This window comes from Oncorhynchus masou, chromosome 6 (assembly GCF_036934945.1).
Source record: "Oncorhynchus masou masou isolate Uvic2021 chromosome 6, UVic_Omas_1.1, whole genome shotgun sequence".
NCBI lineage: Eukaryota > Metazoa > Chordata > Actinopteri > Salmoniformes > Salmonidae > Oncorhynchus > Oncorhynchus masou.
This window is the reverse complement of record NC_088217.1, coordinates 76,296,714-76,357,661: the sequence shown is the minus strand read 5'-3', so window position 1 is coordinate 76,357,661 and position 60,948 is coordinate 76,296,714. Positions and strand designations below refer to the sequence as shown.

At 43.6% G+C, this 60,948-nt stretch overlaps 6 protein-coding genes across 7 annotated transcripts; 5 read left to right on the top strand and 1 right to left on the bottom strand.

Moving 5' to 3' along the window:
* The first annotated feature begins 4,430 nt into the window (after window positions 1-4,430).
* Window positions 4,431-10,869, top strand: LOC135542672 (cytokine receptor-like factor 1). Of its 2 annotated transcripts, none has more exons than XM_064969791.1 (8): window positions 4,431-4,801; window positions 7,289-7,567; window positions 8,125-8,254; window positions 8,403-8,572; window positions 9,284-9,516; window positions 9,599-9,692; window positions 9,798-9,979; window positions 10,137-10,869. In XM_064969791.1, exons 1-8 carry the CDS (start codon window positions 4,744-4,746, stop codon window positions 10,158-10,160), a joined length of 1,170 nt encoding a protein of 389 aa, XP_064825863.1. In that variant the 5' UTR covers window positions 4,431-4,743; the 3' UTR covers window positions 10,161-10,869. The 2 variants fall into 2 exon arrangements, with proteins under 2 accessions (XP_064825863.1, XP_064825865.1); XM_064969793.1 differs by having other exon boundaries at window positions 9,798-9,983.
* Window positions 10,870-11,044: 175 nt separating this feature from the next.
* On the top strand, window positions 11,045-14,849 carry LOC135542676 (protein CIMAP1D-like). Its single transcript, XM_064969799.1, has 6 exons — window positions 11,045-12,731; window positions 12,960-13,070; window positions 13,286-13,399; window positions 13,549-13,675; window positions 13,772-13,958; window positions 14,131-14,849. Exons 1-6 carry the CDS (start codon window positions 12,689-12,691, stop codon window positions 14,287-14,289), a joined length of 741 nt encoding a protein of 246 aa, XP_064825871.1. The 5' UTR covers window positions 11,045-12,688; the 3' UTR covers window positions 14,290-14,849.
* Window positions 14,506-15,415, bottom strand: LOC135541697 (interleukin-27 subunit beta-like). The gene is made up of 3 exons (XM_064968011.1): window positions 15,362-15,415; window positions 14,994-15,149; window positions 14,506-14,655 (listed from the first exon to the last, which is right to left on the bottom strand). The coding sequence occupies exons 1-3, from the start codon at window positions 15,413-15,415 to the stop codon at window positions 14,506-14,508; spliced, it is 360 nt and encodes a 119-aa protein (XP_064824083.1).
* A 1,662-nt stretch (window positions 15,416-17,077) lies between these two features.
* LOC135542660 (splicing factor YJU2-like) lies at window positions 17,078-20,971 on the top strand. The gene is made up of 8 exons (XM_064969774.1): window positions 17,078-17,208; window positions 17,663-17,763; window positions 17,869-18,013; window positions 18,106-18,240; window positions 18,361-18,542; window positions 19,037-19,184; window positions 19,271-19,442; window positions 20,440-20,971. Exons 1-8 carry the CDS (start codon window positions 17,185-17,187, stop codon window positions 20,562-20,564), a joined length of 1,032 nt encoding a protein of 343 aa, XP_064825846.1. The 5' UTR covers window positions 17,078-17,184; the 3' UTR covers window positions 20,565-20,971.
* A 12,529-nt stretch (window positions 20,972-33,500) lies between these two features.
* LOC135542659 (transcription initiation factor TFIID subunit 3-like) lies at window positions 33,501-38,900 on the top strand. Its single transcript, XM_064969773.1, has 4 exons — window positions 33,501-33,794; window positions 34,789-34,999; window positions 36,845-37,756; window positions 38,138-38,900. Exons 2-4 carry the CDS (start codon window positions 34,814-34,816, stop codon window positions 38,516-38,518), a joined length of 1,479 nt encoding a protein of 492 aa, XP_064825845.1. The 5' UTR covers window positions 33,501-33,794; window positions 34,789-34,813; the 3' UTR covers window positions 38,519-38,900.
* A 12,439-nt stretch (window positions 38,901-51,339) lies between these two features.
* LOC135542658 (uncharacterized) lies at window positions 51,340-56,305 on the top strand. The gene is made up of 4 exons (XM_064969772.1): window positions 51,340-51,391; window positions 52,387-52,597; window positions 54,431-55,598; window positions 55,980-56,305. Exons 2-3 carry the CDS (start codon window positions 52,412-52,414, stop codon window positions 55,319-55,321), a joined length of 1,077 nt encoding a protein of 358 aa, XP_064825844.1. The 5' UTR covers window positions 51,340-51,391; window positions 52,387-52,411; the 3' UTR covers window positions 55,322-55,598; window positions 55,980-56,305.
* Window positions 56,306-60,948: the final 4,643 nt, after the last annotated feature.

Here is a 60,948-nt window from a genome sequence, read left to right as displayed (position 1 = left end):
TTTAATCTTGCCTTGTGGTATGAAAAGTTGATATTTCAGAAGGTTGGCTAGCTACAGTTCTGTCTCAATCGTGCACTCTCTGGATGCTGCTCTTTTTCCCCAGGGGGTTGGCTATGTCAACCAATAACTCCTCCATCTTTTGCACCCCTCCATAGGTGTGCGACGCTATAGGCTGTGTCCTTCTCCCAAAGAATGAGAAGCTATATATTGATTGGCTTTTTGAACATGGACATGGAGATGGTGATTGGACATGGTTGACAGCCTAACGTGAGTAGAATGGCGCCAACGCCATGCTCTATCAACTGAGCGACAGAGGACCACGCTAAGTATGATATGCACTGTTATAAACTGGGTGGTTCGAGCCCTGAATGCTGATTGGCTGACAGCTGTGGTATATCGGACCGTATACCACGGGTTTGACAAAACATGTATTATTTACTGCTTTTACTGTTGCTCCATTTCTATCCATTGGAGGGCAGTACCTACGAGCTTGTTCTGTATGTGTCAATGGCTGTATATTTAAGCATTACGGCACCTCGGGGGTTTGTGGTATATGGCCAATATACCACGGCTAAGGGCTGTGTCCAGGCACTCCGCGTTGTGTCGTGCATAAGAACAACCCTTAGCCGTGGTATGTTGGCCATACACCACACCGCCTCTGGCCTTATTGCTAACATATACAGCTATTGACACATACAGAACAAGCTTGTAGGTACTGCCCTCCAAAGGATAGAAATGGAGCAGCAGGCCCTGTCAGTCGTACTGTAGCTCCACATTATTGGGTTGGGGAGTAGCCTACGGGTGAAAGCAGCCAGTATCCAAACAATCCAACCCAGCTAGTTCAAATAAACATGCACTTCACATGTACTTGTAATTCAGGCCATAAAACCAGAGGGATTTACAGACAAAACCTTGATCCCCGTCTCCTCAATGTAGTGTTTTGCTTTTTTTGATTGTTGATGGCATAGAGTAGACCAACACATTGGGTCCAGATGGGAACAGAGGGAGAGAAGCTGAGAGAGAGACGTAGGGAGACAGAGAGGGAGAAACATAAGTTACATTGGCATGTTTTAGAGGCCCTGCCATAAGAGAGACAGACAGAGAGAGGGAGAAGAAAGAGGTTGACATACATCTGTCATGCATTATTTCAGGAAAGCATTGCTTGAGAGAGAGAGAGAGAGAGAGAGAGAGAGAGAGAGAGAGAGAGAGAGAGAGAGAGAGAGAGAGAGAGAGAGAGAGAGAGAGAGAGACTATGTGAGGAGGAGGAATGACAGTCTGATTGGTTCTCTCCTTTTTCAGGGGTATAATCCCCACACATATGCTCAATCCCTCTGGAGGAGTAGCCCTGCTTTGTGTCTCAGGATGGAACTGATTCATAACCAGGTACTGACGGTCTTCAAACGACATTCTTCTCCTAATCAGGCAGGATTGGACCTCTCTCTGCTTTTCTCTGATTACCTCTCTCTCTTACTTTCTATCTCTCCCGTTCTCTCTCCAACTCTTTGTCTCTCTTTCCCCTTCACTTTCTTGCTCCATCGCTCTTTCTTCCTCCCTCTTGTTCTTTCTATCTCTCCCTTGGTATATCATCTTGTACTCAGATAGAGTTGGAGTGGTTCCCAGTCCTGATTAGAGGGCTCTAACTGCAACCTCTCCTAAAAACCTCCTGCGGGGTCTATACACAGAGGAGAATAATACACGTATCATCACAATCTATTCCATTGTACTGGAATCTACAGTACTGGATTCATTTTGATGTGCCCCTTAATGGAATCATCTTTCCCCTGTGAGACACAAGCATAGAACCAAATGAGGAAAGCATGTTATTCCCCTTCAGAAATACTTGTAATAGGCCCCTGATATGAAAATAATCCAATTTTTGATTTTCAAGTTTATAAAACAATTTTCTGGAAACTTTGCAAAAAGCCACATTGGGCTTCAATGTATGAAAACTTTACGTTAAGAAAACTGTGAAAATCTATAAAAATCACATCAAAATGAATCCAAAACATTAACATGTGATGTACAATGTCAAATGATACATGAATCTGAAATGAAGTCATTTTGTCTAAAATAGCAAATGTGAACATATATTTTTGAAAGGATTAACTATTTCGTGTTTTAAGTATGTATGAAGAACATCTAACCTGCTTTATTTAGTTGTCCTTTCTGGCTGAACTTGGAGGATAACCTCCTATCTTACTCTTATAACAAAATGAATGGTTGTCAACTGCAGTATTTTGACCTCATAAACCACACCTTTTTGTTCGCCTGTTCTTTTGATGTGTAGAAGGAACATCAAAGTAGCTATTGAAGTCTGGTTGTCCATATTTGTGGAATTTGGAAGAGAAACAATCTCTCAGACGTTTCTGTTACTATATGAATGCAGCCCTATGTCTCAGGTTTGCAAACCCTTGAAGCCCAATGTTGCATCACTTGCAAAACTACCTTTAGCTCTGGCTCAGAATGTTTGTTTCTTGATTTATTTACAGAATCAGAACACAGAAAACAATATTTCAAGTAATTGTGTATGGGACCAGTGTGGTCTCAGTCGAGTGGACAGGTTTCTAGTGTTTCAGAGGCTACTGATGCCACAACGATGCTACTGACACAACAAATACTAGTAAGAGATGAATCTGGGTCTAAGGAGATGCACTAGGTAGTGTTTGACATCATTTTTGTCTTTAGGACCTGTACATGTTGCAATTCTTTTTTTCGACCCCATGCCACATGGTTTTGCCACAGGCCCATGTTCCCATCAGCGTGGTCTGGTTTAAAGGGAATAAGCCTGTCTTCCCATGTCTGTTACAGTAGTGCTGGATTGAACCATCTCCATCCTGTCCTCCTCAATGTTTCAGCATGGTTGTAGGGAGTCAGTCACAGATCCAGAACCAGCTTACCCTCTGTGTGTGTGTGTGTGTGTGTGTGTGTGTGTGTGTGTGTGTGTGTGTGTGTGTGTGTGTGTGTGTGTGTGTGTGTGTGTGTGTGTGTGTGTGTGTGTGTGTGTGTGTGTGTGTGTGTGTGTGTGCCAACTAACAGACCTTTTTTGCATTGATGAGAAACATTCTCCTTTCAGTCCCTTCCGATCAATCGACCCCCCTTTAGTGGCTTATAAATGACACAACACGGGGTTCTTGTTCATTCAACAACAACAAAAATCCCACTTACGGGATGCCCGGACACAGTCGCCACACCACGAGCGGGAATCAAGCGGAACAACAGTCGCCTCCCGGAGTCGAGATGAAGCATGGCATTGTGGAACATTTGCCTCTGAATCAGTTAACATTCTTAGTCTCTGTTACACTAACTGACTCAAAGAAGAGAGGGGGAGAAAGAGAGAAAGCAAGAGAGAGAGAGGATGAAGAGAGAGACCGAGAGAACGGCTGAGAGAAAGAAAGAGAGAGAGGATGAGGGGGGAAGAGACAGAGAATGACTGAGAGAAAGAAAGAGAGAGAGGATGAGGGGGGAAGAGACAGAGAATGACTGAAAGAAAGAAAGAGAGAGAGGATGAGGGGGGAAGAGACAGAGAATGACTGAAAGAGAGGGGGATGCCAACTTCAGACATTAGTCATAGTGCCCAGTGAGATGTTCAACTTGAACAGTGTTTTTTTATATCCTACAAGACAATGCAGTATGATTGAGTAGACTGGATGGCGTGACTGTAGTCTACCTTACATCACCGTCTCTCTCATGTGAATTAAGACATCTAGTGAGTTATCCAAAGCATCAGAGGACACCCACTCTCACCAATCCTCCAATGTCAAATCTGTGATTATGTCAAAGGGAAGGAAGGTAGGAATGAAAGAAGAACTGAAGGAAGGAATGACCGATGAAAATATTGATGAAATATTTAATATAATTGGGAAAAGTGACAAGTTCCAATCACAGCTAGTTGGTGGGGGAGGGATGGGTGTAGACTCAGAATGTACTACTGTAAGACATAATATGTATTGTTCCCTGCAGCCCAAGGCATTGGGTATGGGTTATGCAAGATACCACAATACATCCCTTTCACCACCTGTCACCATAATGTCAAAACAAACACAAACACAAATCCAACCACCAAACCATCTCAGATATCACACACATGCACAAGCATGCACGCATAGACACACAGACACACGCATGCACGCATATACACACATGCACACTGCATGCACGCATAGACACATGCACACTGCATGCACGCCAGACACACTGCATGCACGCATAGACACACTGTGTGGGAGTCATCATGAGGAAGTTTCCTATAATGCTCTGTGACTCAACACTCAACAGCCCCCCAGGCAGAAAAGAAGGAGGGAGAGAGAAAAGAGGGGGTAAGAGTGATTCGGTGAAAGAGAATGGATCTGGGGGGAGAGAGGAAAAGACTGGGAGGAAGAAAAACGACTGGCGTCTGTGTGGGAAGAGAGAGGAGGAGCTTGAAAAGTATGAACTTGTGTGTGAAGACGCAGACAGGCAGAAGGAGAAGCACTAGAATACTTAACGGAGTTTGGAAAAGCCCACGACTACCGATGGTCTCTTTCGGACCGGAGATGGTTTGCAATCAACTGATCAAATAATAGGTTTGGACCGAGCTTGGGCATGAAAGACTCCTCTTCTCGCATCTTGGGACTGCGGTGCAATTCACCTTGAACCTGTGCGGTTTTCCCCATCCTAACCTGTGTCAATTATACTCTATTAATAGAAGCGTAAAAAGTGGAGAGTTTTCCGAATGAACGAAAGAAGATAAAAGTTGCCATAAAAATGTTGTCATTATTATTCTTGATTCTGTACATTCCTGCTGTTATGTCCTCATCGTCACGTAAGTACAGCAGCTCTTCCATGTGATAACACATGTTGTCTGCAAATCTGGTTTGGTAGGATATAGCCTACTGTTAGATAATAGCCTACCTTGTTAATGGGCTAAACGGTATTGTTTATGCGGGTTTCATAGGGAATGAGTGTACAAAATAATTGCTCTAACAATGGAAAGTCCTACATCTTTTGAAACGATTATCCATAATATTGTAATAATAATTTGAGGTAAATATTAAGTGATTTGAACGCAGGGAATCAGATTTAGTTGGCTACCTTATTTTCCAACCATTTCAGATTAAATTAGATGAACATGCATTAATTATAATGCATTTCATAAAGAACTAAAATGACATTTGAGATCTGTATCCAGCATCAAACATTATGTAAAGTAATGCAATATTGCTTTATGTAATATAATGTAATGTAATATAATATATATATATATATATAAAAAGTCAGTTCCATGAACAATCACTAGCCCTTGTAGATTTGATGAAATGGTGAAATAATAGTCCTCGCTAAACACAGATCTCGGTTTTCTTGACCATGCTATTGAAAAACCGTGTCCCAAGAGGATGGATTGAAACAGGTCGGCTTTTAATTCGTTTAACACATGTAGCACTGGGCTGTCACCGAGGCAACACCACGGCGACATCGTATGGTCGGGTCTTAGGGAATATTAACCGCCAGTTTAATACAAAGTAAAGTAAATAAATCACAGTTATGTGCTGCGGTATGTCGGCTAGATTTAGTGTCTGAGTCCAGTTGATTTGAATAGGTGAGGTCATAAAACTACGGAGGCCTAGATTATTATTGTCCGACCATGAACTGTGTATGTATTTTCAGTTGTTTCAGGTTCATGAAGAAATGAATGTATGCGACAGTAGTTAGCTACTGCCTCTATAGCAAGAAGGCTTGGACTTTTATGGTACAGGAGATTGTTTCCACAGAGTTGCTGGTTGAAGAGCAAGACCCACTGCTGCCATCCCCCCAATTACTCCAGTGATATATTCAGAACAAAGCAATACACGTTTTTTGAAAGGTTCTTTTTCCTGGTTTGGATGTGCATCAGCACTCTCCTCACCACTGAAGACCTTTAGGCTGCCTTGTGAACGGTCTCTCGCCTTCCTTTCCATGTCATGTTGATGCTCTCTAGTTGATGTTCTTGTTGTCAGCGTTTCCAGTGAAAACTCCCACTCGCTCATCATAGTCAAAGTAACTGCCATTCAGGAAACATCACATGGCTCGATATGGTTAAATGTTGCATGACTTCTTGTTTCAATTCACTCACATACAAGGCCTCCGTCAAATGTTCCACGTGTGGCGACTTTGTCCCGTAGACGGACAGAAACACAGACTACCTTTGGACTGTTCCGTGCAGGAGCGAAAGGTAAACAGGGTTTTAGAAACCAGGGGATTGAAGACTGACATCCAGAACCAGGAGGGTCTAAAACCAGAGGCCATTTATCATCTTCACAACACCAGTGCTGTAATACAGGGCTTTAGCTCGACAGCTTGTGTGTTTACTTAGATTTTAAGCAATGCTTTTCACCCCTGAGAAACAAACAGGGTGTTGCAGACTTCTGTTCCATCCAAACCCTTAACACATCTGATCTAACTGACCACCATCTTGGCTCTGTGCCTGGATGGAAAGAAAACCCTGCAGAAATGATCAATGCTCAGAGTCTCAGACATGAACGAAAACAAACATTCTGTACAAGCTGTATAATCAGTGCACAGAACACTCTTACCAGAAGAAAAAAACGCATTTGCACCTTTAAACCATCATCTACATGAGCAGCCTTACCTCAGGGGACCTCCTTTCTAGAAACAAATACTATTTTACAGCCCATAGTTACTTCTTCAGAATCCATCAGGAGAGTAAATACACAAGTGTAATTGCATCTGTCGTTGAGGTCTTTAGAATGAATGTTCTGCTGCTTAATTCAGGGCCATTCCCTCTGCCTGGCCTGTAATACTGTGGTGGTGAGACCATGATTGTTATGGAGCTGGATCGTTGTTTGATTGGCTAATCACGGCCTGGCTTCCTCTCCACGATGATACATTTACAGCATCAGCGTTGACAGTGTTTTGGTGTAAATAGAGTGTGTGTGTGTGTGTGTGTGTTGTCGAGGAGGAGTTTTGGTCAAATGAACGTCTTCAAATGAGCTTCCTCAAAGCACAACACAGCCTTTTTGTTCAACACTCGTGGCTTGAGGATGAGACTTTTAGAGGTCTGACAATGTGATAAACAATCTGCGTCTATGGAAGTGGAAGTCTGGGTTCACTACTGACCTGGGAGTTATGGCTGGCTTCTAGTATACAGTAGCCTATTTGTCAGATATTCTCTTCTGAGTCATTGAATCAGTAAAAACCCGTCTCTCTCTTTCACCTCTCGCCTGTCTCTTTCCCTCTGCTTACTGGGAATCAATAGTTCAATCAACCATTCTTTAATCCATGTATTCACTCATCCCATCTCTCTCCCCTCCAGAGATGGCTGGGATCTTCCCCCAGGACCCAGCCCTGCCCATCGGCTCCACCCTCACTGCCACATGTTCAGTCAGCCCTGATCTGGGCCTCCACGCCAGCTCTCTGTTCTGGAGCCTGAATGGCCGCCGGCTGCCCAGCTCTTCTTACAGCGTGTTGAGCCCTACGGCCCTCAGTGTCACCCTGCCGGGCCTGCCAGCCTCTAGGCAGAGGTCAGGGGACAACCTGGTGTGTCACAACCATGGAGGACATGTTCTGGCCGGGTCCTGCCTCTACATTGGGAGTAAGTGGAGCAACACACACACACACACACACACACACACACACACACACACACACACACACACACACACACACACACACACACACACACACACACACACACACACACACACACACACACATCTAGCAGCAGCACCTAGCGCACACATAGTTAAAAGTTAACAGTGTTATACCAGTCTTATATCAGAGTACCAACCTGTGGTGGATGAGTAACTGTAGGGTATTTAGTCCTGTTAACTCCTGTGTTATTACACCATGTTGTGGCGCGTTACTCCCTTTACTACTCCCTGGACATGGAGTCTGACACACACACACATACAGGTCTGACATACAGACACACGCACACACACACACACACACACACACACACACACACACACACACACACACACAGTGTTGTCACAGTGCCCTAATCTCAGCATGACGTCCCTGTTCAACACCTTGTGTTCAGAAAGGGATGGAATCTTGGCAAAGTACCAGAATTTGAACCCCAGACAGACAGAAGAACATTCTGGACTAAAATATATCCTCTCTCCCTCCATCCACCTTCTCCCTCAGTGCCTCCAGTGAAGCCAGTCAACTTGACCTGCTGGTCCAGAAACACCAAAGACCTGACCTGTCAATGGGCACCGGGAGGACAGGGAGAGACCTTCATCAAGACCAAATACACACTCAAATACAAACTCAGGTACACACTCCTTACACACACTTAATACACATGCATACACACACATTCTAATACAGTCTGATTCTATTATATGTGTGTGTGTGTGTGTGTGTGTGTGTGTGTGTGTGTGTGTGTGTGTGTGTGTGTGTGTGTGTGTGTGTGTGTGTAGGTGGTATGGCAGAGAGAGAGAATGTGAGGAGTACAGTGCCGCCCAGCCATACTCTTGCTACATACCTCGTGACCTCGCCCTCTTCACGCCCTACGAGATCTGGGTGGAAGCCACCAATCAGCTCGGCTCAGCCACCTCTGATGTCATCACCCTGGATATCCTAGACGTGGGTGAGTGTGTGCGTACGTGCGAGTGTGTGTGTGTGAGAGAGACAGAGACAGATAGAGAGACAGAGAGAGAGTAAGTGCCTGAACTTTGACCCTCTGGCTTTAGAGCTTTACATCTGCCCCAGTTAAAAGTTGCCCTGGGGCACATATCCAGGATCAGCTTACCTTGCCCAAGACCTAACAGTAACCATTAGTGGAGAATCGTAAAACTGACCTAAGATAAACATCTGGGACCAACTTCATCCTACTACTTAGATCCCGACCCAGGATTTTGGGGGTGAGGGGGAACACACACACACACACACAAATGTGGGAGGACGGGCATTTTGTAGAATGGAAGACCGGACACACCCTGCCTTTTGATGAGCTCATTTTCCTTTTACTCACGCTGGGTGGTCACACACACACACACACACACACACACACACACACACACACACACACACACACACACACACACACACACCCTGCGGATGGGGCAGGGCTAGGAAGGTGGGCGATTGACGCTCTACACCACTCGAGTTACTACTCGCTACTCCCTCATTTCCCTCCACAGTGAAAGTAATAACACAACAGTACCCGTGCTGTATGACTTACTCTTACGGTCAGATCCACTTCACTCAGAGAAGAAAGAAATGACCATTCTTTTACATGGATCTTTCTGTTCTAAAGTAGTTCTGAGTTACGCTACCTCTTTCCCCTCCCCGTCCACAGTAACCACGGACCCGCCGTCAGGTGTGAGTGTGAGTCGTGTGGGTGACCTGGAGGACCATCTGAGTGTTCGATGGGAGTCTCCCCCAGCTCTCAAAGACTTCCTGTTCCAGGCCAAGTACCAGATACGCTACCGGCTGGAGGACATCTCAGACTGGAAGGTCATGGATGACGTTGGGAACCTGACATCATGTCGCCTGGCAGGCCTGAGACCGGGTACTGTGTATTTTGTCCAGGTACGGTGTGTGTGTGCGTGTGCGTGTGCGTGTGTGCGCGTGTGCATGTGTGTATGTGTTAATCTCAGTGTGTTCTATGCAGGTGCGCTGTAACCCAGTAGGAATCTATGGGTCTCGTAGGGCTGGTATCTGGAGTGAATGGAGCCATCCTACTGCTGCTTCTACACCTCATAGTGGTGAGGACGCACACACACGCACACACACACACACACAGACACACACCCAAACACACACACACACCCAAACACACACACTCTAACCCCCTCTCTCCCCTCCTACAGAGCGTGTGTTATCAGGTTCGTGTGACTCCAAGTCTGGAGACTCCAATTCTACGTTACGTCGAGAGCTGAAGCAGTTCTTCGGCTGGGTACGGAATAATGCGTATGGCTGCGGCGGCATGTCAATCAAACTTTATGACCAATGGAGAGTCTGGATGCAGAAGTCCCACAAAACACGCAACCAGGTAGGTAAGGATCTAAGTAGAACTCACCTGCACTCGCGTACAACAACCACACACACAGGAATGCACACAGGTCTTATTGAATCATTTGTATCATCATGTTTGAATCGTTCAGCTTTTCTTGTTCAGGGAAATCCTCATCCGTTTTTCTCTCTCTCAGGTCCTACAAGGGGATAAGTCATAGTACGCATCCCCCTGCCTTTCAACAACCAGCAACAAAGTCAAGACAACATGTGTGTGAGAAATGGTGTCCCCTAAATGCTGTGGTTTTGCATACACCATTCAGCGATGGAAGAAGGGGGTAGAAATACAATTTTGGGGACAGTGTCTCTAGCCCTGCCCCATCCGCAGGGTGTGTGTGCTGTAATTATTTAACAAGACGTGGAGGAATAAGACATTGAGGAATAGTGATCTTCTTCTTACTGTGGGAATACTGGCAGCTGTGAAAAGCTAGAGATCCACAGCACCCTCTAGTGGAAGTTAACATACTGGGAGGAACAGTGGAGACAGAGGCCCAGAGTAATGTTTCTAGTCACATCCCAGTCTTAAACCATGACGACCCAATCGGAACTGTCTGTGACCCACTATTTGGGAACCCTGGTCTGGGAGGAGGGGGGGGGACTATTAAGGACTATTAACTGACATTGTGTTACAGGACAATTAACTGACATTGTTGTCTGTGTCACTGAAGATCTGTCTTGATAATAAGTAGGGTCAGGAGTTTTTCCTGATCATATGGCCCTGCCCAGGAAAACCTCCTGACCATAATGCTAATGTATTTTTCTACAGAATTGTACTATCATATTTAAACTATTGTTTTTTGTTACTAAGTTATGTTTGGTTACTGATAATGTTATTGACTTAATTATGAATTATAGTTTGGTTTGAAAGAGTTTGGAAGTCGTTCTATTCACACACACACACACTCGCACACACCCCCGGACAAACACACCCCCAGAGACACACACCCCCAGACACACACACCCCCCAGACACACACACCCCCGGACACACACACCCCCAGACACACACTCGTACACACCCCCAGACACACACACCCCCAGACACACACCCACAGACACACACACCCACAGACACACACACCCCCAGACACACACAGCCCCAGACACACACCCACAGACACACACACCCCCAGACACACACAGCCCCAGACACACACCCACAGACACACACACCCCCAGACACACACCCACAGACACACACAGCCCCAGACACACACCCACAGACACACACACCCCCAGACACACACAGCCCCAGACACACACCCCCAGACACACACACCCAGACACACACCCCAGACACACAGCTGTGTTCCTCTATGCACTTATAGCCTGTCATGTTTCTGTTACTGATGTTACACTGGGGGAACAGGAATGATGTTCTCTATATGTAATCTATACATGACTCCATTAACCCAGTTTATGGTGATACATAATCGATAGCAACCCGACTCTGTTTATCCAGCATGTTTAGGGTCAACGGCCGTGTTGTCTGTCTGATGTTGATGACATGGCTGCAGGGTCCCGTTACTGCGGCCTGCGGGTGTCCTGAGTCAGTGCCTGTTAATAATTAACCCGTGTTTGTTGGTCAGGGCTCTGCTCACAGTCTTTAGTTACCTCTCTCTGCCTCCCAGCACCCTTTATGTAAAGATATCCTATACAGTAACTTAAAGCTACACTCAGCAATATGACATCATTATGCCGGTCAGATTTCTCCTTACAGAATCAGCAGCAATGCACATTAAGGAGAGACAATAGTGGCAGTCTTGGTAAATCTGAATTCTGTTGTTGTTTATGTATGTATGTTAAGCAGGAAGTTGCCCCAATATGTGCGATGATATCATATTGCTGAGTCTCCCTTTGAAGGGTCAGATTTGAAATACCTCCTGCATCACAGTCTGTACCAGAGAGGCAGAGGGGGCATCTAACGATTGCTGCAGGTGGGCAAAGTGGAGCTAATTGTCTATGCGTGACTAAATGGGTTTAAACCTCGGTCATCTGCGTGCCACAACATTATTAACCAGCTGAGCTAAAGCCTGGCTTCAGTCGCCAGGGAAGTGTACTCATCACATGGACATCGAGTCGCCTCTATGACACATGAACTCTAAGAAGAGAAGAGAGATGGTGATTCAGGTGTTCCCAGGGCTGCAGAATGGAGATAACGTTTCCTCAGCTTGTAAAGACCATCTATAATTCAGCCTATTAGGCTGTGTTTTTCCTGAAGAGGCTGGATGCCGGGAGTGAATCAGTGACAGAACAGCAAAGAGTAAAGGGAAGGGAAGGAAGGAAAGAGAGAGAGAGAGAGAGAGAGAGATCGGAGTGCACGGAGTAGAGTTGTCAACTTATTCTGGGATACCTTTCGAGTGGTCAAACAAAGTTTTTTTCCCGAGTGGTCTAACAAATTTTGTCGACAGACGTGAAGCAGGAAGGACCCTGCTATATGTTTGGACTAACAGGGGATCAAACCAGACCGAATCTCTTCTCCTGCTTGTTATTGTTGTGCTGATTGGTGATTGCATTTCTAGCTGCCAGCGAATCACAGGGCTGCCGACACAGACACAACTGACTGCTCTGGGAGAAGGTCCCTCAGCATTCTCTGAGGGTTGGCAACCCTAGCTGGGAGTGACAGAAGAACAGTGTGTAAAAGAGGAAGAGAGGAGGGTTTGGAAAATAGAGAGAGAGATCGACAAATCATGGAGGTTAAGAGACGTCCGATAATCGCTGGTAGAGAGAAAGGTTTGTTGAAGACATCTATTATGTAACATGTTTACATTACAACTTTAATTTAATTGACAGGGACAGTATTCAACACTGTCATATTTCTGTTTTAACATCAATGGAAACGTGAAATGTAGAAGCTCTAGAAACTGGAGGAGCAGGAGTATGGAATTTGTATTTATTTTTGTTTTACATGACTGGAAAATAAACATGATCATTATCATCACCATCATTACTTGTTGCTAGGGCCAGGCCCCGGGCGCTATGCTCTCCCTCCAACCATTGGCTACATCAACCATGACCTCACCAAGCCCAGTAGCCCCGCCTACACCTTCCACAGACGTATGAGCAGCAACAGTAAGTCTCTGAGGTCAATCTCAGTCTCTTTGCCTATTTCTCTTGTATGGTGAGTAGACCTTTTTCACACCATTGCCATAAGGATTCACACTCCAGGCTAGTAGGGCAGGAAGCAGAAGTCTATGGAAAGTACTGCTGACATTTTCCTCAAGTTTGACCTTTAAATTACCCTTTGACCTTTATTATTATTCATTATTGTGGGTTCTTCGCCACAGTGGTCTCTGTGGATTGCAGTCCAGGACCCCAGTACCACATCGATGACAAGATGACCCGGTTCGGCCGCGTCGGTACCCCTTCTTACTCCATGCTCGGCAGGGCAAGACACTCCGGTGAGACGAGCTACTCCCTGAATCAGATAAATTGTTCAATCAAACTCTATTACCCCAGTGGGCTGCTGGACATTCTTTACATTCTCTCTATCTCTCTCTCACCCCCGTCTCTCTCTCACCACCTCTCTCTCCATCACCCTCACTTCTAGCTGAACTCTTCCAGACTCCAGGACCAGGTGCCTACAGCCCAGAGAAACCTCATCTCAGAACTCCCTCCTACACTATTGGCTCTCGGTCACGCTACCGTATAATGGATTCTGTGCCCGCCCCTAACCGGTACAAATGAAAGAGAGAGAGACAGTGTGAGAGAGAGAGGGAGAGCGTGTAAAGAGGGACCCTATATCATTCATATCATTCTAATCATCCTCCCAGGTACACCCTCCCTAACCTGCTGGGTTCCCAGGTGCCCCACAAGCCGTCCAGTGCCAGCTACAGCTTGGCGGGGCGCAGACAGGTTGGCGCTCCATCAGAAGACCTGTCCATGACCCCTGGACCAGGACGCTACAACAGTACTGACCCCAGCGTCTACCTCACACGACAGCCGTCCTTCTCTATGCAGGTTTACAGCTTTATCTTATATTTATGTAGGTATTTAATTAGCTTTTTAGCTATTTATTTATTTACAATTGAACATTTTGTATAGTATTTTCTTGCATATCTCTTCCTCTAAATTAGAGTATTGGGATGTTTCCCTTAAAATAAAGTTGGATGTGATTTTAATTTGGATCCAGAGCCGGACTACCCGGGCCAGCGATCAGTCTCAGAAGCCTGGGCCAGGGACCCACAGCCCGGAGAAGGTCCTGCTCCACCTCCCCAGACCTCCTGCCTTCTCCCTGGGCATCAGACACTCAGAGTTCATTACTCCTCTGGTGGTGGTTGTTTCCGACTGATTTTTATTGAGTTTGTGAAAATGCTGGAGTCAGTTCTGAGTTAAATACCACTGTGTTGTTTTAATTAGCACATTTAGCACAATGTTGGAAAAGTGTGTCACAAATAGAGTGTTTTTATTATCATTGTTAAGCCAAGTTGTGGGTGTCTATGGGTGTGACCTGTGTGTGTGTGTGTGTGTGTGTGTGTTTGTTATCTCAGTGTGTACATGTGTGTGTTCAGTGTGCAGGCATGGTGACAGTAATAGGTAGGCTCCAGTCACTGCTCTGTCCCAGCCACATCAGTTCCATGGAACACACCTGAACTAGATAATACCTCTCAGGAGACAGCCCTGGTAGAACTTTCTTAGTGTCCTCAAACGGATCCAACTACAGAGAGAAGGAGAGAGAGAAAGGGAGCCAGAGAGGTCGAGAGAGAGGGGGGAGGAGAGAGAGAGCGTGAGAAAAGAAGAGAAAGGCAGTGTCACACACACACACACATAATTACATAAGAGGATAGCAATGGATGTACAGAACTAGTAACTGATAATTCCCTGTGAGAGATGACCATGGTCACACTTCTGATAGCACACACACACACACACACACACACACACACACACACACACACACACACACACACACACACACACACACACACACACACACACACACACACACACACACACACACACACACACAGACACCCTATAAGAGTCTGCACTCACAGTCATCTCATGTGGGGTACCCTTGTTGTCCCAGTGGTATCTGACTTGGTACTTCAGGGGGAAGAGGGTGTGGTCGGACCAGGAAGGGGGAGGATCCCACTTCACTAACAGCTTCAGCTTCCCTGGAACGGCTTGCAAGGTCAAATTCACGGTGTTCTGGCTTCACAGCTGGAGTTTGATACCAAAGACTCTATATTCTGTCCTCCCTGTGTAAATAGTGACTTGGATCAGGCAGACCCACCCCAGCCCTCACATCTTTACCAAACACAAACTGTGGAGTACAGAGAGAGGCACACTCTACCTATCCTCACAACTGAAGAGATCAAAACAGAAACTGATGGAGAGGGCTACAGAGTACCAGAACCAACTAGTGGCTCAAAGCCTGTCAATAAATCCAGACTGTTCTGCAAGGGAGAAACCATGTCGATGTAAAGACTGTGGTAGAGGCTTCCACAATAATATAGGCTTGACTAATCATATGAGGATACACACAAGGGAAAAAACGTTTAGCGGTGAAGACTGGCAAATGTTTCAATAACAAAGGAATCTTAAATTGGCCATGCAAGATCTCACACAGGGGAGAAATCTTATTGGTGCAAAGACTGTAGCAAATTGTTTGGCAACAAAGGAAACTTGACCATGCATATGAAAAATACACACGGGTCTGGAGAGGAGAAGTCTTCTCAGTGCAAAGACTGTGACAAATACTTCAACAAGACGCAAAATTTACTAGACATAAGAAATGACATGCAGCGAAAATTAATCGGTGTAAAGACTGTGGCAAATGTTTCAGCACAAAGGTTTACTTAATCAGACATACAAAGCTACACTCAGGAGAAAATCCTTATCACTGTAAAGACTGTGGCCACTGTTTCAACTGTAAGGAAAACTTGACCCTCCATACAATATCTCACACGGGAGAAGTCTGACCGTTGTAATGAATGTGGCAAGTGCTTCAACAAGATGAGAAATTTGACTGTGCACCTGAGATCTCACACAGGGGAGAAATCATATCAGTGCAGAGACTGACAAATGTTTTCCTTATAGGACAGGCTTGATAATGCATACCATGATACACAGAGGGGAGAAATCATTTCGCTGTAATGACTGTGGCAAATGCTTCAGACAGACAGCAACTCTGGGAAGACATATTAAAGGTTGTCACAGCAAGTAGAGAAAATGTTTTAGCTGTAAGGGTCACTTGACTGACCGTACAGTATCTCACACAGGGGTGAAATCATATGGCTGCATAGTCTGTAGATAATGCTTGAATCACAGTGGGCTCTTTTGGACTCCCGAGTGGCGCAGTGGTCTAAGGCCCAGCATCTCATGCTTGATGTGTCACTACAGACACTCAGGTTCGATTCCAGGATGTATCACGACTGGTTGTGATTGCAAGTCCCAGATTTGGCCAGTGTATGCTGTCATTGTAAATAATAATTTGTTCATAACGGAAGTTTAAATTTTAAATTAAAAAAATGTAAATAAAATTGACCAAGCATATGATGTTAAATACAGGAAATGAATTGTATTGCTGTAAAAAACAAAACACTCTGGCAAATGTTTCAGTTGCTCATTAGCTTTCAGGTATCCTGTATGAAATAAAAGCCTTATCACAATGAGCCATTTAAAAGATCTTCAGGTCTGTTTTTATTCACGCTATAAACAACATTTTTATTGTCGCAATGCTAGCTAATGAGCCACCTTACAATTCCCACCAAATAGGTTAACCCTGTTGGGAAAATGCAGTAGCGTGATTGCCTTTCACGCCAGCAACTCAGGTTCTATTCCCGTTCCCTCAGTTGACAAACATGTTTTATTATTAATGCATGTCATTCTGAAATCCTCTTTCTTATGATGACAAATGTAATCCATAATTTACAATATTGCTGTGATGCAGATCCATGTTGACACTCGATTCCTTAGATAACGTATTATGTACACAATAATTGTTTTCAATTAAAATATAAATCATAAAACAATATTTATAGATTGAGTAAAATCAAATGCGTGTTTTTCTACATGAGCGACTTTTATTATGAAGGCTGGACCTATCCCGGAAGCGGAAGTGATTTTCTACTCTTCTCAGAGATTACAGCAAGCTAGCCGTATGTTAGCTATATTTAGCTAACATTATCACAGTTTATCCTTCCATTTCGTCGCTAAAGTTAGGTTTTATTTCACATTAAGAATGTCAGAAAGAAAAGTTTTAAACGTAAGTACAATTCTTATTTACTATGTCTTGATTTATTTTCAATTCGCTGAAAACGGGCAGTTGTTTTGCGAATGTAATGTTTGCTAGCTAGCAGCAAGTTGCGTGTAGCTAATCAGGCTTGGCCATTGAAGCAAACACTTTTCTATGCTCATGACACCAAGTTACACAATAGTAGTAGTAAGATCAATACGCATAGCTAGCTATATAGCTAGTAGTCGTACTCATTGTACGAGCAAACTAGCTGTTTCTTGCCTATCTTTCCTTATGAGGATATACTGATATAGAGCAGGCTCTTGCTGTAAACGTTGAATGTTTTCATCTCTTTATGTGAATTGTGTTTGTCTAATTCTTGTCTGTTTTCCTCTCGTTGTTGTAGCTAATGACTGATAAAGGCAATGTGAATCAGATATTTCGTAGTTAAATTGCACTGTTGACTGTGTTCGTTCTCCTGTAGAAATACTACCCGCCAGACTTCGACCCGGCTAAAATACCCAAACTCAAGCTCCCTAAAGACAGGCAGTATGTGGTCCGGCTGATGGCTCCCTTCAACATGAGGTATGTCAACACTCTACAACCCTGCCCAGAAACAGGTACCATGAGTTGTGAGTGCGTGAATGCGTGCGTGTGCTCTGACCCTGTCCCTGCGTGTGTTTCTTGCAGGTGTAAGACTTGTGGGGAGTACATTTACAAGGGGAAGAAGTTCAATGCCCGTAAGGAGACTGTGATGAATGAGCTCTACATGGGACTGCCCATCTTCCGCTTCTACATCAAGTGTACACGATGCCTGGCCGAGATCACCTTTAAGGTACATCTGTTTCTGTGTCTGTAGACTGAAACATAAAACATACACTACTCTTAGAAAAGTTTGTGTACTCGCCCAGTGTGTGTTGTCTACAGACTGATCCGGAGAACACAGACTATGCCATGGAACACGGTGCCACAAGGAACTTCCAGGCGGAGAAACTTCTAGAGGAGGAAGAGAAGAAGATAACTAAGGACAGAGAGGAGGAAGAGTTGAACAACCCTATGAAGGTATATCTCTAGAAACAATGATGGAGAACCTGACAGACTGATGATATGTTCTCTACCAGGTTTCTGGAGAACTGTACCGATGTTGTGTTGAAGAGCCGTGCTGATGATGATCCTTTCTAGGTGTTGGAGAACCGTACGCGGGACTCTAAGATGGAGATGGAGGTTCTGGAGAATCTTCAGGAGCTCAAGGAGTTGAACCAGAGACAGGCTTCGGTGGACTTCGAGGGAATGCTGGGAACATACAAAGAGCTGGAGCAGAGGACCAAAGAGCAGGAGAAGGAGGAGGACGAGAGGGAGACACGGTGAGTACAGACAGGGGGAGGGAGGAGGACGAGAGGGAGACACGGTGAGTACAGACAGGGGGAGGAAGGAGGACGAGAGGGAGACACGGGGAGGGAGGAGGACGAGAGGGAGACACGGTGAGTACAGACAGGGGGAGGGAGGAGGACGAGAGGGAGACACGGTGAGTACAGACAGGGGGAGGGAGGAGGACGAGAGGGAGACACGGTGAGTACAGACAGGGGGAGGGAGACACGGTGAGTACAGAGAGAATGAGGAGGACGAGAGGGAGACACGGTGAGTACAGACAGGGAGAGGGAGACACGGTGAGTACAGAGAGGATGAGGAGGACGAGAGGGAGACACGGTGAGTACAGATAGGGAGAGGGAGACACGGTGAGTACAGACAGGGAGAGGGAGACACGGTGAGTACAGAGAGGAATGATGAAGAGGGAAATTGTTAAGCAAAGCATAACAAAATGCATAAGCATAACAAAATGCTTATGTATGTGTTACAGGGAGATGCTAGAGAGAGCTCTAGTGAAGAGGTTAAGAGACTCTGACTCTGAGTCAGACCAGGAGGGCGAGAGCAGCAGCAGACCAAAGAAACCCAGCATAGACAGACCTACTGACATCCTCACCACAGACAGACTCACTGACCCACAGGTAACACACACACACCAAACACACACAGGCCTCACAATAAATGTTAACCAACATGCCTACTTATGTCCTGTGTGTTGTTTCTGCAGGGCCTGTCAGTGGGGGGGGTGAAGAAGGCCAAGGTGGAGAGCTGGGAGAGAAGTGTGGGGGGGCTGGGAGGTGGAGGGGCACTGGGAACACTGGTGGTGAGAAAGAAACCAGCGACCTCTGTCCCTAAACCTGATACCACATTAACTCCTGCAGGCTCTAACACACAGACAGGTGAGCTATGGAGGCTTTAACATAAGCTTTATGGCAGGAACTGCAATATCGAACTGACTTCGTATACACCGAGGTGTTTTCCTGCTTAAGGCGTCAGCAGGCTTCAGTTCGACAAGCGCCTAGCCAAACTAGTGTGCTTGTACTCCTTTAAAAGACCTTCGCTCGAAAAATGAGGGGAAAAAACAGTAATAGTATTTATCATTTTGAGACATTGTAGCCAGCGTACACTTCCCCTCAATAGAACGCAGGAAATCTGGCATACATTTTTTATTATTATTTTGTTGTACTTTTTCTCCCCAATTTTGTGATGAATCCAATTGGTAGTCAGTCTTGTCCCGTCACTGCAACTCCCGTATGGACTCGGAAGAGGCAAAGGTCGAGAGTCACGCGTCCCCCAAAACACGACCCCACCAAGCCTCACTGCTTCTTGACACACTGCTGGCTTAACCCGTAATCCAGCCGCACCAATGTGTCGGAGGAAACACCGTACAATTTTACATCTAACTAAGATGTTTGGTGCAGTATTTCTCAATGAAAACATTTGCATTAAAAAAACGAGTCGTCTCTCGTTGAATAACAACAAAGACTTTATTGAAGAAGCTCTACTGTTGACCAATCACTGATGAAGGGGCGTAGGCTTAGGCTCCGAACCTCAGCTGTTCAGACACACGCAATAATTTTTTTCTGGGGGCAAGCCTGGAAAACCCTCACTGAAAACAGACCAAAACAGCCATAATATATGCAAGAAGTCTTCCAGCTATAAAGCATGCGGGCGCCTTTACAGCAGTCAAAAACAACAGGATTCAAGACTGTCAACGCTGACGTTATTGGCTCTTACCAATGCCTCAACGGACAGTGCAGCCTGAGAGGAGACAATTGTAGCAGTATTTTTGTCTGTTAGCACCGCAGGAAGTCACTCTGCTCTACATGTTGTATGACTGAAGATACTTTTACTGCTATTTCTGTCATTCTAACCTCTGTACTTTCTGCTTTGCAGTTTCAAAGGCAGCTGCTATTGTACCGACAGCGGCTACGAAGCAAATCACAGCACAGAATGGGTCGTCGTCGCTCAGCCTCCTGGGGGCGTATTCCGACAGTGATGACAGCAACAACAGTGAATGAGAGAAAGGCTGGCGATGCTTTGGCTAATCAAAAGGCTCAGTCTGTCTGAACTTCGTGATATGGAAATGTGTTGATATGTTGTTGGGCCATTCACCTGTTCCACACAACCCAGAACGGTTTTGGATTTTCACGATCACAATACAAGGATGGTTATTAGGTGTAACAAAGGGGTAAGCAATTTGATGCCTGTGATGATTTAAAACTGCTGTAGTTGTTTTGGAGTAAATAGTTAGCGGCCTGAATTTTATCATCCTGCTTTTTGACCCTTACCCCAATGTAATTAGTTTTCACCTGTGATTTTAGAAAATATATTTTGAAATGTTCATCTACCAACTACCCTCCAACTTTGTAAAGGTGTAAGTCATGTTTTGACTTTTCATTAAATACTTATTTTCTCTTGTGCCCTACCCAATCTGATGGAAAAAAAAAATGATTTGAATACAATGTCTGACTTTTCTGGAGTCATAAAAATTTACTTTAATTGAACATTTATTTAACTAGGCAAGTCAGTTAAGAACAAATGTTGATTTACAATGACGGCCTACCAAAAGGTAAAAGGCCTTCTGCGGGGATGGGGGCTTGGATTAAACATAGAAATATAGGACAAAACTCACATCACAGCAAGAGTGACAACACTACATAATGATAGACCCAACACGACAACATACCACGGCAGCAACACATGACAACACAACATGGTTGCAACAGAACCTGACAACAACATGGAGGAAACACAACATGTTAGCAGAACAAAACAGGGCACAAACATTGTAGGGCACAGAAAACAACAAAAAACACAAGGTAGGGACAACAATACATCACTCAAAGTAGCCATAGAGGGGATATGACTAAGGGAGTATGAAATAGAGGATTATGACAGAGGAATACAATAGAGAGGTATATGACAGAGAAATATGATATAGAGGAATGTAATAAGAGGGGAGTATGAAATAGAGGAATATGATAGAGGATTACAATAGAGATGAATATAACAGCAATATGATATAGAGGAATGTATTAAGAGGGGAATATGATATAGCGTCATACGATAGAGTGAATATGATAGAGGGGATATGATATATAATAAATATGATAGAGGGGGATATGATATATAATAAATATGATAGAGGGTAATATGATATATAATAAACCTGATAGAGGGGAATATGATATATAATAAACCTGATAGAGGGGAATATGATATATAATAAATCTGATAGAGGGGAATATGATATATAATAAATATGATAGAGGGGAATATGATATATAATAAATATGATAGAGGGGAATATGATATATAATAAATATGATAGAGGGTAATATGATATATAATAAATATGATAGAGGGGAATATGATATATAATAAATATGATAGAGGGTAATATGATATTTAAGGAATATGATAGACAGGAATATGATAGAGAATGAAATGATAGAGGGAATATGTGTCACTCCTGCTACCTATCTTCCCCCCTGTCTGTCGAGGGCGCCAAGCTCCCCAGCATTGATCGCTTCTGTCATCATCATTACGCACACCTGCCTTCCCCCATCTTGCGGTCAGCGATTATTGTTCTCACCTGGACTCAATCACCTCTATCATTACCTTCCCCATATCTGCCGGGTTCCACTCTCTGTTTCCTGCTTCTGTATTGATTGTCATATGTCTATGTTTACCAGTGTGCTGACACTGTTCCTGTCTTGTTCTATGTCTTTTCACAAATAAATGTTTGACTCCCAGTACCTGCTTTTCATCTCCGGTGTCGGTCCTTAAAACATGATAGAGGGAAAACGATAGAGGGGAATATGATATAGTTGAAAACGATAGAGGGGAATATGATATAGTTGAAAATGATAGAGAGGAAAATGACAGAGAGGAATTTTATAGAGGGGAATATGATAGAGAAGAAGATGATAGAGGGGAATATGATTAACGGAATATGATATAGAGGAATATGATAGCAAGGAAAATGATAGAGATGAACATGATAGAGGGGAATATGATATAGATGATTATGATAGAGGTGAATATGATGTAGAGGGAATATGATAGAGGTGAATGTGATAGAGGGGAATATGATAAAGGAATTTGACAGTGGGGGAAATTAAAGAGATAATATGATATATTATAAATATGATAGAGTGTAATATGATATTTAAGGAACATGATAGACAGGAATATGATTGTTGGGGAAATGATAGAGGAATATTATAGAGTGGAATATGATGGAGGGGAATATGATAGAGGGAAAATGATAGAGAGGATTATGATAGAGGGGAATATGTGTCACTCCTGCTCACGTCTGTCGTTACCTTCCCCATATCTGTTGGATTCCACTCTCTGTTCCCTGTTTCTGCATTGAAACTGTGGGTGTCGCGAGAATTTTCATGTGTGTGAAGTGCGCTTTGGACAAAGAGCTTCCTTTTGTTCCAGCCAGCCCCAGATGAACGAGGATTGTCCGGTTGGAATGCCATTCGTTTTGTACGTTTATAACATTCTGAAGCTTGATCTGCACTTAATTTGACCAGTTCCGTCAACCCATAATATGTAATTTGGAAGTTTTGATGCGCAATTATTCTGGACCAGAAGTCATTTTTTGGGCATTTGAGCTGAAAGTGGTAGCATATGCTACTACATGGACACTAGAATTGAACATTATGAAACAAAATGATGTATTAGGTAAGTATGACTCCTTCCACTACATTCTGATCAAAGACCATCAAAGGTAAGGGAATATTTATGTTGTAATTTTGTATTTCTGTTGACTCCAACATGGCGGAGAAATATTGTTACGTCTGAGCGCCGTCTCAGATTATTGCAATGTAAACTAATTCCGTAACGTAAAAAAAAATGTGACAAGCGGTTGCATTAAGAACCAGTGTATCTTTTTAACTATATGTAGAACATGTATCTTTAGTCAAAGTTTATGATGAGTATTTATGTTATCTGGTGTAGCTTTCTATAATTTCTCCGGACATTTTTGAGCATTTTCTGAACATGGCGTCAATGTAAACTGAGATTTATGGATATAAAATGCATATTATTGAACAAAACATAAATGTACTGTGTAACATGTCATATTACTGTCATCTGATGAAGATTTTCAAAAGGTTAGTGAATGATTTTTCTTTTAATCCTGCGTTTGTGATTGCATCTTTTGTTCGACAAAATGGCTGCATATCGTCTGTGTCTTTGTGGTGGTTTAACATAAATATGTGCTATGTTTTTGCCGTAAAACATTTTAAAAATCTGAACAAGGTGTTTATCTTTCATTTGAGGTATTGGACTTGTTAATGTGTGGAGGTTACATAGATATATATATATATTTTTTAAATAGGCAAATCAGTTAAGAACAAATTCTTATCTTCAATGACGGCCTAGAAACAGTGGGTTAACTGCCTGTTCAGGGGCAGAACGACAGATTTGTACCTTGTCAACTCGGGGATTTGAACTTGCAACCTTATGGTTACTAGTCCAATGCTCTAACCACTAGGCTACCCTGCTACCCTGCCACCCCATATATTTCTAAGAAATTCTCCTTTTTACATTCCCTGCGCCACCGTTTGAGTTGAACGGAGGGGTGAAGTTCCTGGAGGGGAACCCATGGCGTCAACAGGTTTTAAGACTGGGCTCTGTCCCTTATTATAGAATAAGGGTCTTACACATCCTTATGAATTGACAGAGTGTTTAATTTTAATTGGGTATTAAAACATAGAGCAATTTAATTTCTGTATCAGGAATATGATAGAAGGGATTATGATGTATAGTAAAAATGAGGGTAGTATGATAGAAGGAATTTGATAGAGCGGAAAATCAAAGAGAGGAATATGATAGAGGGGACAATGATAGAGAGGAATGTGATTGAGTTTAATATGATATTTAATGAATATGATAGAGGCATTATGATAGAGAGAAAATGTTGGAGAGGAATATGATAGAGGGGAATTTGTAGAAGGGGAATATGTGTCACTCCTGCTACCTATCTTCCCCCCTGTCTGTCGAGGGCTCCAAGCTCCCCAGCATTGATCGCTTCTGTCATCATCATTACGCACACCTGCCTTCCCCCATCTTGCGGTCAGCGATTATTGTTCTCACCTGGACTCAATCACCTCTGTCATTAGCTTCCACACTTCTGTGTCTGACGGGAATATGATAGAAGCAATATGATAGAGAGGAATATGATGGAAGGGAATATGATAGAGGGAATATGATAGAGAGGAATATGATGGAAGGGAATATGATAGAGGGAATATGATAGAGAGGAATATGATAGAGGGGAATATGATCGAGAGGAATATGATAGAGGGAATATGATAGACGGGAATATATGTCATGTCTTGTTATGTCTGTTCCTGTCCTTTCTCTTCATTCTCTCTCTCTGCTGGTCTTTTTAGGTTACCTTCTCTGTCTCTCATTCCTCAGCTGTTCTACATCTGCCCTAACTAGCTCTTTCACTCTTCCCCACCTGTTCTCTCTTCCCCTCTGATTAGGTCTCTATTTCTCTCTCTGTTCCTGCTACTTTCAGTGTCTGATTCTTGTTTGTGTTTTTTGATGCCAGAAGCAAGCTGTCGTCTCGTTTGCTTCCACCTTGTCCTGTCCTGTCGGAGTCTGCCTGGCAGGAGCATCCTGCACTATACTAACGTTCTTTTTGTTCCGCTGACAACGTTGGAAGAGGATTTATGCCATTCCTGTATTTTCATTAAAGAACTCTGTTTTCTGTTAAAACCGCTTTTGGGTCTTCACTCAAGTTCATAACAGAAGAATCAGACCAAGAATGGACCCAGCGGCTCCGGACCCTTTTCACTCCGCCGTCGAGATCCAGGGAGCGATGCTAGGCAGACACGAGGAGGAATTGTCTGCTGCTCAACATGCCGTTGAGACCCTGGCCGTCCAAGTCTCCGACCTCACAAGACGGGTTCACCAACTCCACCTCGATCCACCGCCCACTTCCAGGGTTTCCGAGTCTCCGGAGCCCAGGATCAACAACCCGCCGTGTTACTCTGGGGAGCCCACTGAGTGCCGCTCATTCCTCACTCAGTGTGATGTGGTGTTCTCTCTCCAGCCCAACACTTACTCCAGGAGCGCAGCCCGCATCGCCTACGTCATTTCTCTCCTTACCGGACGGGCGCGTGAGTGGGGCACGGCAGTCTGGGAGGCGAGGGCTGAGTGTATTAACCAGTATCAGGACTTTAAGGAGGAGATGATACGGGTTTTTGACCGTTCTGTTTTTGGCGAGGAGGCTTCCAGGGCCCTGTCTTCCCTATGTCAGGGGAATAGATCCATAACGGATTATTCTATTGAGTTTCGCACTCTCGCTGCCTCTAGTGACTGGAACGAGCCGGCTTTGCTCGCTCGTTTTCTTGAGGGTCTCCACGTCGAGGTTAAGGATGAGATCCTCTCCCGGGAGGTTCCTTCCAGTCTGGACTCCTTAATAGCTCTCGCTATTCGCATAGAGCGACGGTTTGATCTTCGTCGCCGAGCTCGTGGAAAGGAGCTCACGTTCTCCGTTGCTCCCCTCTCCACATCACTGCCACCTGCCGCATCACTGCCACCCTCCTCCGCCGGCTCGGATGCTGAGCCTATGCAGCTGGGGGTATTCGCATCTCGGCCAAGGAGAGGGAACGGAGAATCACCAATCGCCTCTGTCTCTACTGCGGCTCCGCTGGTCATTTTGTCTCCTCATGTCCAGTAAAAGCCAGAGCTCATCAGTAAGAGGAGGGCTACTGGTGAGCGCAACTACTCAGGCCTCTCCTTCTGGATCACGCACTACCTTTCCGGTCCATCTCCGCTGGCCCGGTTCATCTGCTTCCTGCAGTGCCTTGATAGACTCTGGGGCGGAGGGCTGTTTTATGGACGAGACCTGGGCTCGGGAACATGACATTCCTCTCAGACAGTTAGGGAGCCCAGGGCCTTGTTCGCTTTAGATGGTAGTTCTCTCCCCAAGATTCAGCGTGAGACGCTGCCTTTAACCCTCACTGTCTCTGGTAATCATAGCGAAACCATTTCTTTTTTAATTTTTCGTTCACCTTTTACACCTGTTGTTTTGGGTCATCCCTGGCTAGTGCGCCATAACCCTTCTATAAATTGGTCTAGTAATACTATCCTATCCTGGAATGTTTCTTGTCATGTAACCTGTTTAATGTCTGCTATCCCTCCTGTTTCCTCTGTCTCTTCTTCACAGGAGGAGCCTGGCGATTTGACAGGGGTGCCGGAGGAGTATCACGATCTGCGCACGGTGTTCAGTCGTTCCAAGGCCACTTCTCTCCCTCCACACCGGTCGTATGACTGTAGTATTGATCTCCTTCCGGGAACTACTCCCCCGGGGTAGATTATACTCTCTGTCGGCTCCCGAACGTAAGGCTCTCGAGGATTATTTGTCGGTTTCGCTCGACGCCGGTACCATAGTCTCCTCCTCCTCCCCCGCCGGAGCGGGGTTTTTTTTTGTTCAGAAGAAGGACGGGTCCCTGCGCCCATGCGTGGATTATCGAGGGCTGAATGACATAACAGTTAAGAATCGTTATCCGCTTCCTCTTATGTCTTCAGCCTTCGAGATCCTGCAGGGAGCCAGGTTTTTCACCAAATTGGACCTTCGTAACGCCTACCATCTCGTGCGCATCAGGGAGGGGGACGAGTGGAAGACGGCGTTTAACACTCCGTTAGGGCACTTTGAATACCGGGCTCTTCCTTTCGGCCTCGTTAACGCTCCAGCTGTCTTTCAGGCACTAGTTAACGACGTCCTGAGAGACATGCTGAACATTTTTGTTTTTGTTTACATGGACGATATCCTGATTTTTTTCTCCGTCTCTCTCGATTCATGTTCAGCACGTGCGACGCGTCCTCCAGCGCCTTTTGGAGAACTGTCTTTATGTGAAGGCTGAGAAGTGCATTTTTCATGCCGCCTCTGTCCCTTTTCTCGGTTCCGTTATTTCCGCTGAGGGCATTAAGATGGATCCCGCTAAGGTCCAGGCTGTCATTGATTGGCCCGTTCCTAAGTCACGCGTCGAGCTGCAGCGCTTTCTGGGCTTCGCTAATTTCTATCGTCGTTTCATCCGTAATTTCGGTCAGGTGGCAGCTCCCCTCACAGCCCTTACTTCTGTTAAGACGTGCTTTAAGTGGTCCGTTTCCGCCCAGGGAGCTTTTGATCTTCTTAAGAATCGTTTTACATCCGCACCTATTCTTGTTACACCTGACATCTCTAGTCAGTTTGTTGTTGAGGTTGACGCGTCAGAGGTGGGCGTGGGAGCCATTCTTTCTCAGCGCTCTCTCTGACGGCAAGGTCCATCCTTGCGCGTTTTTCTCTCATCGCTTATCGCCGTCAGAACGTAACTATGATGTTGGTAATCGCGAACTGCTCGCCATCCGCTTAGCCCTAGGCGAATGGCGACAGTGGTTGGAGGGGGCGACCGTTCCTTTTGTCGTTTGGACTGACCATAGGAACCTTGAGTACATCCGTTCAGCCAAACGACTTAATGCGCGTCAGGCTCGTTGGGCTCTGTTTTTCGCTCGTTTCGAGTTTGTTATTTCTTATCGTCCGGGCTCAAAAACACCAAGCCTGATGCTTTATCTCGTCTCTTCAGTTCTTCTGAGGTCTCCACCGACCCCGAGGGGATTCTCCCTGACGGGCGTGTTGTCGGGTTGACTGTCTGGGGAATTGAGAGGCAGGTAAAGCAAGCACTCGCTCACACTCCGTCGCCGCGAGCTTGTCCTAGGAACCTTCTGTTCGTTCCCGTTCCTACTCGTCCGGCCGTTCTTCAGTGGGCCCACTCTGCCAAGTTAGCCGGCCACCCCGGCGTTCGGGTACGCTCGCTTCCATTCGCCAGCGTTTCTGGTGGCCCACTCGGGAACGTGACGCGCGTCGATTTGTCGCCGCTTGTTCGGTCTGCGCGCAGACTAAATCTGGGAACTCTCCTCCTGCCGGCCGTCTCAGACCGCTTCCCATTCCCTCTCGACCGTGGTCTCACATCGCTTTAGATTTTATCACCGGACTGCCTTCATCAGCGGGGAAGACAGTTATTCTTACGGTTGTCGATAGATTCTCTAAGGCGGCTCATTTCATTCCTCTCGATAAGCTCCCTTCTGCTAAGGAGACGGCTCAGATCATTATCGAGAATGTTTTCCGAATTCATGGCCTTCCGTCTGACGTCGTTTCCGACAGAGGCCCGCAGTTCACGTCTCAATTTTGGAGGGAGTTTTGCCGTTTGATTGGGGCTTCCGTCAGTCTCTCGTCCGGCTTTCATCCCCAGTCTAACGGTCAAGCCGAACGGGCCAATCAGACTGTTGGTCGCATTTTACGCAGTCTTTCTTTTCGTAACCCTGCGTCTTGGTCAGAACAGCTCCCCTGGGCAGAGTACGCCCACAACTCGCTTCCCTCGTCTGCTACCGGTCTATCCCCTTTTCAGTGTAGCCTCGGGTACCAGCCTCCGCTGTTCTCATCTCAGCTCGCCGAGTCCTGCGTTCCCTTCGCTCAGGCTTTTGTCCAGCGTTGCGAGCGCACCTGGAAGGGGGTCAGGTCGGCACTTTGCCGTAATAGGGCGCAGACTGTGAGGGCCGCTAATAAAGCGTAGGACCAAGAGTCCTAGATATTGTTGCGGTCAGAGAGTATGGCTCTCCACTCAGAACCTTCCCCTTAAGACAGCTTCTCGCAAGTTGGCCCCGCGGTTCATTGGTCCGTTCCGTATTTCCCAGGTCATTAATCCTGTCGCAGTGCGACTTCTTCTCCCGCGCTATCTTCGTCGCGTTCACCCGGTCTTCCATGTCTCCTGTGTTAAGCCCGTTCTTCGCGCCCCGCTCGTCCCTCCCCCCATCCTTGTCGAGGGCGCACCCATCTACAGGGTTCGTAAGATTTTGGACATGCGCCCTCGGGGCCGTGGTCATCAGTACCTAGTGGATTGGGAGGGGTACGGTCCTGAGGAGAGGAGTTGGGTTCCCTCTCGGGACGTGCTGGACCGTTCGCTGATCGATGATTTCCTCCGTTGCCGCCAGGTTTCCTCCTCGAGTGCGCCAGGAGGCGCTCGGTGAGTGGGGGGGTACTGTCATGTCTTGTTATGTCTGTTCCTGTCCTTTCTCTTCATTCTCTCTCTCTGCTGGTCTTTTTAGGTTACCTTCTCTGTCTCTCATTCCTCAGCTGTTCTACATCTGCCCTCACTAGCTCTTTCACTCTTCCCCACCTGTTCTCTCTTCCCCTCTGATTAGGTCTCTATTTCTCTCTGTTCCTGCTACTTTCAGTGTCTGATTCTTGTTTGTGTTTTTTGATGCCAGAAGCAAGCTGTCGTCTCGTTTGCTTCCACCTTGTCCTGTCCTGTCGGAGTCTGCCTGGCAGGAGCATCCTGCACTATACTAACGTTCTTTTTGTTCCGCTGACAACGTTGGAAGAGGATTTATGCCATTCCTGTATTTTCATTAAAGAACTCTGTTTTCTGTTAAAACCGCTTTTGGGTCTTCACTCAAGTTCATAACAATATAATTCCCAGAATATGATAGAGGGGAATATGATAGAGGGAATATGATAGAGGGGAATATGATAGAGGGGAATATGATAAAGGGAATATGATAGAGGGGAATATGATAGAGGGAATATGATAGAGGGGAATATGATCGAGAGTATTATGATAGAGGGAATATAATTCCCAGAATATGATGGAAGGGAATATGATAGAGGGGAATATGATAGAGGGGAATATGATAGAGTGGAATATGATAGAGGGAATATGATAGAGAGGAATATGATAGAGGGGAATATGATAGAGGGAATATGATAGAGAGGAATATGATAGAGGGGAATATGATAGAGTGGAATATGATAGAGGGAATATGATAGAGAGGAATATGATAGAGGGGAATATGATAGAGTGGAATATGATAGAGGGAATATGATAGAGGGGAATATGATAGAGGGAATATGATGGATGGGAATATGATAGAGGGAATATGATAAGTGACGATTTTAGTTTGTATATATGGTTGGGGCAAAGAAAAGAAAAAATGTTGAATTCATGCCAACACAACCACTACACAATACATTAATTGCACTATAACGGTGAAAGATGGTGCCCACATACTGTTAGAGCCTACATAAACCTGTCCCAACAGCAGAGTCCCAACATCAGTACCACTGCTGCACCTGGCTATCAGCAAAGCCTTGTCTGGTAGTGGAATAGTTCATTCATTCGGTGAGGCACATGGTCTGCTAACAGCTTACTTTCTTAGCTACAGTATATATATATATATATCTCTCTGCCATATTACGTCATTTATGTAGCAGCATACAATACATTTTTGGACTCACCTTGTTGTGCTGTGCTCACTTGAACAGGAAGGTGGCGCGGCTGTCCATCGTGGGCAAATTTTGTCATCAAACTTTGTTATCAAAGTCTGGCATCCTCTGGATTCATGGTGCTTTCAAGAAAACTGGGAACTCAACAACAACAAAAAAGCTTGAATCATGATGACGTCAGTGATCTTCAGGTCGTAGCTCTAGAATGAGGCCTGAGTTCCGAATGTAGAATTCTGAGCTGGATGAAAGTTCAAAACGTATTTTCCCAGTCGTAGCTCATTTTTCCCGAGTTCCCAGATGTCTTGAACTTACTAAAGTCAGATTTTGCAGTTCCGAGTTAGCAGTTGTTTTGAGCGCGGCACAAATAATGCTTCAGTGACAGCATGGCCAATGTTTAATGTTTATGATTTTAAACTAGGAAAAGAGACCCTTAATCTTAGACTTGGGACTACACAGCCACTCCAGTGAATAGCAGGCTAATGATTGCATTGCAATGCTTGCAGTTAGCCACTGATTCCTTCCAAACCACTCATTGTTGAGTTTGCGATATCCAACGTAATGTTTATGTCCTCTGGCCAATGAGCACCGATACGTTTTATCTATAATTAACAAATCAAAATATATTATATATTTGAGATTCTTCAAAGTTGCCACCCGTTGCCTAGATGTCAGCTTTGTACACTTTTGGCAATCTCTCAACCAGCTTCACCTGGAATGCTTTTCCAACAGTCTTGAAGGAGTTCCCACATATGCTGAGCACTTGTTGGCTGCTTTTCCTTCACTCTGCGGTCAAACTCATCCCAAACCATCTCAATTGGGTTGAGGTCGGGTGATTGTGGAGGCCAGGTCATCTGATGCAGCACTCATCACTCTCCTTCTTGTTCAAATAGCCCTTACACAGCCTGGAGGTGTGTTGGGTCATTGTCCTGTTGAAAACAAATGAGAGTTCCACTAAGTGCAAACCAGATGGGATGGCGGATCGCTGCAGAATGCTGTGGTAGCCATGCCGGTTAAGTGTGCTTGAATTGTAAATAAATCCCAGACAGTGTCACCAGCAAAGCACCTCCATACCATCACACCTCCTCCATGCTTCACGCTGGGAACTACATATGCGGAGATGATCCATTCACCTACTCTGCATCTCACAAAGACACAGCGGTTGGAACCAAAATCTCAAATTTGGACTGATCAGACAAATGGACAGATTTCCACTGGTCTAATGTCTATTTCTTGTGTTTCTAGGCCCAAGCAAGTCTCTTCTTATTATTGGTGTCCTTTAGTAGTGGTTTCTTTGCAGAAATTTGCAGTCTCCTCTGAACAGTTGATGTTGAGATGTGTCTGTTACTTGAACTCTGTGAAGCATTTCTTTGGAATGCAATTTATGAGGCTGGTAACTCTAATGAACGTATCCTCTGCAGCAGAGGTAACTCTGGGTCTTCCTTTCCTGTGGCGGTCCTCATGAGAGCCAGTTTCATCATAGCGCTTGATGGTTCTTCAAATCAAATCAAAGTTTATTTGTCACGTGCGCTGAATACAACAGGTGTTGAGCTTGTGAAATGCTTACTTACAGGCTCTAACCAATAGTGCAAGAAAGGTATTAGGTGAACAATAGGTAAGTAAAGAAATAAAACAACAGTAAAAAGACAGTGAAAAATAACAGTAGCGAGGCTATAAAAGTAGCGAGGCTACATACCTGTTAGTCAGGCTGATTGAGGTAGTATGTACATGTAGATATGATTAAAGTGACTGTGCATATATGATGAACAGAGAGTAGCAGAAGCGTAAAATAGGGGTTGACTGGTGGATGGTGGCGGGTCATAATGCAGATAACCTGTTTAGCCAATGTGCGGGAGCACTGGTTGGTCGGGCCAATTGAGGAAGTATGTACATGAATGTATATTTAAAGAGACTATGCATATATGATAAACACAGAGTTGCAGCAGTGTACAAGAGGGGTTGGTTCTTGACATTTTCCTGATTGTCTGATCTTCATGTCTTAAAGTAATGATGGACTGTCATTTCTCTTTGCTGTTTTGAACTGTTCTTGCCATAATATGGACTTTTTTTTAAGTGTACCTATGATGAAAATTACAGGCCTCTCTCATCTTTTTAAGTGGGAGAACTTGCACAATTGGTGGCTGACTAAATACTTTTTTGCCCCACTGTATGTGTTATTTCATAGTTTTGATGTCTTCACTATTATTCTACAATGTAGAAAAAAAGAGAAAAAAACCTTGAATGAGGAGGTGTGTCCAAACGTTTGACTGGTAAACATTGACATTAGTGGTAGGCTGAGATCAAACAAATAACCTAAGTAAACCTGGATGCTAGTTGTGATATCTAAAACATATTGACTTTGAATTAGTCAAAACACCTGTATTATGAATGGTCAACCATTTGATATGAGGTAGAGCATTTTATTTGAATAAAACATGTGGTAACATGGATTTGATTTGATTTTATTAGGATCTCTTTTAGTCCCCATTTGGACTAATCTTCCAAGAGTCCTTAACATTAAAATACAGTTTATAATACAAACACACTTTCACATATAACACACTATTACAAACATACATAATACACATAATACACAAGCATAATGACCCAATAAATACTCAATCAATCATCTACCTTAGTCCCACAACATTTCTATATACTATATTTAAATTGTTTTTAAATAATGTTTAAACTTATATATATGGATTCAATGTAAATATCAGTTATGACTGTGCTGCATAGGTTAAAAAAGTGAATTGTTCCAGCATTTGACGACACATGAGAGCTTCTGTGGGTAGTCATGGCAATGAGGCCTTCATTGTGACATCACAAGATTCTGATTCTGGGAGGTTAGCTGTTGTACAGACAAACAGAACAGTGTAAAGGTACTGATTCAACTAACTACTGACAGATTATTAATGTCCAATTTCATTAGAGAGAGAACACGCTGCTTACTGGAGAGGTAGGTTGTAATATAACTTACTGTATAACTATGTTTCTGTAGAATAACTACTTTTCAAATTACTTGTGTACTTACATGACCTTTTATTTAGGCCTAACATGCAATCATGGTGACAAGTGAAACTGTTGACGAGAGACAGTTTGTTTGAATCCAATTTTTGTGAGAAAATGGTTCATCCTGACACCTGAGATGACATGTTAGTTGTTGTAGTGAGTCAGACTAATGGCAAATGCATTATATTGATGAAAGAAAACCCTCTCTCTGTGTTAATAACAACTGATATTGTCATCAATTATCTGAATAAATATGTACCAAAGGGAAGGTTATGTAAAAAAACAAGTCGACCTTCCTAATTTGTAGTTGCTAAATTGCTAATGAAAATCAGTTTTTCTTAAATGAATGGTCATCCATTTCAAATGGTTGAATTGATAGACCTCTTTGCATGAAGGTGCACACAGGGGCACTCAAAGAGAAGACTGGAGTGTTTACCTCCTTGTTTTATACAATATATGAAACTGTACAATAAGTTAGGTCCTGCATGGATACAGAGTCATTTTCTACCCCAAACCTTTTTTGAATGATATGATATAAGTGATTAGTGTGTTTTGTGTAAACCAGGCCCAATATGGAGTGGGGGGTGGATAGGGCTCAGTAGTAACGTACAGAGGGAGAATGAAGTTTTCTTTTTAAAGTCTGTGTTGTGCCTTGTCATCTCCAATGGCAACGCCTTGCATCACAATGATGATGTCATAAGGATATTGTGTACATAATGATAGGAAAGGCAAAATTGTGATTAATTTGAACTTGGTCGAGTTTCCAGTAGCCAACTTTTGACTAGTAATTCAGATAGGCCTATTGCGTAATCATCTCTGGATCAGGATTGTCACTTGCTTCATTGTCAGTAAATGGGAAGAAAATGTGTGCACATTGTAAAGAGATGCATTATTCTTTGGTGAGCACCACGCCACTTACTACAACGTTATGTATTTTTCAGAGTTATTGTTAGCTAGGAGGAAGACATGGAGGGTTCAACGCTGACACAGAGGAGGGCTGAGTGTCAGTTGAAGGAAAGTGAGATCCAGACAGACTACATGATGGAGCTGGGAGCCAGGTTGGGTCTGGTGAGACAGATCCAGAGGGAGCAGGAGAAGGAGATGAAGAGGATTTGGTTTGAGACGAGGAAAATGCCAAGCCTGATTGAGGAGGTAACAAGACCAACTTTGACAAAGTTGACTAGAGTTCTATTGAACAATATTGATTAAAGCAAATACATGTCAATATACGGGCAAAATGTGCGATATGCCATGAATTGTAAACTAACCATATTTTGTCTGACATCTTTTCTTGTGTTGTATTGTGTCTGTCTCTCTGTTTGAGTATTGTTATGGACATAGTCCTCAGTTCTTATGGTTGTCTTAAAAAAATAAAAATAACTAGACCAAGCGATCTCTCGTAGACCTTCATATCAGGATTATATGGTTGTCCCACCTAGTTACCTGAAGTTGAATGCACTAACTGTAAGTCGTTCTGGATAAAAGCATCTGCAAGATGTCTAAAATGTCAAATGTTATACTGGGTGTGGGGCATGTATTTTTACAATTAGTTGACCCATTGGCTAGAAGACCCAGGGTTGGTACAGACTGGTGCAGAGCATCTGAGAGGACACCAGATATATACAGTGCCTTTGGAAAGAATTCGGACACCTTGACTTTTTCTACCTTTTTTTACGTAATAGCCTTATTTTAAAATTGATTGAATATATGCAAATTCTCAGCAATCTACAAACAATACCCCATATTGACAAAGCAAATACAGGTTTTTAGAAATGTTGAAATATCTTTTTTACGTAAGTATTCAGACCCTTTGCTATGAGACTGGAAATTAGCTCATGTTCATCCTGTTTCCACTGATCATCCTTGAGATGTTTCTGCAACATGACTGGAATCCACCAGTTGTATTTTCAACTGATTGGACATGATTTGGAAAGGCACACACCTGTCTATATAAGGTCCCACAGTTGACAGTTCATGTCAGAGCAAACAACAAACCTGAGGTTGAAGGAATTCTCCGTAGAGCTCCGAAACAGGATTGTGTCGAGGCACAGATCTGGGGAAGGGTTCAAAACCTCTCCTCAACATTGAAGGTCCCCAAGAACACACTGTTCTCCATCATTCTTAAATGGAAGATGTTTGGAACCACCAAGACTCTTCCTAGAGCTGGCCGCCCAGCCAAACTGAGCAATCGGGGGAGAAGGGCCTTGGTCAGGGAGGTGACCAAGAACCAGATGGTGACTCTGACAGAGCTCTAGAGTTCCTCTGTGGAGATGGGAGAACCTTCCAGAAGGACAACCATCTCTGCAGCACTCCATCAATCAGGCCTTTAAGGTAGAGTGGCCAGATGGAAACTACTCCTCAGTAGAAGACACATGACAGCCTGTCTGAAGTCTCTCAGACCATGAGAAACAAGATGCTCTGGTCTGATGAAATCAAGATTGACCTCTTTTGCCCCAATGCCAAGTGTCACATCTGGAGTAAATCTGCCACCACCCCTTCGGTGAAGCATGGTGGTGGCAGCATCATGCTGTTGGGATGTTTTTCAATTGCAGGGAATGGGAAACTAGTCAGGATCTAGGCAAAGATGAACAGAGCAAAGTACAGAGAAATCCTTGATGACAACCTGCTCCAGAACAATCAGGACATCAGAGTGTGGTGAAGAGTCACCTTCCAACAGAACAATGACCCTATGTACATAGCCAAGACAACGCAGAAGTTTCTTCGGGACAAGTCTCTGAATGTCCTTTATTGGCCCATCCAGAGACTGGACTTGTACCGGATCGAACATCTCTGGAGAGACCGGAAAATAGCTGTGCAGAAAATCTCCCCATCCAACCTAACTTGGATTCTCCTAACAAAATGTGGAAAAAGTGAAGGGGTCTGAATACTTTCCGAAGGCACTGTATATGTGATGTATAAGTAAATAGCGTTGACTCATAAAGTATGTATGTCGTGAATGTGATCACTTTCAACATGTCTGTTTCTTTTCTCCCACAGAATGTGAGAGATGTGACCAACCGTCCACTCACTGAGTTCATGGCTCCCTGTATTGACTCCCTCCCACCGCTGGCTTTCACCAATCGGAGGCCTATACCAACCATGTTGCATCCCCCCTCTCCATTGGCCATACGCACTCAGGATGCACAGCGGTTCATTGTATTTTCATACTTTGTCCCTGCTGAGTGCCCAGTTGCTACAGAGGCCACAGCAGATGTATCTACTCGTAAAAGAGAGGACTTATTGACAGATACACATCTTTCCTCAATGCTGCATCGATACCTGCCACACTTCTATAACGATGACTCCATTCCACCACAGCAGACAGTAGAGGGAACCACTGAGGTCTCAGTTGCTCCAGTGGCAATATCTAATATAAAGGAAGAGGACAGATTCTATCCTTTCTCCCTCCCACCACTGGCTCAGCGGTTCGTTGGCAATTCATTCATTGTCCCGGAAACCTCCCAGCCTGCTGTTTCAGCCACAGAGTGCCAAATTGCCAAAGAGGCCACTGCAGACACAGCCAGTGTCAAGAGAGAGAACCGATGGGCAGCCAGAAGTCTTCCTTCAGTGCTGCCTCCAAGTCTGCCACCAGTCTTTGATATTGACTACAAACTGCCAGAGGAGACAGTTGAGGACAACACAGAGTGCTCAGTTGACACCGAGGCAAGTGCAGTTGCACCCACTGTCAAGAGAGAGGAACTGACAGGTGATAAAAGCCCTGTCCGAGCAATTCCTCCTATCCTGGGATGCATCCATGACAAGGACCACAAGGAGCCAGAGCAGAAAGTGAAGGGCCCTAGTGAAGAGGTGGATCTCTGCCCTCACACTCACCAGCTGGACCCAGATATTAACTTAACTCTGGCAACCCGCAATAATGAACCCAGGACCTGGACCCTGGAAGAGGCAAAGGTAGGTGTCCTATTTTACACTACTACTTTACAGGTATGGGGGTCAGTTCCATTTCAATTCAAAGCATTGAAGAGAATTGGAATTTTAGAGTTCTTCTTGAATTGACTGGAATTGACCCCAACCTTGCTGCTCTTTGCTCATAGTATGAAACATCACCCCTCACTAGAGTTAACATTTGTATTACTTTTAGTATGGACCCAGGAAGAACATCTATGGGTATTGTAAAATATAATGGGAATACAAAAAAAACAAGGGACCTTAATTACTGTCCTCCAAATTGTGTGCCCCATGAGGTCATCATTGTATGTCGATCACTCAAATGTGTATTGAATGTGACACATTGGAACAATATTACATCTAGAGTCAATGTCTTCCTGTCAGGATTATTGGATAGGCATTGATATTGAGAGTGAAGAGAGGAGCGTCAAGGAGGAGGTGAGACAGAGGGAGGGATTGAAGCGTGAGGCGGACTGTGCCCATTCCAAGAGCTCCAATGGGATGGCTTCATCAGAGAGAGCAGAGACCATCCTTGGAAGACTGGGCTTTCTGGTCATGAACCACATGCAGAAAATCCCATTTTTGAAGATGAAGGAAAAAGAGAAAAATAAGAAACTGCATAAGAAGTTGAAAGATGATGAGAAAGAGAGAAAGGAGAAGAAAAACAAGGAGGAGGAGAACAAAAAGAGGGAGAAGAAAGAGATGAATGAGAGAGAGAAAGAGCAGAAGAAAGTCATGAAGGCTGAGAAAAAGAGGAGAAGTTAGAACAGAAAAAGAGAGAGAAGGAAAGAAAAGAGAAGGAAAAGGCAGAGAAAAAGAGGTTAGAGGGGCTGATGAAGATACATAATGACATGATGAAAGACAGGATTAAGAAAGAGAAGAAGTGTTCTGAGGAGCTGAAAAAGAGAGAGAAAGCTCAAGCTGAGTTCTTGGAGATGGAGAGAAAGATTCAAGAAAAGGAGGAGAAGAAGAGAGAAAAGAGGAGGAAAGAGGAGAGGAAGAGACTGGAGAAGAAGAAAAAGAGGGAGCCAGCTGGAGGTGGAACTGAGAGGGTGATAGAAGAGCAGGGAAAGGATGAAAGCTTGAAGATGGATGAGTAGACTGGGTATTAGAGAGAGAGAGCAGGGCGGGATACTGTATTTTTGCATGCAATGAAAATGCAATAAAAGAAATCTATAAAAAAGGTTTACTCTCTGTTAGATTTTTGTCAAGGCATACTGTATAACACAGTTTAAACACACAATGTTTACATTTCACAAATCTGGGGAGTGTTGCACTGTTAAAATGTTGAATTCCAAATCTACCCGATGGAGCGGAGCTGTGCTGAGATGAGGAGGACGGAAAGGAAGGGGGAGTGGATGGAGGGTAGAGCGGAGTTTGTAAGAGAGGAAATTGATAGAGATGAATATGACAGAGAGGAATATGATAGAGGGGAATACGATAGAGAGGAATATGATAAAGAGGAATATGATAGAGGGGAATATGATAGAGGGGAATACGATAGACAGGAATATGATAGAGAGGAATATGATAGAGAGGAATATGATAGAGAGGAATTTTATAGATTGGTAAGGATTATGATGGAGAGGAATATGAAAGAGGGGAATATGATAGAGTGGAATACGATAGAGAGGAATATGATAGATAGGAATATGATAGAGAGGAATATGATAGAGAGGTATATGATAGAGAGGAATATGATAGAGAGGAATATGATAGAGAGGAATATGATAGAGGGGAATATGATAGAGAGGAATATGATAGAGAGGAATATGATAGAGAGGAATATGATAGAGAGGAATATGATAGAGAGGAATATGATAGAGAGGAATATGATAGAGAGGAATATGATAGAGAGGAATATGATAGAGGGGAATATGATAGAGAGGAATATGATAGAGAGGAATATGATAGAGAGGAATATGATAGAGGGGAATATGATAGAGGGTAATATGATAGAGAGGAATATGATATAGAGGAATATGATAGAGAGGTATATGATAGAGAGGAATATGATATAGGGGAATATGATAGAGGGGAATATGATAGAGGGGAATACGATAGAGAGGAATTTTATAGATAGATGATGGAGAGGAAATGAAGAGGGGAATATGATAGAGAGGAATATGATAGAGAGGAATATGATAGAGAGGAATATGATAGAGAGGAATATGATAGAGGGGAATATGATAGAGAGGAATATGATAGAGAGGAATATGATAGAGAGGAATATGATGAAGGGAAATATGATAGAGGGAAGATGATAGAGGGAAGATGATACAGATGAATATGCTCGAGAGGAATATGATATATATATATATTTTTAAATTGAACATTTATTTAACTCAGGCAAGTCAGTTAAGAACGAATTTTGATTTACAACGACGGCCTTCCAAAAGGTAAAAGGCCTTCTGTGGGGATGGGGGCTTGGATTAAAAATATAAATATAGGACAAAACACACATCACAACAAGAGTGACAACACAACACTACATAATGATAGACCCAACACGACAACATACCACGGCAGCAACACATGACAACAGAACCTGACAACAACATGGAGGAAACATAACATGTTAGCAGAACAAAACAGGGCACAAACATTGTAGGGCACAGAAAACAACAAAAAACACAAAGCAGCCATAGAGGGAATATGATAGAGGTACATGATAGAGGGGAATATGACTAAGGGAGTATGAAATAGAGGAATATGATAGAGGGAATATGACAGAGGAATATATTATAGAGGAATGTAATAAGAGGGGAATATGATATAGAGTCATACGATACAGGGAATATGATAGAGGTGGAATATGATAGAGGGAATATGATAGAGGGGAATATGATAGAGGGAATATGACAGAGGGGAATATGACAGAGGGGAATATGATAGAGGGGAATATGATAGAGGGGAATATGACAGAGGGGAATATGATAGAGGGGAATATGATAGAGGGGAATATGATAGAGGGGAATATGATAGAGGATAGAGGGAATATGATAGAGGAATATGACAGAGGGGAATATGACAGAGGGGAATATGATAGGATAGGAATATGATAGAGGGAATATGATAGAGGGAATATGATAGAGGGAATATGACAGAGGAATATATTATAGAGGATATGAATAAGAGGGGAATATGATATAGAGTCATACGATACAGGGAATATGATATAGAGGTGAATATGATAGAGAGAATATGATAGAGGGGAATATGATAGAGGGGAATATGATAGAGGGGAATATGATAGAGGGGAATATGATAGAGGGGAAAATGATAGAGGGGAATATGATAGAGGGGAATATGAAGAGGGGAATATGATGAGGGGAATATGATAGAGGGGAATATGGTAGAGGGGAATATGACAGAGGGGAATATGATAGATGGGAATATGATAGAGGGTAAAATGATATGAGTCATACGATACAGGGAATATGACAGAGTAATATGACAGAGGGGAATATGATAGAGGGGAATATGATAGATGGAATATGATAGAGGGGAATATGATAGAGAGGAATATGATAGGGGAATATGACAGAGGGGAATATGATAGATGGGAATATGATAGAGGGGAATATGATATAGAGTCATATGATAGAGGGAATATGACAGAGTGGAATATGATAGAGGGATAGAATATGATAGATGGGAATATGACAGAGGGGAAAAATATGATCAGAGGGAATATGATAGAGTGGAATATGACAGAGGGGAATATGATAGATGGGAATATGACAGAGGGTAAAATGATATAGAGTCATACGATACAGGGAATATGACAGAGTGGAATATGACAGAGGGGAATATGATGGAGGGAATATGATAAGTGGAATATGACAGAGGGGAATATGATAGAGGGGAATATGATAGAGTGGAATATGATAGAGGGGAATATGATAGAGGGGAATATGACAGTGGGAATATGACCTGGGGTTCTATGTAGATTCCCCATATGATAGAGGGTAAAATGATATAGAGTCTACGATACAGGGAATATGACAGAGTGGAATATGATTTAATATGATAGAGGGGAATATGATAGAGGGAATATGATAGAGGGAATATGATAGAGAGGAATATGATAGAGGGAATATGACAGAGGAATATTTTATAGAGGATTGTAATAAGAGAGGGAATATGAATAGAGTCATACGATACAGGGAATATGATAGAGGTGGAATATGATAGAGAGAATATGATAGAGGGGAATACCGATAGAGGGAATATGACAGAGGGGAATATGATAGAGTTATGATAGAGGGGAAAATGATAGAGGGGAATATGATAGGGGAATATGACAGAGGGGAATATGACAGAGGGGAATATGATAGAGGGGAATATGATAGATGGAATATGACAGAGGGAATATGATAGATTATTTATGACAGAGGGTAAAATGATATAGTCATACCCGAGGGAATATGACAGAGTGGAATATGACAGAGGGGAATATGATAGAGGGGAATATGATAGAGTGGAATATGATTATTTGATGATGGGAATATGATAGAGGGTAAAATGATATAGAGTCATACGATAAGGGAATATGACAGAGTGGAATATGACAGAGGGGAATATGATAGAGTCCATGGTAGAGTGGAATATGACAGAGGGGAATATGATAGATGGGAATATGACAGAGGGTAAAATGATATTCATACGATACAGGGAATATGACAGAGTGGAATATGACAGCGGGGAATGTGATGTGGGCATTGATTTTGGAATCCTGAAATATGAAGAGTGGAATATGACTTCCTGAGGGGAACTGATAGATGGGAATATGATAGCCTGATTCTTCCTCATACACCTATGACCCTGGAATATGACAGAGGGGAATATGATAGAGGGGATTATAGATGTATGAGTAAATGATATGATAGAGGGTATGATAGAGGGTATGAAGAGAAAATGATTGAGTAGGAATATGATACGGAAAATGATAAAATATGAGAGGAATATGATAGAGGGGAATATGATAGAGTGGAATATGACAGAGGGGAATATGATAGAGTGGAATATGACAGAGGGGAATATGATAGAGGGGAATATGATAGAGTGGAATATGACAAAGTGGAATATGACAGAGGGAATATGATAGAGAGGAATATGATTAACGGAATATGATGTAGAGGAATATGATAGAGGGAAAATGATAGAAGGAAAATGAAAGAGAGGAATTTGATGAGGAAAATGAAAGAGAGAATATGATATTTATTATAAATTATGATAGAGGGAAAATGTTGGAGAGGAATATGATAGAGGGGAATTTGATAGAGGGAATATGTGTCCTGCTACCTATCTTCCCCCATGTCTGTCGAGGGCACCAAGCTCCCCAGCATTGATCGCTTCTGTCATCATCATTACTCACACCCATCTTGCAGGTCAGCGATGATTGTTCTCACCTGGACTCAATCACCTCTGTCATTACCTTCCACACTTCTGTATCTGTCGGGTTCCCCTCTCTATTCCCTGTTTCTGCATTGAAAGTCATCTGTCCTTGTTTACCAGTGTGCTGAAGCTGTTCCTGTCTTGTTCTATGTCTGTTCACAATTAAATATTTGACTCCCCGTACCTGCTTCTCTTCTCCGGCGTCAGTCCTTAAATTATGATAGAGATGAACATGATAGAGAGGGATACTATAGAGTATATGGGTTTTGTCCAACATGTCTCTGGACCCACTCACTGTCACAGTCATACTCTGGACCTAGTTTTGTCCCATGGAATAAATGTTGTGGATCTTCATGTTTTTCCTCATAATCCTGGACTATCGGACCACCATTTTATTACGTTTGCAATTGCAACAAATAATCTGCTCAGACCCCAACCAAGGAACATCAAAAGTCGTGCTATAAATTCACAGACAACACAAAGATTCCTTGATGTCCTTCCAGATTCCCTCAAATAGGACAAAAAACAGTTAACCACCTACCTGAGGAACTCAATTTAACCTTGCGCAATACCCTAGATGCAGTTGCACCCCTAAAAATTAAAAACATTTCTCATAAGAAACTAGCTCCCTGGAAACTAGCTCTGAAGCAAGCTTCCGGAAAATTGGAACGGAAATGGCGCCACACCAAACTGGAAGTCTTCCGACTAGCTTGGAAAGACAGTACCGTGCAGTACCGAAGAGCCCTTACTGCTGCTCGATCATCCTATTTTTCTAACTTAATTGAGGAAAATAAGAACAATCCGACATTCCTTTTTGATACTGTCGCAAAGCTAACTAAAAAGCAGCATTCCCCAAGAGAGGATGGCTTTCACTTTAGCAGTGATATATTCCTGAACTTCTTTGAGGAAAAGATCATGATTATTAGAAAGCAAATTACGGACTCTTTAAATCTGCGTATTCCTTCAAAGCTCAGTTGTCCTGAGTCTGCACAACTCTGCCAGGACCTGGGATCAAGAGAGATGCTCAAGTGTTTTAGTACTATATCTCTTGACACAATGATGAAAATAATCATGTCCTCTAAACCTTCAAGATGCATACTGGACCCTATTCCAACTAAACTACTGAAAGAGCTGCTTCCTGTGCTTGGCCCTCCTATGTTGAACATAATAAACGGCTCTCTATCCACCGGATGTGTACCAAACTCACTAAAAGTGGCAGTAATAAAGCCTCTCTTGAAAAAGCCAAACCTTGGCCCAGAAAATATAAAAAACTATCGGCCTATATCGAATCTTCCATTCCTCTCAAAAATGTTAGAAAAGGCTGTTGCGCAGAAACTCACTGCCTTCCTGAAGACAAACAATGTATACGAAATGCTTCAGTCTGGTTTTAGACCCCATCATAGCACTGAGACTGCACTTGTGAAGGTGGTAAATGACCTTTTAATGGCATCAGACCGAGGCTCTGCATCTGTCCTCGTGCTCCTAGACCTTAGTGCTGCTTTTGATACCATCGATCACCAAATTCTTTTGGAGAGATTGGAAACACAAATTGGTCTACACGGACAAGTTCTGGCCTGGTTTAGATCTTATCTATCGGAAAGATATCAGTTTGTTTCTGTGAATGGTTTGTCCTCTGACAAATCAACTGTAAATTTCGGTGTTCCTCAAGGTTCCGTTTTAGGACCACTATTGTTTTCACTATATATTTTACCTCTTGGGGATGTCATTTGAAAATATAATGTTAACTTTCACTGCTTTGCGGATGACACACAGCTGTACATTTCAATGAAACATGGTGAAGCCCCAAAATTGCCCTCGCTAGAAGCGTGTGTTTCAGACATAAGGAAGTGGATGGCTGCAAACGTTCTACTTTTAAACTCAGACAAACAGAGATGCTTGTTCTAGGTCCCAAGAAACAAAGAGATCTTCTGTAGAATCTGACAATTAATCTTAATGGTTGTACAGTAGTCTCAAATAAAACTGTGAAGGACCTCGGCGTTACTCTGGACCCTGATCTCTCTTTTGAAGAACATATCAAGACCATTTCAAGGACAGCTTTTTTCCATCTACTTAACATGGCAAACATCAGAAGCTTTCTGTCCAAAAATGATGCAGAAAAATTAATCCATGCTTTTGTCACTTCTAGGTTAAACTACTGCAATGCTCTACTTTCCGGTTACCCGGATAAAGCACTAAATAAACTTCAGTTAGTGCTAAATACGGCTGCTAGAATCCTGACTAGAACCAAAAAATTTGATCATATTACTCCAGTGCTAGCCTCCCTACACTGGCTTCCTGTCAGGGCAAGGGCTGATTTCAAGGTTTTACTGCTAACCTACAAAGCATTACATGGGCTTGCTCCTACCTATCTCTATGATTTGGTCCTGCCGTACATACCTACACGTATGCTACGGTCACAAGACGCAGGCCTCCTAATTGTCCCTAGAATTTCTAAGCAAACAGCTGGAGGAAGGGCTTTCTCCTATAGAGCTCCATTTTTATGGAATGGTCTGCCTACCCATGTAAGAGACGCAAACTCGGTCTCAACCTTTAAGTCTTTACTGAGACTCATCTCTTCAGTGGGTCATATGATTGAGTGTAGTCTGGCCCAGGAGTGGGAAGTTGAACGGAAAGGCTCTGGAGCAACGAACCGCCCTTGCTGTCTCTGCCTGGCCGGTTCCCCTCTTTCCACTGGGATTCTCTGCCTCTAACCCTATTACAGGGGCTGAGTCACTGGCTTACTGGGGCTCTTCCATGCCGTCCCTAGAAGGGGTGCGTCACTTGAGTGGGTTGAGTCACTGATATGATCTTCCTGTCTAGGTTGGCACCCCCCCCCTTGGGTTGTGCCGTGGCGGAGATCTTTGTGGGCTATACTCGGCCTTGTCTCAGGATGGTCAGTTGGAGGTTGAAGATATCCCTCTAGTGGTGTGGGGGCTATGCTTTGGCAAAGTGGGTGGGGTTATATCCTTCCTGTTTGGCCCTGTCCGAGGGTGTCCTCGGATGGGGCCACAGTGTCTCCTGACCCCTCCTGTCTCAGCCTCCAGTATTTATGCTACAGTAGTTTATGTGTCGGGGGGCTAGGGTCAGTTTGTTATATCTGGAGTACTTCTCCTGTCCTATTCGGTGTCATGGGTGAATTTAGGTGTGCTCTCTCTAATTCTCTCTCTCTCTCTTTCTTTCACTCTCTCGGAGGACCTGAGCCTTAGGACCATGCCTCAGGACTACCTGACATGATGACTCCTTGCTGTCCCCAGTCCACCTGGCCATGCTGCTGCTCCAGTTTCAACTGTTCTGCCTTATTATTATTGGACCATGCTGGTCATTTATGAACATTTGAACATCTTGGCCATGTTCTGTTATAATCTTCACCCGGCACAGCCAGAAGAGGACTGGCCACCCCACATAGCCTGGTTCCTCTCCAGGTTTCTTCCTAGGTTTTTGCCTTTCTAGGGAGTTTTTCCTAGCCACCGTGCTTCTACACATGCATTGATTGCTGTTTGGGGTTTTAGGTTGGGTTTCTGTACAGCACATTGAGATATCAGCTGATGTACAAAGGGCTATATAAATATATTTGATTTGATTTGAGGATATACACTGCTCAAAAAAATAAAGAGAACACTAAAATAACACATCCTTGATCTGAATGAATGAAAAATTCTTATTAAATACTTTTTTCTTTACATAGTTGAATGTGCTGACAACAAATTCACACAAAAATTATCAATGGAAATCAAATTTATCAACCCATGGAGGTCTGGATTTGGAGTCACACTCAAAATTAAAGTGGAAAACCACACTACAGGCTGATCCAACTTTGATGTAATGTCCTTAAAACAAGTCAAAATGAGGCTCAGTAGTGTGTGTGGCCTCCATATGCCTGTATGACCTCCCTACAATGCCTGGGCATGCTCCTGATGAGGTGGTGGATGGTCTCCTGAGGGATCTCCTCCCAGACCTGGACTAAAGCATCCGCCAACTCCTGGACAATCTGTGGTGCAACGTGGCTTTGGTGGATGGAGCGAGACATGATGTCCCAGATGTGCTCAATTGGATTCAGGTCTGGGGAATGGGCGGGCCAGTCCATAGCATCAATGCCTTCCGCTAGCAGGAACTGCTGACACACTCCAGCCACATGAGGTCTAGCATTGTCTTGCATTAGGAGGAACCCAGGGCCAACCGCACCAGCATATGGTCTCACAAGGGGTCTGAGGATCTCATCTCGGTACCTAATGGCAGTCAGGCTACCTCTGGCGAGCACATGGAGGGCTGTGCGGCCCCCCCAAAGAAATGCCACCCCACACCATGACTGACCCACCGCCAAACCGGTCATGCTGGAGGATGTTGCAGGCAGCAGAACGTTCTCCACGGCGTCTCCAGACTCTGTCACGTCTGTCACATGTGCTCAATGTGAACCTGCTTTCATCTGTGAAGAGCACAGGGCGCCACTGGCGAATTTGCCAATCTTGGTGTTATCTGGCAAATGCCAAATGTCCTGCATGGTGTTGGGCTGTAAGCACATCCCCCACCTGTGGACGTCGGGCCCTCATACCACCCTCATGGAGTCTGTTTCTGACCGTTTGAGCAGACACATGCACATTTGTGGCCTGCTGGAGGTCGTTTTGCAGGGCTCTGGCAGTGCTCCTCCTGCTCCTCCTTGCACAAAGGTGGAGGTCGCGGTCCCGCTGCTGGGTTGTTGCCCTCCTACGGCCTCCTCCACGTCCCCTGATGTACTGGCCAGATACAGCAAACATTGAGGGGAATTTGACGGAAGAAATATGATAGAGCGGAATATGAAAGAGGGTAATATGATATACAAGGAAAATGATAGAGGGGAATATGATAGAAGGAATATGAATAATATGATAGAAGGGAATATGATAGGGGAATATGATATATAAGGAAAATGATAGAGGGGAATATGATATATAAGAATATGATAGAGGGAATATGATAGAGGGGAATATGATAGAGGGGAATATGATAGAGGGGAATATGATAGAGGGGAATATGATCGAGAGGAATATGATAGAGGGAATATGATACAGGGAATATGATACAGGGAATATGATAGAGGGGAATATGATCGAGAGGAATATGATAGAGGGAATATGATACAGGGGAATATGATCGAGTGGAATAAGATAGAGGGGAATATGATGGAAGGGAATATGATAAGTGATGATTTTAGTTTGTATATCTTGGTGGGGCAAACAAAATAAAAAATGTTGGATGCATGCCAACAAAACCCCTACACAATACAACACTAAACAATACATTAATTGCACTATAACGGTGAAAGATGGTGCCCACATACTGTTAGAGCCTACATAAAGCTGTCCCAACAGCAGAGTCCCAACATCAGTACCACTGCTGCACCTGGCTATCAGCAAAGCCTTGTCTGGTAGTGGAATAGTTCATTCATTCGGTGAGGCACATGGTCTGCTAACAGCTTACTTTCTTAGCTACAGTATATATATATCTCTCTGCCATATTACGTCATTTATGTAGCAGCATAAAATACATTTATGGACTCATCGTGTTGTGTTTTGCTCACTTGAACAGGAAGGTGGCGCGGCTGTCCATCGTGGGAAAATTTTGTCATCAAACTTTGTTATTAAAGTCTGGCATCCTCTGGATTCATGGTGCTTTCAAGAGAACTGGAAACTCAACAACAACAAAAAGCTTGAATCATGATGACGTCAGTGATCTTCAGGTCGTAGCTCTTGAATGAGGCCTGAGTTCCGAATGTACAATTCTGAGCTGGATGAAAGTTCAAAATGTATTTTCCCAGTCGTAGCTCATTTTTCCCGAGTTCCCAGATGTCTTGAACTTACTAAAGTCAGATTTTGCAGTTCCGAGTTAACAGTTGTTTTGAGCGCGGTACAAATAATGCTTCATTGACAGCATGGCCAATGTTGAATGTTTATGATTTTAAACTAGGAAAAGAGACCCTTAATCTTAGATTTGGGACTACACAGCCACTCCAGTGAATAGCAGGCTAATGATAGCATTGCAATGCTTGCAGTTAGCCACTGATTCCTTCCAAACCACTCATTGTTGAGTTTGCGATATCCAACTTAATGTTTATGTCCAATGGCCAATGAGCACCGATACGTTTTATCTATAATTAACAAATCAAAATATATTACATATGTGAGATTCTTCAAAGTTGCCACCCGTTGCCTTGATGTCAGCTTTGTACACTTTTGGCGATCTCTCAACCAGCTTCACCTGGAATGCTTTTCCAACAGTCTTGAAGGAGTTCCCACATATGCTGGGCACTTGTTGGCTGCTTTTCCTTCACTCTGCGGTCAAACTCATCCCAAACAATCTCAATTGGGTTGAGGTTGGGTGATTGTGGAGGCCAGGTCATCTGATGCAGCACTCATCACTCTCCTTCCTGTTCAAATAGCCCTTACACAGCCTGGAGGTGTGTTGGGTCATTGTCCTGTTGAAAACAAATGAGCGTTCCACTAAGTGCAAACCAGATGGGATGGCGGATCGCTGCAGAATGCTGTGGTAGCCATGCCGGTTAAGTGTGCTTGAATTCTAAATAAATCCCAGACAGTGTCACCAGCAAAGCACCTCCATACCATCACACCTCCTCCATGCTTCACGCTGGGAACTACATATGCGGAGATCATCCATTCACCTACTCTGCATCTCACAAAGACACAGCGGTTGGAACCAAAATCTCACATTTGGACTGATCAGACAAATGGACATATTTATGTCTATTTCTGTGTTTTATTCTTATTATTATTGGTGTCCTTTAGTAGTGGTTTCTTTGCAGAAATTCGACCATGAAGGACTGATTCATGCAGTCTCCTCTGAACAGTTGATGTTGAGATGTGTCTGTTACTTGAACTCTGTGAAGCATTTCTTTGGAATGCAATTTATGAGGCTGGTAACTCTAATGAACGTATCCTCTGCAGCAGAGGTAACTCTGGGTCTTCCTTTCCTGTGGCCGTCCTCATGAGAGCCAGTTTCATCATAGCGCTTGATGGTTCTTCAAATCAAATCAAAGTTTATTTGTCACGTGCGCTGAATACAACAGGTGTTGAGCTTGTGAAATGCTTACTTACAGGCTCTAACCAATAGTGCAAGAAAGGTATTAGGTGAACAATAGGTAAGTAAAGAAATAAAACAACAGTAAAAAGACAGTGAAAAATAACAGTAGCGAGGCTATAAAAGTAGCGAGGCTACATACCTGTTAGTCAGGCTGATTGAGGTAGTATGTACATGTAGATATGATTAAAGTGACTGTGCATATATGATGAACAGAGAGTAGCAGTAGCGTAAAATAGGGGTTGACTGGTGGAGGGTGGCGGGACATAATGCAGATAACCCGTTTAGCCAATATGCGGGAGCACTGGTTGGTCGGGCCAATTGAGGAACTATGTACATGAATGTATATTTAAAGTGACTATGCATATATGATAAACACAGAGTAGCAGCAGCGTACAAGAGGGGTTGGGAGGGAACTTTCAAAGATCTTGACATTTTCCTGATTGTCTGATCTTCATGTCTTAAAGTAATGATGGACTGTCATTTCTCTTTGCTGTTTTGAACTGTTCTTGCCATAATATGGACTTTTTTTAAGTGTACCTATGATGAAAATTACAGGCCTCTCTCATCTTTTTAAGTGGGAGAACTTGCACAATTGGTGGCTGACTAAATACTTTTTTGCCCCACTGTATGTGTTATTTCATAGTTTTGATGTCTTCACTATTATTCTACAATGTAGAAAAAAAGAGAAAAAAACCTTGAATGAGGAGGTGTGTCCAAACGTTTGACTGGTAAACATTGACATTAGTGGTAGGCTGAAATCAAACAAATAACCTAAGTAAACCTGGATGCTTGTTGTGATATCTAAAACATATTGACTTTGAATTAGTCAAAACACCTGTATTATGAATGGTCAACCATTTGATATGAGGTAGAGCATTTTATTTGAATAAAACATGTGGTTACATGGATTCAATGTAAATATCACATATGACTGTGCTGCATAGGCTAAAAAAGTGAATTGTTCCAGCATTTGACTACACATGAGAGCTTCTGTGGGTAGTCATGGCAATGAGGCCTTCATTGTGACATCACAAGATTCTGATTCTGGGAGGTTAGCTGTTGTACAGACACAGAACAGAACAGTGTAAAGGTACTGATTCAACTAACTACTGACAGATTATTAATGTCCTATTTCATTAGAGAGAGAACACGCTGCTTACTGGAGAGGTAGGTTGTAATATAACTTACTGTATAACTATGTTTCTGTAGAATAACTACTTTTCAAATGACTTGTGTACTTACATGACCTTTTATTTAGGCCTAACATGCAATCATGGTGACAAGTGAAACTGTTGACGAGAGACAGTTTGTTTGAATCCAATTTTTGTGAGAAAATGGTTCATCCTGACACCTGAGATGACATGTTAGTTGTTGTAGTGAGTCAGGCTAATGGCAAATGCATTATATTGATGAAAGAAAACCCTCTCTCTGTGTTAATAACAACTGATATTGTCATCAATTATCTGAATAAATATGTACCAAAGGGAAGGTTATGTAAAAAAACAAGTCGACCTTCCTAATTTGTAGTTGCTAAATTGCTAATGAAAATCAGTTTTTCTTAAATGAATGGTCATCCATTTCAAATGGTTGAATTGATAGACCTCTTTGCATGAAGGTGCACACAGGGGCACTCAAAGAGAAGACTGGAGTGTTTACCTCCTTGTTTTATACAATATATGAAACTGTACAATAAGTTAGGTCCTGCATGGATACAGAGTCATTTTCTACCCCAAACCTTTTTTGAATGATATGATATGAGTGATTAGTGTGTTTTGTGTAAACCAGGCCCAATATGGAGTGGGGGGGTGGATAGGGCTCAGTAGTAACGCACGGAGGGAGACTGAAGTTTTCTTTTTAAAGTCTGTGTTGTGCCTTGTCATCTCCAATGGCAACGCCTTGCATCACAATGATGATGTCATAAGGATATTGTGTACATAATGATAGGAAAGGCAAAAATGTGATTCATTTGAACTTGGTCGAGTTTCCAGTAGCCAACTTTTGACTAGTAATTCAGATAGGCCTATTGCGTAATCATCTCTGGATCAGGATTGTCACTTGCTTCATTGTCAGTAAATGGGAAGAAAATGTGTGCACATTGTAAAGAGATGCATTATTCTTTGGTGAGCAACACGCCACTTACTACAACGTTATGTATTTTTCAGAGTTATTGTTAGCTAGGAGGAAGACATGGAGGGTTCAACGCTGACACAGAGGAGGGCTGAGTGTCAGTTGAAGGAAAGTGAGATCCAGACAGACTACATGATGGAGCTGGGAGCCAGGTTGGGTCTGGTGAGACAGATCCAGAGGGAGCAGGAGAAGGAGATGAAGAGGATTTGGTTTGAGACGAGGAAAATGCCAAGCCTGATTGAGGAGGTAACAAGACCAACTTTGACAAAGTTGACTAGAGTTCTATTGAACAATATTGATTAAAGCAAATACATATCAATATACGGGCAAAATGTGCGATATGCCATGAATTGTAAACTAACAATATTTTGTCTGACATCTTTCTTGTGTTGTATCGGGTCTGTATCTCTGTTTGAATATTAGTCCTCAGTTCTTATGGTTGTCTTAAATAAATAAAAATAACTAGACCAAGCGATCTCTCGTAGACCTTCATATCAGGATTATATGGTTGTCCCACCTAGTTACCTGAAGTTGAATGCACTAACTGTAAGTCGTTCTGGATAAAAGCATCTGCAAGATGTCTAAAATGTCAAATGTTATACTGGGTGTGGGGCATGTATTTTTATAATTAGTTGACCCATTGGCTAGAAGACCCAGGGTTGGTACAGACTGGTGCAGAGCATCTGAGAGGACACTAGATATATACAGTGCCTTTGGAAAGAATTCGGACACCTTGACTTTTTCTACCTTTTTTTACGTAATAGCCTTATTTTAAAATTGATTGAATATATGCAAATTCTCAGCAATCTACAAACAATACCCCATATTGACAAAGCAAATACAGGTTTTTAGAAATGTTGAAATATCTTTTTTACGTAAGTATTCAGACCCTTTGCTATGAGACTGGAAATTAGCTCATGTTCATCCTGTTTCCACTGATCATCCTTGAGATGTTTCTGCAACATGACTGGAATCCACCAGTTGTATTTTCAACTGATTGGACATGATTTGGAAAGGCACACACCTGTCTATATAAGGTCCCACAGTTGACAGTTCATGTCAGAGCAAACAACAAACCTGAGGTTGAAGGAATTCTCCGTAGAGCTCCAAAACAGGATTGTGTCGAGGCACAGATCTGGGGAAGGGTTCAAAACCTCTCCTCAACATTGAAGGTCCCCAAGAACGCACTGTTCTCCATCATTCTTAAATGGAAGATGTTTGGAACCACCAAGACTCTTCCTAGAGCTGGCCGCCCAGCCAAACTGAGCAATCGGGGGAGAAGGGCCTTGGTCAGGGAGGTGACCAAGAACCAGATGGTGACTCTGACAGAGCTCTAGAGTTCCTCTGTGGAGATGGGAGGACCTTCCAGAAGGACAACCATCTCTGCAGCACTCCATCAATCAGGCCTTTAAGGTAGAGTGGCCAGATGGAAACTACTCCTCAGTAGAAGACACATGACAGCCTGTCTGAAGTCTCTCAGACCATGAGAAACAAGATGCTCTGGTCTGATGAAATCAAGATTGACCTCTTTTGCCCCAATGCCAAGGGTCACATCTGGAGTAAATCTGCCACCACCCCTTCGGTGAAGCATGGTGGTGGCAGCATCATGCTGTGGGGATGTTTTTCAAATGCAGGGAATGAGAAACTAGTCAGGATCTAGGCAAAGATGAACAGAGCAAAGTACAGAGAAATCCTTGATGACAACCTGCTCCAGAACAATCAGGACATCAGAGTGTGGTGAAGAGTCACCTTCCACCAGAACAATGACCCTAAGTACATAGCCAAGACAATGCAGAAGTTTCTTCGTGACAAGTCTCTGAATCTCCTTTATTGGCCCATCCAGAGACTGGACTTGTACCGGATCAAACATCTCTGGAGAGACCGGAAAATAGCTGTGCAGAAAATCTCCCCATCCAACCTAACTTGGATTCTCCTAACAAAATGTGGAAAAAGTGAAGGGGTCTGAATACTTTCCGAAGGCACTGTATATGTGATGTATAAGTAAATAGCGTTGACTCATAAAGTATGTATGTCGTGAATGTGATCACTTTCAACATGTCTGTTTCTTTTCTCCCACAGAATGTGAGAGATGTGACCAACCGTCCACTCACTGAGTTCATGGCTCCCTGTATTGACTCCCTCCCACCGCTGGCTTTCACCAATCGGAGGCCTATACCAACCATGTTGCATCCCCCCTCTCCATTGGCCATACGCACTCAGGATGCACAGCGGTTCATTGTATTTTCATACTTTGTCCCTGCTGAGTGCCCAGTTGCTACAGAGGCCACAGCAGATGTATCTACTCGTAAAAGAGAGGACTTATTGACAGATACACATCTTTCCTCAATGCTGCATCGATACCTGCCACACTTCTATAACGATGACTCCATTCCACCACAGCAGACAGTAGAGGGAACCACTGAGGTCTCAGTTGCTCCAGTGGCAATACCTAATATAAAGGAAGAGGACAGATTCTATCCTTTCTCCCTCCCACCACTGGCTCAGCGGTTCGTTGGCAATTCATTCATTGTCCCGGAAACCTCCCAGCCTGCTGTTTCAGCCACAGAGTGCCGAATTGCCAAAGAGGCCACTGCAGACACTGCCACTGTCAAGAGAGAGAACCGATGGGCAGCCCAGCTCTTTGACATTGACTACAAACTGCCAGAGGAGGCAGTAGAGGGAACCAACAAGTGTCCAGTCGCCAGTGAATCTGCCGCTTCCGTGTCCGCTGTCCTCCAAGAGGAGTTTTCAGCTGATAAGAGTCTTCCTGCACCCACAGCACTGCCTCTAAGGCTGCCCTGCACCCACAGCATTGACCACAAACAGCTATGGGAGAAAGTTGAGGACAACACAGAGTTCTCAGTAGACAAAGAAGCAACTGTTGCCATTTACACTTGGGAAGATAAAAGTCCTTCAGTTCTGCCATGCATCCAACAACAACGACCACCAACTGCCAGAGGAGACAGTTGAGGACAACACAGAGGGCTCAGTTGACACCGAGGCAAGTGCAGTTGCACCCACTGTCAAGAGAGAGGAACTGACAGGTGATAAAAGCCCTGTCCGAGCAATTCCTCCAATCCTGGGATGCATCCATGACAAGGACCACAAGGAGCCAGAGCAGAAAGTGAAGGGCCCTAGTGAAGAGGTGGATCTCTGCCCTCACACTCACCAGCTGGACCCAGATGTTAACTTAACTCTGGCAACCCGCAATGATGAACCCAGGACCTGGACCCTGGAAGAGGCAAAGGTAGGTGTCCTATTTTACACTACAACTTTACAGGTATGGGGGTCAGTTCCATTTCAATTCAAAGCATTGAAGAGAATTGGAATTTTAGAGTTCTTCTTGAATTGACTGGAATTGACCCCAACCTTGCTGCTCTTTGCTCATAGTATGAAACATCACCCCTCACTAGAGTTAACATTTGTATTACTTTTAGTATGGACCCAGGAAGAACATCTATGGGTATTGTAAAATATAATGGGAATACAAAAAAAACAAGGGACCTTAATTACTGTCCTCCAAATTGTGTGCCCCATGAGGTCATCATTGTATGTCGATCACTCAAATGTGTATTGAATGTGACACATTGGAACAATATTACATCTAGAGTCAATGTCTTCCTGTCAGGATTATTGGATAGGCATTGATATTGAGAGTGAAGAGAGGAGCGTCAAGGAGGAGGTGAGACAGAGGGAGGGATTGAAGCGTGAGGCGGACTGTGCCCATTCCAAGAGCTCCAATGGGATGGCTTCATCAGAGAGAGCAGAGACCATCCTTGGAAGACTGGGCTTTCTGGTCATGAACCACATGCAGAAAATCCCATTTTTGAAGATGAAGGAAAAAGAGAAAAATAAGAAACTGCATAAGAAGTTGAAAGATGATGAGAAAGAGAGAAAGGAGAAGAAAAACAAGGAGGAGGAGAACAAAAAGAGGGAGAAGAAAGAGATGAATGAGAGAGAGAAAGAGCAGAAGAAAGTCATGAAGGCTGAGAAAAAGAGGGAGAAGTTAGAACAGAAAAAGAGAGAGAAGGAAAGAAAAGAGAAGGAAAAGGCAGAGAAAAAGAGGTTAGAGGGGCTGATGAAGATACATAATGACATGATGAAAGACAGGATTAAGAAAGAGAAGAAGTGTTCTGAGGAGCTGAAAAAGAGAGAGAAAGCTCAAGCTGAGTTCTTGGAGATGGAGAGAAAGATTCAAGAAAAGGAGGAGAAGAAGAGAGAAAAGAGGAGGAAAGAGGAGAGGAAGAGACTGGAGAAGAAGAAAAAGAGGGAGCCAGCTGGAGGTGGAACTGAGAGGGTGATAGAAGAGCAGGGAAAGGATGAAAGCTTGAAGATGGATGAGTAGACTGGGTATTAGAGAGAGAGAGAGCAGGGCGGGATACTGTATTTTTGCATGCAATGAAGAATGCAATGAAAAAAATCTATAAAAAAGGTTTACTCTCTGTTTGCTTTTTGTCAAGGCATACTGTATAACACAGTTTAAACACACAATGTTTACATTTCACAAATCTGGGGAGTGTTGCACTGTTAAAATGTTGAATTCCAAATCTACCCAATGGAGCGGAGCTGTGCTGAGATGAGGAGGACGGAAAGGAAGGGGGAGTGGATGGAGGGTAGAGCGGAGTTTGTTAGAGAGGAAATTGATAGAGATAAATACGATAGAGAGTAATATGATAGAGAGTAATATGATAGAGAGGAATATGATATTTTATTAATTTTCTTTAATTGAACATTTTGATTTACAATGACGGCCTACCAAAAGGTAAAAGGCCTTCTGCGGGGATGGGGGCTTGGATTAAAAATATAAATATAGGACAAAACACACATCACAACAAGAGTGACAACACAACACTACATAATGATAGACCCAACACGACAACATAGCACCGCAGCAACACATGACAGCACAACATGGTTGCAACAGAACCTGACAACAACATGGAGGCAACAACATGTTAGCAGAACAAAACAGGGCACAAACATTGTAGGGCACAGAAAACAGCAAGAAACACAAGAAGGTAGGGACAACAATACATCACTCAAAGCAGCCATAGAGGGAATATGATAGAGGCACATGATAGAGGAGAATATGACGAAAGGAGTATGAAATAGAGGAATATGACAGAAGAATATGATATAGAGGAATGTAATAAGAGGGGAATATGTTAGAGGGGATATGAAAGAGTCACATGATAGAGAGGAATATGACAAAGGGAGTATGAAATAGAGGAATTTGATTGAGGATTACAATAGAGATGAATATGACAGAGGAATATGATATAGAGGAATGTATTAAGAGGGGGAAATTATGGAGGAAAATATGGTATAGAGTCATACGATAGAGGGAATATGATAGAGAGGAATATGAAAGAGAGGATTATGATAGAGGGGAATATGAAAGAGAGGATTATGATAGAGGGGAATATTATAGAGCGGAAAATGATAAAGGGAATATGATAGAGGGGAATATTATAGAGGGGAATATGATAGAGTGGAATATGACAGAGGGGAATATGATAGAGGGGAATATTATAGAGGGGAATATGATAGAGTGGAATATGACAGAGGGGAATATGATAGAGGGGAATATTATAGAGGGGAATATGATAGAGTGGAATATGACAGAGGGGAATATGATAGAGGGGAATATTATAGAGGGGAATATGATAGAGTAGAATATGACAGAGGGGAATATGATAAAGGGAATATGATAGAGGGGAATTTTATAGAGCGGAATATGATCAAGGGAATATGATAGAGGGGAATATTACAGAGGGGAATATGATAATATGACAGAGGGAATATGAATATGAATAGAGGGGAATATGATAGAGGGGAATATGATATAGAGGGGAATATGATAGAGTAGGAAGAGGGGAATATGATAAAGGGAATATGATAGAGGGGAATATGATAGAGGGAATATGATGATATATTATAATATTATAGAGGGAATATGATAGAGTGGAATATGATAGAGGGGAATATTATAGAGGGGAATATTATAGAATATGATAGAGGGAATATGATAGAGGGGAATATGATAAAGGGAATATGATAGAGGGGAATATTATAGAGCGGAATATGATCAAGGGAATATGATAGAGGGGAATATTATAGAGCGGAATATGATAGAGGGGAATATGATATATAATAAATATGATAGAGGGGAATATGATATATAATAAATCTGATAGAGGGGAATATGATATTTAAGGAATATGATAGACAGGAATATGATAGAGATTGAAATGATAGAGGGAATATGTGTCACTCCTGCTACCTATCTTCCCCCCTGTCTGTCGAGGGCGCCAAGCTCCCCAGCATTGATCGCTTCTGTCATCATCATTACGCACACCTGCCTTCCCCCATCTTGCGGGTCAGCAATTATTGTTCTCACCTGGACTCAATCACCTCTATCATTACCTTCCCCATATCTGTTGGGTTCCACTCTCTGTTCCCTGTTTCTGCATTGAAAGTCATCTGTCCTTGTTTACCAGTGTGCTGAAGCTGTTCCTGTCTTGTTCTATGTCTGTTCACAATTAAATATTTGACTCTCCGTACCTGCATCTCATCTCCGGCGTCGGTCCTTAAATTATGATAGAGATGAACATGATAGAGAGGGATACTATAGAGTATATACACATGCTAGATATGAATGAATGTGTAACGTCTTTCTTCATGCGAAGGAGAGTCGGACCAAAATGCGGCGCTGCTATTGAGATTCATGTTTAATAAAAAAAAAACTCCCGGGCTTCCTTGCCACCCGTGTTCCCTCATATCGCCGGCTCCTCTCTCCGGCTGCCTCTGCTCTCCTCGCTGCCTCCACCTGTTCCCATGGAAGGCGATCCCTTCCCGCCAGGATCTCCTCCCATGTGTAGCAACCCTTGCCATCCAATATATCGTCCCATTGTCACGACTTCTGCCGAAGTCGTTGCCTCTCCTTGTTCGGGCGGTGCTCAGCGTTCGACGTCACCGGTCTTCTAGCCATCATTGATCCTTTTTTCATTTTCCATTGGTTTTGTCTTGTCTTCCCACACACCTGTTTTCAATCCCATTCATTACCTGTTGTGTATTTAACCCTCTGTTTCCCCTCATGTCTTTGTCAGAGATTGTTTTATTGTCAGTATAGTGTGATTGTTGCATAGGTGCGCGTCGGGTCCTCGTACCCATGTTTGATTTGTTTGTTCATTTATTGTTATGGAGCATACTCGTGGAACTTTATTAAAAGACTCAATTTTTTCACTCAGTTTGACTCTCCTGCGCCTGACTTCCCTGCCACCTATTACACCTATGCTTGACAGAATCTCTGACCAATATATATGAAGTCAGCAGGAGAGGACACTATGCCCATGGACCTGGAGGAACGCGTTCAGGAACAAGCGAGGGAGCTTGACTGTATCAGCTCCGTCATGGAGCACATTGTCCAGAAAATGGATCGCTGGGAGAGACAGGGAGTTTCTCCAGCGCCACCACCACCACAACCGGAATCTCCCGTGAACGTTTTTTCCTCTCCGGAATCGAGGATCCATTTATCCCTACCCACGGGTAGGGATACTGCCGGCTGCCAGGTTTTCCTCCTCAAACTGAACATATATCTAGCCACGGCCTCCCCAGTACCATCTGACCGTGAGAAAAGTTACGCCCTCATCTCATGCCTCACCGGGAAAGCCCTGGAATGGGCCAGCGCTGTGTGTAGAAGGGAGGATGTGGCGTTGGACCATTTTGAGGAGTTCACCCGCCAATTCCGGATAGTATTCGATCACCCACCTGAAGGCAAAGCAGCGGGTGAGCTCCTCTATCATCTGAGGCAGGAGACGAGGAGTGCAAAGGATTTTGCTTTGGAGTTTCGAACCTTGGCTGCCGGCGCTGGATGGAGCGACAGGGCCCTGATCGACTATTACCGTTGTAGTCTACGCGAGGACGTCCGTCGGGAGCTGGCCTGTAGAGACACACCCTCACCTTCGACCAGCTGGTGGACATGTCCATCAAGCTGGACAACATGCTGGCTTCTCGTGGACGTCTAGATCGGGGTCTGGTTGTCCCATCCTCCCGCACCCTCTCTCCCGAACCTATGGAATTGGGAGGGATGGTGCGCAGGGAGACCGGAGGGGGTTCCCGCTCGAGCACCATTCATGGTCGCAGAGGGCACACTGCTGATCGGTGCCGGGTTGGTTCCTCTGGGAATAGAGAGGGCAGGCAGGGCATTCTGGCGTCACCCCAGGTGAGTAGGCACCATTCTCATCCAGAGCCCTCTTATGCACTAATGTTTGTCTCTGTCTCTTTTCCTGATTTTTCACTGCATTCCCAGTATAAGGCACTAGTAGATTCAGGTGCGGCTGGGAATTTCATTAATAAAAGTCTAGCTCATAGTTTAGGGATCCCTATTGTTCCTGTGGATATGCCTTTCCCTATTCATGCCTTAGATAGTCGACCATTAGGGTCAGGGTTTATCAGGTAGGTAACCGCACCTTTGTGTATGATAACGCAGGAGGGTCACAAGGAGAAGATTAGTCTTTTCCTTATTGATTCTCCTGCGTATTCTGTGGTGCTAGGCCTACCCTGGTTAGTTTGTCATAACCCCACTGTTTCTTGGC

Bases quoted from the DNA above. Each gene is read 5' to 3' on its own strand.
- LOC135542658 (XM_064969772.1), top strand. From the start codon at position 52,412: ATGGAGGGTTCAACGCTGACACAGAGGAGGGCTGAGTGTCAGTTGAAG. The intron at 52,598-54,430 runs GTAACAAGACCA...TTTCTCCCACAG, and splicing joins TGCCAAGCCTGATTGAGGAG to AATGTGAGAGATGTGACCAA.
- LOC135542676 (XM_064969799.1), top strand. From the start codon at position 12,689: ATGGAGGTTAAGAGACGTCCGATAATCGCTGGTAGAGAGAAAG. The intron at 12,732-12,959 runs GTTTGTTGAAGA...ACTTGTTGCTAG, and splicing joins AATCGCTGGTAGAGAGAAAG to GGCCAGGCCCCGGGCGCTAT. The intron at 13,071-13,285 runs GTAAGTCTCTGA...TCTTCGCCACAG, and splicing joins CAGACGTATGAGCAGCAACA to TGGTCTCTGTGGATTGCAGT.
- LOC135542659 (XM_064969773.1), top strand. From the start codon at position 34,814: ATGGAGGGTTCAACGCTGACACAGAGGAGGGCTGAGTGTCAGTTGAAG. The intron at 35,000-36,844 runs GTAACAAGACCA...TTTCTCCCACAG, and splicing joins TGCCAAGCCTGATTGAGGAG to AATGTGAGAGATGTGACCAA. The intron at 37,757-38,137 runs GTAGGTGTCCTA...TCTTCCTGTCAG, and splicing joins GGACCCTGGAAGAGGCAAAG to GATTATTGGATAGGCATTGA.
- LOC135541697 (XM_064968011.1), bottom strand. From the start codon at position 15,415: ATGGTTTCTCCCTTGCAGAACAGTCTGGATTTATTGACAGGCTTTGAG. The intron at 15,150-15,361 runs GTTGGTTCTGGT...CTGTGAAGCCAG, and splicing joins TGACAGGCTTTGAGCCACTA to AACACCGTGAATTTGACCTT. The intron at 14,656-14,993 runs GTGAGTGCAGAC...TTCTCTCTGTAG, and splicing joins GTACCCCACATGAGATGACT to TTGGATCCGTTTGAGGACAC.
- LOC135542672 (XM_064969791.1), top strand. From the start codon at position 4,744: ATGTTGTCATTATTATTCTTGATTCTGTACATTCCTGCTGTTATGTCC. The intron at 8,573-9,283 runs GTGAGTGTGTGC...CCCCGTCCACAG, and splicing joins CCTGGATATCCTAGACGTGG to TAACCACGGACCCGCCGTCA. The intron at 9,693-9,797 runs GTGAGGACGCAC...CCCCTCCTACAG, and splicing joins TGCTTCTACACCTCATAGTG to AGCGTGTGTTATCAGGTTCG.
- LOC135542660 (XM_064969774.1), top strand. From the start codon at position 17,185: ATGTCAGAAAGAAAAGTTTTAAAC. The intron at 17,209-17,662 runs GTAAGTACAATT...GTTCTCCTGTAG, and splicing joins CAGAAAGAAAAGTTTTAAAC to AAATACTACCCGCCAGACTT. The intron at 19,443-20,439 runs GTGAGCTATGGA...TCTGCTTTGCAG, and splicing joins AGGCTCTAACACACAGACAG to TTTCAAAGGCAGCTGCTATT.